Genomic DNA, 72,089 nt, shown 5'->3' with positions numbered 1-72,089 from the left:
GCTGTATTCCACTTTTGCAAAGTGACGGTGCTTCATGTCAGAAACCTTGTCCCAGCAGAATCAGAGAGTCGCGCTCGACACATGTATTCTTCGGGCCCTAACTTTCTCGGTGTATCATTACACACGGACGCGACTCCGCCTATCTCGTTTCTTTGCTCCTCCTGCTCACAGTCGACAGTCAGGATTTGTCTGAGGCGATGTTGTGCTGGGCAGCTGTGAGCACCTCGCTTCCTTCGGAAATCCAAGGGGGGGGGGTCAATGTTCAGGATTTCTCTTTAAGCAGCTTGTGAAAAAATGAACTCTTGAAATGCTCAAGAGTTTGAGATTCTACTATTAATTTCTCCACACAAAAAGAATGACATTTCTAAAGCTGTTTGTTGTTGCTTGTTTTGTTTTTCTTTTCTGTTTGTTTGAATTTTTTCTTTTAATCATTAGAATAAAAGGTTAAATGAAATGAAATTCTTTTTTTGATACTCTGTTGACCAAATAAACAACTGTGAACTCTACCTCCACATAACAATCAGTATGTGTACGTTGCATGTGTGTGTATTTGGGGCTTGTGTATTGCTGTATTCCACTTTGGCAAAGTGACGGTGCTTCATGTCAGAAACCTTGTCCCAGCAGAATCAGAGCACATGCATTGTGCGGGCCGTAACTTTGTCGGTGAATCATTACGCACGGACACAACTCCGCCTGTCTCGTCTCTTTGCTCCTCCTGCTCACAGTCGACAGTCAGGATTTGTCTGTTGTGCTGGGCCGCTGTGAACGCCGCGCTTCCCTCGGTCTCTTTATGAATGTGACAGCGAGGCGTTCTCCGTGGCCGTCTGGGTTTCCATCCAAATATATCGACATTTTTGAGCGAATTTTGTCAAAATGCGCAAAAGAAAATGCGAATTTATGCCTGTTTCCATTAGTTTTGTTTTGCGATTATTGAGAGGAGAGTGCGCCGTGAGATGACGGAAGCGTAAAAACTTTTTGCGGATTTTCGGCCGTTTTTCGAATTTCTGGCGTTTTCATCCAATTTTTTTTTCGCAATTTCTGAAAATGCGAATAAAAAGAGGTGGATGGACACCCAGCGTCGACGCAGCCATGGTTGCCAGTGCGGGTGCAGAGACTTCACAGAGCAGACGTTTTCCGAATGAAAATGCCGATATTGAATTCGGTGAAGTTAATAAGACACTAGCTGGGTTTCCATCCAAATATATCGAAATTTTTTAGCGAATTTTGTCAAAATGCGCAAAAGAAAATGCGAATTTATGCCTGTTTCCATTAGTTTTGTTTTGCGATTATTGAGAGGAGAGTGCGCCGTGAGATGACGCTATAAGATAGCGTCTGTGTGTCGACTGAACAACAACAAACACAGCTGACACTCAACAGCTGATCATGGACAGATTCCTGCTGAACTTGTCGGCTCTTGGGAGAAGTCTGTTTACTATTTTGGCAGCGCTAACTTCGTACCGAACCATCCTAAATAAGGAATAAGAGACTAATAATAATAGTAACAATAACTAATAATAAGACTGTAGCGTAGAAGTGTGACGTGGTATCCGGTCCAGTCATCGTTTATTCGCAAAACCTGTTTCCACAGCAAAATGTCGCATTTTCTTTTATCGATACGCTGAGAAATCCACCCCCTCCAAGCGTAAAAACTTTTTTGCGAATTTTCGGCCGTTTTTCGAATTTCTGGCGTTTCCATCCAAGTTTTTTTTCGCAATTTCTGAAAATGCGAATAAATATAGGTGGATGGAAACCCAGCTACTCACACAAATTCCTTCTTCCGGGGTCAATGGCTGTCAAATGAAACCTGTGATATGAAAAATAACCATATTCACCGTTGCACTGACAATAAACTACAAATTCATTTTTGTCGGAGGAGCCCTGCTTGGGGTCAGCTGTGAAAACAGACGTGCAGGAATACAACAAATACGCGCCCGAAAATCTCTCTCCGAAATTTAGGTCCTGTCGGATCACCCAACTTTCCGAATTTTATCCATCCGAAGTGTTCTGAGCTGCTATATAAGTCAGTCCGCGCTGTGAAGAGTGACTCTGGCTATCCCTCTGCTTCAACTCCGCCAAAACCTTTTCTGCGAGGATCCTCGCGGAGAGAAGAGACACCGACAGCACGCGCTTTCTTGAAAACGAACCGGGCTCCTCTGTGACGCACGAGGCAGTGCAGAAATCCCGGAACGCACTATGGATGCTGGATGGCAACTTGTCTCGTTTGCGCTCCGACAAACAATCGAGGCTCTCTGCAGTTTTGCTGGGACTCTCCAGCTCGGTTTTGGTGCCGAGGAAGGCGAACTCGTCCTGTACATCGACCGCCACGGAGTCCGCCTCGCTGTCATATTCATAGAGAGATGTTTGGGAAGTCTGTTCTGATCGAAGGAAGCGACGAGCTCACGAGCCCAGCACAACACCGCCTCAGAGAAAAGAGAGGAGCAAAGAGACGAAACAGTCCGTGCGTAATGACGCACCGAGAAGTCCCGGCCCTCTGAGCTGATGTGAAGAGCGTTGTGTGGCTGGCAGACAGAGACTGCCCCGTGCTCTCCTCCCAATTTTACTTTCCTGAAACAGTGAAGCCTAATGATTGTTTTCTTATCTACATGTTCATATCCAATAAAATCAGTGCTTCGAAATGTTTGTGTGTCGACCCTGTTGTTATCGATGATGTCACGTTTCAGGAACGAGTTGACTTACTATGCCTGCAGTGGTTGGTTGATAGGGAATGGGTCTTTGTGAGTGATCTTATCTCACAAATACTGCAGAAAGAGGTGTTTTGATGCTCTTGGCATTTTTAAATAAAGATCTTAAAATTAAAATGTGGCCTTCTCTGATCAAACATGAAACAAAGAACATAATGACCAGTCAAGCACATGTTCAGCAAACTGCCATTAGCCTCTTACACATCTGTATTGTGTTAAACAATTGGAAAATATGTACATAACCACCCTTTCAAGTATTATCTAGATACCACAGTGACCATGGCTGGTAAAACATCTGAAGCTGTGCCTCTAAAAGAAGCAGAAGCCAAACCAGATGCAAGAACTTCTTCCTTGTTGCACAACTTGTACATGACAGGAAGGATCTCATTCAAGGGAAATGTTCAGCATTTCTCTTTAAGCAGCTTGTGGGAAAAAAAAATAAAGTCTTGAAAAGATCAGGAGTTTGAGATGTCCGTATTAATTTCTCCACACAAAAAGAAAGAAGTTTCTAAAGCTGCGTGTTGTTGCTTTTTTGTTTTGTTTTGTTTGCTTTTTATTTTGCTTTAAAAAAAAAAAAAAAAAATCTGAAATGAAATAAAATTCGTTTTTGATATCCTATTGGCCACATGAACAACTGTGAACTGTATCTCCACATAACAATCAGTATGTGTACGTTGCATGTGTGTGTCTTTGGGGAGCGTGTGTATTTGGGGCTTGTGCAGGAGGGTGTTGCCACTTTTGCAAAGTGACAGTGCTTCATGTCAGAAACCTTGTCCCAGCAGAATCAGAGCATCGCGCTCGACACATGCGTTCTGCGGGCCCTATAACTTTCTCGGTGCATCATTCCGCACGGACACGACTCCGCCTGTCTCGCCTCGTTGCTCCTCCTGCTCACAGTCGACAGTCAGGATTTGTCTGTTGTGCTGGGCCGCTGTGAGCGCCTCGCTTCCCTCGGTCTCTTTATGAATGTGACAGCGAGGCGTTCTCCGCGGCCGTCAGTGTCGACGCAGCCATGGTAACCGGTGCGGGTGCAGGGACTTCACAGACTCCGGGGTCAATGGCTGTCAAATGAAACCTGTGATATGAAAAAGAACCATATTCACGGTGGCACTAACAATAAACTACAAATTCATTTTCGTCGGAATGTGTGGAGCCCTGCTTGGGGTCAGCTGTGAAAACAGAGACGTGCTAGAATACAACAAATACGCGCCGAAAATCTCTCTCAGAAATGTAGGTCCTTTCGGGTCCCAACTGCCCGAATTTATCCATCCGAAACTTTCCGACTTGCTGTATAAGTCTGTCCGCGCTGTGAAGAGTGAAAATCCCTCTCCCTAAATTCGGGCACTTGGGACACTTGGGGCACTTAGGATGCTTTCGGGTCCCAAGTTCCCGACGTACCCTTTCGGGTCCCAAGTTCCCGACGTACCCTTTCGGGTCCCAAGTGTCCGACGTACCCTTTCGGGTCCCAAGTTCCCGACGTACCCTTTCGGGTCCCTAATGCCCAAATTTATCCATCTGAAACTTTCCGACTTGCTATATAAGTCAGTCCGCGCTGTGAAGAGTGACTCTGGCTATCCCTCTGCTTCAACTCCGCCAAAAACTTTTCTGCGAGGATCCTCGCGGAGAGAAGAGACACCGGCACGCGCTTTCTTGAAAACGAACCGGGCTCCTCCGTGACGCACGAGGCAGTGCAGAAATCCCGGAACGCACTATGGATGCTGGATGGCAACTTGTCTCGTTTGCGCTCCGACAAACAATCGAGGCTCTCTGCAGTTTTGCTGGGACTCTCCAGCTCGGTTTTGGCGCCGAGGAAGGTGAACTCGTCCTGTACATCGACCGCCACGGAGTCCGCCTCGCTGTCATATTCATAGAGAGATGTTTGGAAAGTTTGTTCTAATCGAAGGAAGCGACGAGCTCACGAGCCCAGCACAACACCGCCTCAGAGACAACAGAGGAGCAAAGAGACGAGACAGACGGAGTCGCGTCCGTGCGTAATGACGCACCGAGAAGTCACTGCCGCAGAAAGCGTGTGACGAGCTCGAGGCTCCCACCTCGACACACTGAGCTGATGTGAAGAGCGTTGTGTGGCTGGCAGTCAGAGAGACTGCTCTGTGCTTTCCTCCCCAAGAGAGACATTTTTCCCCGCCTGAAGCTGTGAAGCCTACTGATTGTTTTCTTATCTTCATGTTCATTTCCAATAAAAGCAGTGCTTCAAAATGTGTCTGTCACTTCTTATCACTTCCTATCAGGGGCGTCGTAGTGGGGACTGATTACCCAGGGCCACAATGGGCGAGGGGGCCCTCGAAAGGCCTGAGATAAAAAAAAAAAAAAAAGTTTGCCTGTTGGTCGGCTATAGAAGGGCGCAATAAGATTTCTTTTCATGGGGCCCAAAATCCCTGGCGGCGCCCCTGCTTCCTATCGTACATGGAGTGTAGTGATTTGACCAAAAACAAAAAGAAAAGGTGCTTAGGCATACTGCGTGACATTTGTATAGCACTGGCCAAATCAACAATTATCACAGTTCTTTCCATCTAAAAATGATTGTATGTCTGTGTGTGGGCTTGTGTATTGCTCTTTTCCAGTGCTTCATGTCAGAAACCTTGCTCCAGCAGAATCTAAGCATCGAGCTTGGCACATGCATTCTGTTGGCTGTAACTTCTAGGTGCACCATTACACACAGACGCGATTCTGCTCTTTGCTCCTCCTGCTCACAGTCGACATGATTTCTCTGAGGCGGTGAAGTTACTTTTAGTTTGGGGATTTTTAATGATCATTGGTGGAAATGTCTGACATATGAGGTCAGAGTCTGACATTCCAGTGCAGCACTGATTCGAACATGTTTTTCCAAGAAGTTGGAGCAACATGCCCATCGGTGGACTTCACTTAATGATACATTTCACTGACATGATAGAGAAAAAAGTCAAGTTCAAGCCAGTTTGGTCAAAGCAGGCATTTATTGAAGTCGGCTTGTTCTACAAATACCTGACAGACTGAGAGGAGTGCTTGGATTGCTTTTACGTTACCAGTGAGTACTAACAGATTTCTTGCTCATTCCTAAACTGCAGAATGATGTAAAATGTTTGGAGAAGCAGAATACATCGTGCATAATATATGTAATACAAAATCCATTTTCAAAAAGCTTTCAACTTCTCTGCTAAACACAGCAGAAAGCCTGTCCATCTGAAAATACATTAACCAGCGCACAGGAGGTAATACAAATGTTAAGCCCAGTTAGCCAAAACCATTTAAAACGTGCACATGGAAACAGTCACATGAACAATAAAGACACAGACATGACAAATATATATTACTGAAAACTGTAGTATAATTGGTATCAAACTTGTGTATGGCACTTAACATGATGAAAAGGCATTTGACAGTCTAGCCACAAGCTGTAAAAGCTAGGGTTAAAAATAAAAATGCTTTGTGGATTCTACAGATGATAGTGTTCTGTGCTATCATGAAGGATAAAAAAGTTTTCATCAGTACAAAAAAATGTGGTGCATCAAATTTGTATCGATTTAGTAGTTCAGCACCATTTATATATATTGATTTAAAACTTTGAAAACAAATATAATTTAAAGCCATGCATTGTCTAAATTAACAGTTACAACATGAAAAAAAACAAACTGGCAGGACAATAGCTCAAATACAATGGAATATCCCAACAATTTGAAAATATATAAAATATAGCTATTAAGAAACTGTCAAACCAGAAGTCCACCACAAAATCCTGCACTGAAATGTTTCAAATGTATGGCTTTATTCATTTTTTCCTCATATAACTTATGTGTTTGATTACTTGTGCTCTCAAAGTATCCACCAGTAAAAAAAAAAGAAAAAAAGAAAAAAGAAAAAAAAAAAACAGCAACTTTCTTACTATATTGCACTTAGTAATTGCAAGTGTCACTGTCTGATACTGACAGTCCATAAAACAGAAGGACCAGTGCGATGAAAATTACAGGGGCCTGTAGCTGGAGTCTGGCTGCCACATCCGCAGATCCACCAGAATCTGATTCAGTTTCTTCATCCACAAATTCCTTTCATCCTTGGTGTCGGCACTGAGCCAGTTTCTGCGCACAAAAACAAAACTCAAATGTTCAGCAAGGGAACATTTCTCAGCATTATTAACACAGGATGAAAACTGGCCGGACTGATTCCTGCTCCCCTGCCCCTATTCAACAGGCCAGACAGCCACACTCTCACACCATCTAACACGTGAAACAAAAAACACTGTCATATATTTATCTGCGTATATTAATCTGCACAAAAGAAACCAGATTATTTTGAGCAACCGAGTTGTGGCAGGAAAATTATTAACCATTGTTTGTTTGAGTGCTGTGCAGTGTGTTAGTTGTGTTTACCCTGTCAGTTTCCTAATACAAAGTTCAAAAAATCAGCAAGGGTATAAATGGCACAATCATTGGGTTTCTGCAGTGTTTAGAAATAGACCGATTAATCAGATCGATATCTGGCATGCTGAGATACTCAGCATCAGCCGATGAACAAAAACAAAATGTCTGCGGACATCTACAGGCAGCCTGTCACTGTAGAACCATGTTACTGCCTCCTCTTGTCTGCTGGCAATGCTGTTGTTTAAGTTTAGCTTTTGGATTACCTGTGACCTCTGAACATTAATTTAGTTGATATATATATATATATATATATATATATATATATATATATATATATATATATATATATTAAATTTAAAATAAGTGCACTGCAGATAAAGTGCAACAACATATGGTTTCCATGTACATCAGCGGTTTCCCAAATGAGGCATTATGGATACACTGGATCATGGCCAGGGACTCATTTGAACAGGTTTCAAACACAGACTGGACAGACAGGAACAAGTGTTCTGTCCACAGGCACAGTTGGACAGGGTTGAAATTAGGTCTGGTCAGATGTGCTCCGGTTGAAAGGATATTTCTCAAGTGACTTCAATTGAAGAACATTTTGCTATCAAAAAACACAATCTGCTTAGACTACTCTACATGTCACTTGAATGTTGCTGTGTTATCATTTCGATGGATTAAACTGTGAAGATAATGCAGTTTGGCTGCATCTTAAATTATAGTCAAGACCTGCCCCTTGGAAGATCAGCCCCATATGGGGAGGCCCAGCCCCATATGGGGAGGGCCCAGCCCCATATGGGGAGGGCCCCGCCCCATATGGGGAGGGCCCCGCCCCATATGGGGAGGGCCCAGCCCCATATGGGGAGGGCCCTGCCCCATATGGGGAGGGCCCCGCCCCATATGGGGAGGGCCCAGCCCCATATGGGGAGGGCCCAGCCCCATATGGGGAGGGCCCAGCCCCATATGGGGATACACTGGATCATGGCCAGGGACTCATTTGAACAGGTTTCAAACACAGACTGGACAGACAGGAACAAGTGTTCTGTCCACAGGCACAGTTGGACAGGGTTGAAATTAGGTCTGGTCAGATGTGCCCCCCCCCCCCCCCGCCTTTCCTGTCTCTCTCTACTGTAATTGTCAAATAAAGCAGAAATGCTAAAAATACAAACAAACAAACAAACAAACTCTTCTTCATGTAGCTACTTACTTGGTGACACACATGGTGTTCTGGCACTGACTGACCAGTGTCTCTTTGTCATCCTCTCTCTGTGGCCTGACAGTGATGAGCTCAAAGGTGTTTGGCCTGGCACAAAACTCTCGGTTGGCCGGTTCCACCTTCTTACTGGTGCAGTTAGCAAGGTTGATCCGACCAATTGGATTCTAACAAGGAGACCACAGAAAAGAGAAGGAACAATGTATTGTAGCAAATCTTGCCTCACACCTTTAAAATATTTTAAACCTTATGTTATTGTGTATTTATGTTGTTGTTTATGATGCTGTGTTATTATGTCAGATGGGTTAATGTAAGAGCAGTGTAAGTACAGAACCTGCAACAGTAAAGCAATGTGGACCAAAATAAATTAGAGCAGGAGGTCTCCATGACACATTTTCAATCAAGTTCCTCGTCTCTATAAGCTGATTTTCATATACTATCATGAATGATTTCAAAAATGGTCAGGAGTAACATGAAGTATGTGTGCAATGTAGTCCCAAAACACACAGAAACCAAAATTGGCCATTAATCCATAATGTATGCCAGTGCTCCTGTAGGTGGGTGGGTTCGTGGACAGATCATGTTGCCCCACAAAGCTCAATTGTTGGTTTTGAAGCTCAACAAGAAAACAAGTTCTGTGCAGTTCTACCATTTCAGTTGCTGGATTGACATTCAATCTATCAACAAAGGGAAAAGAAAACTGCAGGGTAGAAAAAAATAGTGCTTAAATCAACTGTGTGACAACACCCTGAGATATTTAAAGTTGTAGAAAGGCTTACCTTGCGTTTCTCATCATCTGGATAGGTCCAGTAGGAAATGCAATATCCTGACAGGACACACCACCTCCTGTGCCAGGCTCCAAATCCACTAACATCTTCAAACATTGTCTGGGGAACATATGATAAAGTTAAAATCTATGAGGAATTACCACAAAATTATTATTGTTGCCGCAGTGTCTGCTCTAGTATTACTTTATCTGCGGCGGTGACACACTGCTCTGCTTGTACTAGGGTTGCACAATAAATTGTATAATATTCGCAAACATGATTGTGATTAAATGAATGAAATCAATTGTGATTTTAAGGCTTTATATGGTGTTTAATATCCCCGTGCTGCTGCTTTTCCATCTCAAGTGCTCCCTAGCTCCCTGTTTGTCCAATCACAGGTCTTCCATTGTAAAGCATGCACTGTGTAAAAATGTCCTGATGAACACTGCAGCCCACAGGCAGCAAATAGACAGTAAGACTACAGATTACAAATGTAATACATCAGGAGTATTAGATTAGGTGTTAATATTCCATCATCATCTATTGTTTGGAAGCACTTCAGTTTTATGGTGAGGGATGTTGATCAAGAGGACTCCAAAGTGTGCTTTTGGATCACACCTGTGGCACAAATAAACACTTCTTCTTTAAAATTACAAAATTTGTTGTTCTTGGGGTGTGCTGAGACTGAGTTTTATTTTCAATTTTTTGTACAAAATATTCCATGTCCTTCTGACACAGTCATTGCAAGTATGAGCTGAAATAAATCCTTGGAATACTGAATATACATTTTTCACCACTGCAGATAGACAAAATGCATTTTCCATTGGTTTATAAATACTAAAATCGCAATATGGGAAATATAGCAATATGACATTTTGTCAATATCATGCACCCCTACTGATCACCACCTTTGCTTTTCCTTGGTGTCTCCCCCATCAAAGACCAAAACAAACAATGTTGGTAGGCCTAAAGCTTTGTTTGTTGCTTGTACTGCATATTTATTTTAACTTAGATTATAATTTGGGCCAAATTTTACAGAACAGAATTCAGGAAGATCAGGACTAATCTTATTTTGATTTGATTTGTACATTCACAGGAATATGCTGTATGCTGTATGTTGACTGATGAATTGTATGCTGAGGTACTCAAAAATATTTTGTTCTAAAAAACCCAGGTAGTTGATAAATAATCATGTCAATACTGAGCAAAACTGATAATTATTTTAGCAACAATCATGCACTCACCAGGAAGCCCCTCTCTTCCACCTTAGAGCCAACTTCACACTGCATCCTGAGGTAGATGTGGCCCTCCAGAGGGCACAGAAATGGCACCTTCAAACCATAGAAGACAATAACAGATTACTCATGAAAGGTGCAGGCATATAGTTATCATGAATTCAGAAAGGGGTAAAAGTTGCAAGGTGTGGTTAAACAAATGCCAGGTATCAGTGCAAATCTGTTCTCATGAGAAAGGTTAAATTGTTTTCCAAACTTGTTTCAAAACCAGCCCTTCAAAAGCCCCTGCAAGCACAGACTGACTAAAACTTTGAATTCCTTATGATAACAGACTTGCTGTTAAGATTAAGATTAGAATGTTAGTGACACAACAGGGTTAGATTTTGTTTCACCATTTCCCCACACAAGCTTATTAAAGGAAATGAATTGGCCACAGGGCAAGTAGTAACCTTGTTATGAAACATGTCACTGAGTAGTTGTCTTTCAGTTCCTTCATATTTGATCTAAAAGAGAGAAATTAAGGCAAGTGAATGAGTGCAGAAAGGCAGCACATATTGTCTGATGAGAGCAAACAGCGTTACTGTGTGTCTCCACAAAGCTTGTACACCACTCTATTACTATGATCCCAGCGGTTTCCCAGCCTTAGTGAGTGAGCCCGTCAGCTCCACAACATATGCTGTAGTTGTGTGTTTTCAGACAGAGGCCAGCCACACTTTGGGGATGAAGAGGAAAAACTGAATGTGCTCTAAAACAGTGTGAAAAAGAGGCAAGCAGATACACAAAACATGACATTTGACGGCATTTATACCTTCTCTAGGGGAAATTTGTTTTTCCCAACAGAGGAAAGAGTAAGTTTGTGTGATCCAATGAGGACAAAGTTACTGGTGCGAACAGCATTGGGTCCTCCTGGGCTGGCCACAACTGCAGAAAGATGGTTATGATGAGAAATACTCCAAATACTTAAAGAGAACAACTTGTGAGTCACATTTGACAATACAAATTTTGTAATGCAAAACTGTGTGACATCTGAATCAGCAATATAAAGTTTCTTATGTATTTTCCCTTACCTGGAGTTTGGTTGCTCTTCTGCAAGGAAAGATAAAAGATGAGGGGATGAAATGAAATACAAAGTGCTTTCATGCTCAGACAGAATTATTTTAAGTGTTGTGGCATTCTTCAAAATTTTACATAAAGAAAATGTTCCAACTAAATGTTGTGTACTATTAAGTAAATAGTAAAGTCTTACAGTGATGGCAAGGAATCGCTTTGGAGTAATGGCCTGGAAAGAAGAAAACAAAGCAAAAATATAGGTGCCACCAACAATAGATAGGTTATCACAGTGTGTGACAAAAATGCACCAAGTTCTCTGACTGCCATGCAAGGCATTGTGGCTATTCAGTTCCTCCATTGTGTTACTGTCATAACACATGGCTGTATTTTCTTCAAGTCTCGACATGTGGTTTGGTAGATATCTTTAAAATGATCTGGTCTTGATCAACATGTACAGATTCAGTGATGGTTCTAATCAGTTGGACATTTTGTGTATGTTTTTAAAGATTCATACAGCCTGATTAGTCCTGACACATTGATGGCATATCAGGACCGGTCCTTAAACTTGCAGGGCTTATATCGCCATCTATGGGCCAGTCAGTAGTACTGTTTGTTGTGTCTAGGTGAAGTCACTAAGGCTATATGCCAAAAAAAAAAGTTCAAATCGATGCCATCTAAATCTATGTAAATATAATCTTGTGCTTGAGGAATGTGTCACTGGCTATTTAACATCCAAATCTACTGAATGAAACAATCAGTCCACCTGAAACCATTCACTGTGAGAAACCAGCATAGTGACACTCGCCAAAGTAGCATCTATCCACCCGCACAGTGCACACCCCACCAAGTGAGGGATATGATACAGAAACCATTCATACCGACATACATAAATCATGGGCCTCATAAACATGTCTCCAGATTACCTGAAGAAACACACACACACACACACGCACGCACACATACTTTAAGCTTTAGAACATGTATCACCATTTTCTGATAATGTGTTTGACACTGTATTTACCAAATAATTGAGGGGAAATTACCTTTGACTTGTTGGGCTTCTTCCTCTTGTCAGTGACTAGTTCACGCTTTTGCACCTGAAATTGTTGCCAACAATTTAGTAAAATTATAATGAAGCAGTATGCAAACGAGCAGGCAACACAAGAGGTGATATGATATAAAACTCACCAGATAATAGACCTCAATATCAATTTCAAAGTCACTGGAAACATCAGACCTGAAGAGATGGAGAGGTACATTGTGTGAACAATAACTATATCAATAGATCTGACACATATTTTCAGTGAGACATATCATCTAAGTCAACCACCAGGGGTTTTTAGCCTGTTGTACTGCAGAAAGTTTTGACTTACATGACAAACTTGGTAGTGAAGGTGAGGGCGTCTCCACTGAGGCCGCTGTGTGTGCTTGCTAATGGAGTAGCCACAGTGTTCTCCGCTCCAGCCCGAATCATGATGAAAAAGTAATGTCTGGTTGACTCTACAATGCATACAGGAGGAAGTATTGGTCTGAGTTATGTTCATCTGATATGCCATGAAGTAACCTGTAAAAATGTTGTTTTCCCAAGTAAAAGATATGAGATCTTTGAGACTAAAAGTACAACCCAGCTAAATTTATGAATCCATCCAAGTTACAAACTTATAGATTTTGCACACTGTGCTGTTGTTACCATTGAGTTTTACACAAAAGGGTCTATGTGCAGTTTTATACAGTTAAAGTCTACCTGGTTTGTTGGCAGTGGAGCAAATAAAGTCTGCCTTGAGAGGCAGGCGCAACTCATGCAGGGAGATGGAGCCTTTGGAGGCAGAGACACCGATGTTCTCTGGAGCCTTAGAGGAGCCAACAGGGGCCTTTCTCTGGCCTGCAGGGCCTTCTCCCTTCAGACGGTCCAACTCTGCCTTCAGTGCTACCCTCCTCTCCGCTGGAAAAAAAAAAAATCAAAAAGGAATTGGTTCAGATAGCAACATTAACACAATAATGTAGTGTGGAAAAACAGGTTGACTACAAGTTCTGCAAGTTTAGGTTTAAGACTTGAAGAGGCTTTATGCCACTACAAATGAAATCCAAGTCCAATGTCATCCTAAACATTAGCCTGAACAGAGAACCAAAACAGTACACAACAGTGAAGTATGCATTTCTACAAGGTGCATAACGCACATTGATGCATAACTTTTAATTTCTCATTAGAAGTTATGCATCAATAAAAAGTGGCATTTTTAATACTTCTGACACATAATATTCGAAACACTGAACCATATTTAAAACACCATATCTTAAATCATTCAATTTGAAACATATGAATAGTTTTGATCAATATACTGAGTACATTAATGCCTATTGCCAAACTCACTTGCCACCAACAGCAGCCTCTCTGCCTCAGCCTCCACCTGGGACCCTTTGCCGTGCTCTTCATCTGTGCAGCAGCTGAGTGCCTGGCTGGCCTGGTGGATAACTGTCTGCTGCAGGTTCATCTCACTGGTCAAAATCTACAGACACACAACAAACAGACAATTTAATTATAGTAGAATCTTGTGTTTTATTTGAGCCAAAAGTATTTTCTCAAACTCTTGAAGTCTCAGTTGTCACTTGATGGAGTTGAAACAAAAGAATAATTATTTCCCATTATTTTAGTATTTTTTAAATGGGAATAACTGAGATCTTTTTTTGTTTTTGTTGAGAAAATGGCATAAATGTTCAATATCAGACTAATAATTTGTAGGGAAAGGATAGATTGAAAAAAAAGTTTGCAAAAAACTGGGCCTAGCTGTTGAAAACTGCTAGCTTTTCCAGACTGCATTAAAGATCTTTAAGTAGATTGTTAATCTAAAATGTAACACTACCTGCATTACTGATCAAAATACAAGTTTATTTTATTTTGAACCTTCATCTTCTGTTTGATGTTGATGAGACTGGTGCCTCCGGCCTCCTCCACTCTGTGAGAAACATCCTCCTTCCTCACAATAACCTGCTTCACATTGGGCCTCTCAGTCTCCTTCACCCTGACAGACCTGTATGCATCGATGCTAACACAGAGGAAAGCAGACAGACATTCAAATCATGCATGCAAAGACAACAAGGACTGGCAAGTTGAATACTGTTAAAGGACTGAGGGCTACGTGGGAGCACTTACCTATAAGGCAGTTTATGGTCTTCATCTTCAGAGGCCTCAACACTGTCCGAGGAGCCTGTCTGAATCATGTGAGCCCTCTGGAATTTACTGGGTTTGGAGGTACTGTTAGGAGTTTTACTCTTCTCACTGAAGGAGCTGGCTGGAGTTGACGTCTGGACAAAGATATAAACAACATCTCATTGTTAGGGAGTGTGCTGGTGGTGGCCCAGGAGGTGGAGCGCATACCAAATACCACTTAGGCTCACGCTGTTTAGCAGCAGAATGCTGGGATAGATTCCATCCCAGGATCTGTGCTGCATGATTAGTCACCAACTATTAAATCAATCATGAACTATTTTGATAACTGATTCATTGTTTTGAGTCATTTTTGAAGAATAATATTTTCAAATTCAAGCTTCTCAAATGTGAATATTTTCTGGTTTCTTTATTCCTCTATGACAGTAAGCTTGGGCTGTGGACTGTTGGTTAGGACAAAACAAGACATGTGAAGATGTCACCTTGGGCTGTGGGGAACTGAGATCAACATTTCTCATCATTTTTCTGACCTTTTACAGATCAAAAATATTGATTAATCAAGAAAATAATCAACAGACTAATCAATAATGAAAACAATCATTAGTTGCAGCTCTACTCTCCACTGTATCCACCTAATAAAGCAGAAATGCCCCAAAAGTAACTTCACTGTTAGGTTATTTACTGTTGTGGTCAAGGTCTGTCAATACTGGCACAAAATAGATCTTGAATATATTTTAAAACTGGATGGATCTGAAAATCATATGCTTATAATTTGTGTACTGTGAGGTGAAATATTACTCAATAGATTCAGTGACCCTTTAAATAATTTCCTTCGGGATGAATAAAGTATCTATCTATCTATCTATAAATGCATATATGATGTAAACGTAAATTTATTGTTGATGATTGAATTTTTTTTTTTTAACCTTTATTTAACCAGGAAAATCCCTTGAGATTAAAATCTCTTTTTCGAGGGAGACCTGGCCAAGAAGAGCACACTATTACAAGTTACAAAAATTCTAAAATAAAACACGTTAAGAACAGACAAAGGACAACAGACACATACAACAAAATCCAGCTTAGGAGTAGCAAGTGCACTCTTCAGTAACACGTTTTTTTTTTTTTTAATCAGAGCTTTGAACTCTCCCAGGGAGACCAAATCATTAAGCTGTAATGTGTTCTGAAGATTGTTCCATGACCATGGCGCAAAATAAGAGAAAGCTGCTCTACAAAGTTCTGTGCAAATCCTGGGTACCTGGTAGAGCAGCCTTCTAGTGGAACAAAAGTTATAACAGCTGTTTGTGAGTGATAGTAGATTACATAAATATGAATTTTACCTACTGACAAATTTTCTGTTTACACACACCATTTAGCAAAGCGGCGCACTGCACCAGTCACTTGCTACAACTTTGAGTTTTGCCACAAAAGTAGCTTAGTAAAAATAAACCCACAACATTGTATGTCTTACTGCTTGAAATAACTCCTGATTACATCAGGTAGTCTTCTTGCTAGGTCCATTTGTTGTCAAGTCATTGACCACAAACTGGGGCATCTCACAGTTATTTTGTGCCACCTTGAGGCAACAGCTGCACACTGACGCATTAGAAACAGGGTGAAGTGCAGCTGGATTAAACAAGACTTGATTGTACAAATGACTGTAGCAGGGAATAAAATGTGGTACGTTTAGAACCTACTGTAAGATAACAATTCTAAAATTTATGAATGTCAGGAGGGCATGAAAGAGGGCAAACAGGCCTGAGGCCATGCTACAGGTAATAGTGAATAGGGGAGGAAAAGGGCTATATCCTATACACAAACAGAATTACACACTAGTAACAACTAACACAACTCAAACAAACATAATGTCTTGCAGGTACCAGATGTGATCAGGACCCCAGCTGCCAACTGATACACCCCAAAGAAAATGTCCTATTTCCTGGTACAATGACATTAAGAAAGAAAACAGGTTACAAAGCCATGAAAGCTTTGTCTTTTTTACAGCTCTCTCGATGGGCTGCAGCTTGTTACCTACCATCATTCTCTTCTCTGGACTCTTTACGACAGCAGCCACCGTCTCTGCAAAAGGAGCAAGGAGAGACATGGAAGAAATATTCAGGCCATCTTCCTCATCGCTCTCCTCTTCCTTATCATCGTGCTCATCACTGCTCTGCTCCAGGACTCCTTCGAACAGCTCATTGATGACGGCAGAATTGATGGATTGGTCAACATTCATCTCAATCTCCTGGACCACCTCTTCTTCTGGAGTTTCATTACAAGGTTTCTCTACCAAGTTGCTGACTTTCTTCAGAGGGCTTGAGGTTGAGACTGGAGGTGAGACCACTGATCCATGTCCTGCTGTTTGACATAACATCATAATGATATCAGTTAACAGTTTCACAATGTTCTTTTATCCAAGCTTAGTTTGTTCACCAAAGTTCATGAAAATGTTAACTAGTTTTGGGGTGTCCTGCTGGCAGACTAACAGGTGAAAATATAAGTGACTTAAGTGACTAATGTAAATCGCACAACATGAACTTCCATATGTGCACTAATAAATAAATGCTGTTACAGTGAACAGTGAAACACGGTGTGAGTACCTGAGGTTGGTGGTGGAGAACTGATGTTGGTGGTGCTGTCCGTACTGTCAACAGAAGGTGTTGTTGGTTCATCATGTGACTGAGCCACATGAGGCTCTTGAGACTGACCAGCCTGCTCCTGAGAAATAGAATGGCATCAAATAAAATATAAAAACATCAAAATTTAGCTTCCAGATGACCCATATTCAAATGTGTCAACCCACCTTGCTTTCAGTATTTTTCTTGTTTTCTGCCTCTTCATCTTTGTTTTTCCACATATTGTCCCCTTTCTGAAAGCGACTGCGAAGCTGAGCCAGCTCAGCTTCACGCTCCTGTAATGATGAGGATTTCTGTGAATCTGATTTTGCAATTCTAGCCTCAAAACAAAACAGGCATCACAACAGTAGAGGACATACTATCTGCAAAGGCAACCCACCAGTTTCTGTCTCTGGGTGAGATCAGCAGTGGTTGTCTTGGCAGCCTGTGCTGCTCTGAGCCTCTCCTGGACCAGTCTGGTGTTGGGGGTGACAGTGGGTGTCTTGCCCTGGGTAGCACCTCCTGCTGGGGAGCTCTGGTTTGTGCGCTCCTGGCACTTCTCTCCAAAGCGCTCCAGAAAAGACTTAACACCTGTAGAGAATCAAGAATGGAAACCACATTACATTTACACTTTGGAATAACATTTTATGCACTTGTAATACTGAGTGTGTATTTTAATTCGGCAATTTTACTTTTACCCAAGTTTGGTCTCACTGAAATATTGTTATCTTTTATTCATTTTAAAAACTTGTATCCATTAAGTAAATTAATAAAAGGTTAACTGCATTATGACTCACCAGGTGTGCCTGTAGTGACTTTTTGTTGCAGGGGTGTAGAAGAGTCCTTGGTGGTAAACTTATCTTTGTTCTGGAGGTCAGAGGGGGCAGAGGTGGCAGGTTTGGCAGGGAGGTTGGGCTTCTTGGGACTGGAGGTGATGTCAAGACCCCTGGAAAGGGCCTGGTTCTTTAGCGGACTTTGAGGCAATGGTGCTGAGCCAGAAAAACCAGCCTTCTGAGGACTGGAGAGGTAGGATGTCCCCTGGTGAGAGCTCTTCTGGCTAGCTGCTGGTTTTGCTGCAGGGAGTTCAGCCTTCTGAGGGTTTGAGAGAACCTCTCTGCTAGATTTGACTGGAGAGTAGACTGCCTGCTGCAAAGAAATGGTTTACATTGTAGGTATTTAGTCAACACTCTTATCCAAAGAGAACTGCAAGCAAAGCAACAGTGAATAAACTGCAATTTCGACATCAACAAAAATTACACGAATGCAAAGGTTGGGGCCTCAGTGCCTTCAACGTATTCTTGCCACTGTATAATGACCATGTGAAAGCAAAAAGCCAAGAAAAGAAACAAGAGAAAAAGAGAGCAAACCGTTTAGAGCAGATAGAGAGGAAAATCATTCAATGGGAGGACTGAGAGTTGCTTGAAGAGATTAGTAAGTAAATAATAGTAAAATAAAAAATAGTAAAGTAAAAAATATAAATGTAAATATAAATAATACAAAAATTATTGTCCATTCATGCTGAGGAAGAACAAAAGGCAATTCAGCAGTAAACCTACCTGATTGGAGCTGGATGTAGACTTGCTGCTTGCTGTTTGGTTGGTCAGTACAGGACCTGCAGCAGATGGTTTACTGTTAGTAGACACAGAGGCATCTCTGCTGGCCAGCTTGGGAACACAGGCGGTGCCAGCCTTCCCTTGTGCATTGTCTTTGCGAGGGCCTGGGTGGCTTAAGTCGTCCTCCCAGGATCCGATGGTGGCGGCGAGGTTGGCGAGTCGGCCTCTCCTCCCAAGTGGAGCTTCTGAGGAGGATGCAGTCGAGCTGGCCGCTGTTGGGTCGTCAAACTGTCTCTTCAATGGGGACGGGGGGGCACAGTTTGGAACAACATCTAAAGTCCATGAAAAAGTAGTTAATATGCAAACTAAGGCCAGAGACATATCACATGCCTAAAGATTAAACACGAAAAAACTGGCAATTTTTTCACCCTCCCTGGCTCCAAACAGCTACATCCAAAATCCATAATCATAGTTAAAAACACACAGTAGGTTTACCAAAACCAAATGTATAAACACACACACACACACACACACACAAACACAAAGCATCTACCTTCATTATCCCAATACTGCCTCTGCTCTGCTAGTCTCTGCAGACGAGATTTCATGCCAGGGGCGGATAGAGTTGGGGCCTCATTCAGGTCCTCCTTGTTCCTCTGCAGGGCTGGACTGGCAGATACCGTCTCCACTTTGGTACTGCTCAACAAAGCATCGGGAGCAGGGGTCATGATCATCTTGTCCGGCTCTGGCTCCGGTACAGGTTTCGCCTGCACTGGATGAGAGTGGACTACAGGTCGGGCAATGTTCTTCTCTAGAGAAGAGGCAGGACGGATGCTGGCTGGTCCCGTTGGGGGTTTCTTGTCAGTAGGAGGATCAGGCAGCGAAGAAACTGCAGGGCGAGTCGTAGATGGCTCCTGGTTCTCCTCCCCAGCTGCGGTCTGCACAGTTTCCCCTGAGCATCGCCGCTTGGAGGGAGAAGGCTTGGAAGAGAGCTGTGGAGCTGGAGTGAAGAAGTTGTGGAGAAATATAATCCAAGTCTGGGGACCCTGCTGATTAAGTTTCCTGACAAGAAGTCTCAACAGTACAGGAAGGCAGCCTGATGATAATAATAAACTTAATTTGTGTACCAGAGTTTACATTTTAACAATCACATAGTTCATACCTTTATCTATGACTGGCTCACTGATCACACTATTAGCCTCAGCCAAAGGCTCCCTGGACCTTTTAGCCATCTGCCGATTTGCTGCAGTCGGTCTCTCCGCCATTTTCTTCTGGAGGTTCTCCCTGCGGGCCCGGGTTCGCTCCAAGAGTTTCTGGTTTGACAGAAGCAATGTTTCATTTCAAATATTTACTCCAACAGCAGCTCTATACCTATACAACAGAAACTTGTTTATCCAAGCCTTTTAAAAGCATCCACGCAAGTATTCCTGAGAATTCAGTTAGTTGTATGTGGCATCCAATCACAGCTGAAGACTGACCCCCACAGGGAGTCAAAACAGGGAAAAGTCATCATATGATCACTGCTTTGCGTCATACTGGAGTCACTGTGAGAATAACTTCCTGGCTCTAAGCAATGACTTTTAAGCATTCACATTTTACTGTAGAGTTTGGTTGATCCTGAGGTGTTTTTATTTTTAACACTACAGGCATTTCCCTGTTAGTGATGTCAGAATTCATTTAAGACAGATAAAAAAAAATAGGTCCATCACGAAACCAAACTGGCATTCATCACCCGAGAGCTGAGGTGAACAATATTCTGGAGGGAGAGGCTGGCATCTGCCATCTTTTAAATGACATATGAACGTAGCACTTTTGTGAAGTAAATGCACCACCTTCTGGAATTTATCCTGAAATAAGCCAAGAAGCAGAAGGACGTCTCAGAGCCAAAATAATCCTATCCACAAAATAAACTCCACAGGAAACACTGGAAATGACAGCCAAAAACTAATTCATATATTTTTTTCCAGTATATTTCTGTGTTTGTAACACACCATTATCACATTTTTAGCTCTCCTCACAGAGGCTGGAAAAACAAAGTTCCTCTGCAGTTTGGTGCCTGTAGCTCCTGGGAGAAATGTATTTGAGATAGTTACTCCTCAACAGTTTATAAAATTTTTCCAGCTTTAGCCTTAACCTTTAATAGTGTATTTCCCCCAATGCAGCATAGCATTTTCGATGACCTCTTAGTAAATCTTTGAAATTTCCCCACTGTGGGACTAATAAAGGAATATCTTATCTTAAATTTGTCTCTTTGCTGTGTGACACAGAATCCTCATTTGAGAACTGGTTTGGAAAACAAAAGCTACAACGCATTGACTCCATGGAAGCTCATAAGTGGCAAAATAGTTTGAACTGTACTGTAGACAGACAAAACAGTCTTTTAGGATAGATAAAAAGCCCTCTGTTTGCTTGCCCTATTTCCGTCCTCTCTTCTTTGTGTGACAACACTTTCCCCTGGCCTCCCAAGGCACTCTGTCTTTGCAATCTGTTTTACTGCCTTGTGACTGCAAGCCCCAACACATTCCTACAGCTCCACTGCCTGCCTGCACACTTCCTCCAGGCAGCATGGAAAATTTGAAGCTGCTTTTAACATCATTCCTCAGGAATGAGCCACCCCTGCCTGTGGTTCTTGCTCACTGGATCTGAAATCTCAAACTCCATTGGTCAGGATGTGGATTGACAAGAAATTCCATCAAATAGATAGGAATCGTTTCACAGTTCAAATCCAAAGGCGTGAATACAGAAAGAGGAACGGAGAAAGACTGTTTTTCATGTCTCAGAATGCTGGCCCTGTGCTGGACCGATGCCCACGCTGACACATAGCATTGCCTTAATTGGAGAAACACTGTTTTTTTGAGTAACGTTAGGCTTGGCATGCCAACGTAGTCTGATTATGGCGTGTTTTCACAGAAAAGTAACTTATGTGGACAGGAATTTTAATGTATCATGGATTGACGCACCCTGAAAGGTGGTTATTAACCAGCCAAATATCTTGGTAACTAAACTTAGCCCCTAACATTACAAAGTGAAGCTTAGGCTAACGTTATTAAGTAGCTGATTGCTAACGTTATATCGTACCTAAACACGAAGGAGCCAAACATGCCACCGAGACATATTACAATTGCTAACGTTTGTCCACAACAATGACCAAACACGTGACATGTTCTCTCTTAGTTAGATCTTTGGTCTGACGGTAGACTTGGGCACTTAATAACCAGCTGTTGAACAAATAACTTTAAACTATTATGTAAGTAATCAAATTTGGTCCGGGCAAGTATTTTTGAGTATATTTCTTGGCTTGCATTGGCACAAAAAACAGGAACCGTACATGGGCGTACATTAACGTTAGCTAGCGCGTTATTTTAGTGAAGATGGCTCGCTCGCCGACTCACCTCAGTAAACGGATCCATGTCGGAGACAGTGTATCCCCTACTACAGTAATATTTCAAAAAACTAGCTGTTTTACTGCTCTATGCCACTGGTGTGTACAGAAAGAGGACGTGGTGAGCTGAACGCCTCTCAGCTCCTCTTCTCTCCACACACAAACAACGTCTGTTCAAATTTGAATTTCAGCGCTGCGGCCACTGCGCAGACTCTGACCGTTGAACAAAACACGCCAAACCCAATCAGAAACAAGGGTTGGGGCTTGCGACGCGCTCAGCCAATCACAACCCGAACGTAAAGAACACTAGGCTGTCACTTTCAGGGGACCAATCCAAATCCGCATAGATGAACAGCAGTGATCAACAGTACAGTGAAAGTTGCTGCCTTCATATGTTGTCGGAAATCACCAGCAGATATTGTCAGTTGAGGGATATTGTGATATCTACTCTTACGAATCACTTGAAAAAATACCTCTGCTTTTTGAACATTCTTACCATGAACGAAACGGACATTATAGCAAGACAGCGCCATTTAGTATGTACTTTGAGTAATATTTCAAGATGGGTGAGTATTGTAATTTGTAGGAGCTTTACCTCCAACAGCTCCTTCAGTCTATTTATCAATATCCCTTGGAGATTTGTCAAATGTATCTTTTTGTGTATTACGATGTAAGGAAGATTAACCTTTAACCCTGCTCTAACAATTAAATACCATTTTATTTTGTATATTCTGTTCTTTCAATAATTTCATCATTTTGGGAGGAAAATAATGGGTAGCTGGAAAAAAAAAAAAGGTAAATAAAAGTGGAAAAGTATAGAGAGAATTTAAATCAAATTTCAAAAAGTGTCGCTGATGGTAAAAGTGATTTATTTATTATCATATCATACTTTTTTACATAGGGATACTAACTAACATCGTTATGTTTCTATCTTCAGATAGATAGATAGAGATAGATAGATACTTTATTCATCCCGAAGGAAATTCACAGTTTCCAGCAGTATCCACAGAGTACAAGATTAAGTAAATCAAAAATAAAGAATAAGTAAATCAAAAATAAAGAATAAAGAATACAGCTGACCCTCGAGATCTAAAGATCTAAGTACCAATGTGCAAAAAAACAATGTGCAAAAAACCAATAAAACCAGTGTGCATCGAACAGATAATAAATAAATAAATAGCGCCCAGATGATAAATAGATGATAAAAAGCCAATAAAACCAGTGTGCATCGATGTATAACAGATGATAAATAGCAGTTTAAACAGCAGGGGAACAACACGCCTGGGTCAGGAACAACACGCTCCGACGGAGGTTCACGGTTGGTGCGAGACCAAGAGACCAAGTGACAGAACCTGACGCCCGGGACTGGGACTCAGGAACTGTTAGACTTGAGCCCTTCCCCTCCAGTCTTCAGTGTTTTTTATTTGACATGCCCAGCCAACACATGTTGACCAATAATTTCAATTAATCATGCCCGATACACATTTTGTCTTCGTTCTTAAAGTATAATACGGATCTTGCCCCCTTGTGGTTATCATGTGGTAGTTACAGTGGCCACACCGTAGGGAGCACCCCATTTGTATCAGAGATTTTGATAATAATGATGATCATCATCATCGTCATCATCATTTGACCATCAAGCCATAACCAAATGTTTTAAATATAGTCGCTCAGCAACAAAAGTGTTTTTGAACACTCAACCAATGATGATGATGATGATGATGATGATGATGATGATGATGATGATGATGGTGGTGGTGGTGGTTATGGCTTTATAGTAAAATTTTGAAAAAGAAAGAATCTGCACACGTTGGTCCATGCAACATTCTTTAATAAAGCCAAGCGTTTGCTCAGAAGACCCTCCTCAGGGCAAGCGATCTACACAGTGGGCTGGGTCCACGATTTCCCAAGTCAGTGCATTGAGCTGTACAGGTTACACCAAGCATAGTGAAGTTAAACCAGTTCCTTTTTACAGCAGACATTTAACATGAACTAGCAAGCTTCCATTTAAGTGTAGCAGAGCTACGCACAGAGATATTACAATATTACATTACAATATAAGCCATCATTATTGGCCATCAATTCGGTTCCATTCTTTACATATTTATTCCAAATAATTTCACATTATCGCCAGCATTCATTTAGCTCTATAATATTCCCATAATGTCACATGCATTTCCTACTAATTGCCCTATGGTGCAGTGGGTATACGTAATATGCATGGCCTACTGTGTGTGGGTGTAATTTGAATACCTTTGTTGTTGTGTGTTGTTGAGATCGTCACCAGATGGCTGGTGACGTAATATCAACACTATGTATTTTATGTAATACTAGACATCTGTAGTACACTCTGCAACGTAGGGCCTATACGTTTTTATCAAGCGGTAGCAACATACTTCTATCACGGCTTCTTGACAGAAGAACTCCATTTCCCATAAGCACCATGGGTCGATAACTACGAAACCATGGAAACAGCTCAGTCAACGATTGTAGCCTGCATCCGGCTCAGTGGCTCAGTCGCTCTTGTCAGCTCGGGTGGTGGGATGTTGCTTGGATGTTACCGGCCGACAGGGAAACAAAATACATTTCCACTCGGACTTCCATTGTCTGAATACATGTAGTCAATAGAAGTAAACTGCTTTCATTAGTGGTTTACTGCTTTGACATCTTTGGAGAGCGGTAAGTTAGCTGGCTAAGCTAGCTAACTTGGTCGGTAATTATACTCGAAGCCCCGGTTCTACTCAGGCTAGCGTAACAGAGGATGCTGGAGTCAATAAAAGTAACAGGTAATGTTGCATTTTCGGATTTACTTGTGATAGTTAACTAGCTCCGAGCTCGTCTATGACTCAAGTTAAAAGTTAAAACCTGGTTTGTAACTGAAATATAGGAGTGGGTAGGTAAAAAGCGTCTACTTTCAGGAAAGCATTGATTTAGTCGTGTTTTTTCAAATGACGTTGCTCACGTTGCTTACGCTTGTTTTATACTCCTTACCTCGATGTATACTATGAATGATATGATTCATGGAAGCCAACACAGTTAAATGCTTTTCGGTGCGTTGCAATTCCACTACACCCCTATTATTTATATAAACTTGTTATCCACCGCTGACTGTAGTTTATAATTCTAGATAGCCTGAAGTTAACACTGTCTCTGTGTTGATTATCTCATGCATTGGTATTGAATTATTGATTCAATATTGCTTAAGTTGAATTAGTCAAAGCAGTATAGTGTTGACAGAGTGGGGACTGATGGACAGAGTGGAACATCAAAGTCTGCAGATCATGAAAAGTTATAAAATATATAAATTCAAAGTTCTGAAGGTGTTCATATAGAGTTCAATAAAGGATTTGAATTTTCAAATTCAGTAATGGAGGTCTGTTTATTGCTTTGGCAAATCAGCACACTCAGACTTGTATACAGATCAATATATAGATGTTTGCATTGTCATCTTTATTTCAACTGCAGAATTTATCTCATTCTTACTAGCATGAAAAGTTCTCAAATAAAGCCCTAGTTGCCCTAAAACCCATTGCAAGAAAGGGAATAGTTTATTTATTTTGCAGAAGCCTAACATCATACCAGGTGAAACTGAATAATGATACTCATAGGATACAAGGAAGCCAGTATGCATTTCATTTGGTGTCTGAACTTGTACCCTCTCACTCAGCAAGCCAAAGACGCTCCAGTTTGGACTTTTTCTTCTTGCCTTTATTACTTTGCTGCTGAGGTCATTAGTTTGTGCTGTCTGTCATGGCATAGATTCCGCCTCAGTGCTCCTGTCTGAACAGAGTGCTTGTTCTTGCCCTGATGACGCTCCAGGTTATCTCAGTGGGACTCACTCGGTCCTGCACACTGACTCCTCTCTGCTATACTGCCTTTCTCTGGAGACATGATGAGAATAATTTGCTCCTTGATAGCAAGGCAACTGAATTTCCCCATAAAATATAATGATGCATAGTTAGTGCTCCCTGTGAAAGGACTGCTGATGTAACTGTAGTTGGAGCCTGTCAAATTAGGCCTGTTTGAGCAAGATTTCATCACTGAATGATTGAAAAGGGAAGAATGGAAAAAAGACAATTTTACAAGGGACAGAACTGTAAAAGTACACTGTTCACACTGAGCAGGAGTTAAATTAAGAGCATATTTTTTCTTTTCTTTTTTTTTTTTTTTTTTTTTAGCTTGGCAGCACAATAGATCTATTTTTACTTTGCCTTCATAAGAGGATCAGTCTGTCTAGCTACCTGCAAGAAGTCTGCACGTGAAGCTGAATCTAAAATAAGCAGCAAACAGAATTGCTGTCCTGCTTGATTGCTCTGTCATATCTCTTACTTCAGAAAGACTGCGCTGGCCAGAAGTAGAAATGTCCAAGAAGTACATCTTAAACAGCACTGACAAGCCAGTGAGCCTGAGCCAAGTGTACCTGGAGAAGATTTCCTCCAGTGTCCTAAAAGACCTCTTCACCACTGGGACCAGCAGCTACAATGTGCTTCTGCAGGCTGAGGAGGAGGAGAAGCAGAGCCCCAAGCACTCTCCTTACAGGAGGCCAAAGACGTCCGTGAAATGTGCCTCCACAGTGCATAAAAGAAGCCGTCCAGGTATGGCCCCAGCTGTGGTGCGGGGCTCAGAGGGAGGAAGTGACACCGTACCATCAAATCATGTCTCCTCAGGAAGCCGCTCCAATCTGCCCAGGCCAGCACGCACCATCACAGTGCAGGGCAGCACCATGGGCCTTTCCCCTCGCCCTGTCCCCCATCCCAGGAAAGTCTGCATCCCCAGCTCATCTCGTACCAAACTTCCCTCCTTGCCCAAATCAACAATCGTGCGAGACATGGAGAATGCCAAAAAGCTCTGCATCCTTACAGCCATCAAGCCGTCCAACGTAGAGAAGGAGAAAGTCAAGTTTTTCAAGTCTGACTTCAACTACAATCCCCAGTTTGAATATAGCAACCCTGTCTCCCCACTTGTCCTGGCACGGCATAACAATGCTTCAGACCGGTTTCTTACACAGGTAAGAGGCACTGTGCCAATTTGGGAAACCTAAAGATCCGTAGCAAGAAAGTAGATGCAGTCAGTGAAGTGCATAAATCAGACAAATTTAGGCACGGAAGCTGTGGTGGGTCATTCATCACATCTATAACAATGTCCCAAGGGCATAAGGTTGGTTCAGAACTGGCTAATTTGAGAGAAAATTTCACAGTGTCATGCCAGGAGTCATATTGGGTTCTGTTACTGTCAAGATTGTCTGCCAAACTCCTTCATTTCCAGGGCTCAGGCAGGGTAAATCTGTTACCCAAGTGAAAGAAGAGTTCAGCCTCACCCTTGTCACAGAGCCAGATGTAGGTCAATCCTATAAGAAAAACGAGTGTGAATGATTTGGTTAGCAAACATTGAAGGGATTCATTTAAAAACTGTCTCTTTGGGTCTTTTGCATTATTAACCTTTATGAGCTCATTTCCAACAAGCTACAATCTTGAACATTTCTTTGAATGATAAGCTCAAAACCAAGTTTTTATTAATCTAAAAAGAGCACAACAAACGGAATTGTTCTCAGCATTTGTTTAGATTAGTGATTTAAAATGAGCAGGGTCATGTTCCCCAGGTTGGATGGAACAATAAAGCAAACCTATGGTGTTGTGTTGCAGGCTGCTTAGGTGACACAAGTATACCACTAGTAAGAGCAGGGTACAGTATCTGTTGTTGAGTGAACTCTACAGGAAATGCAGTAAAATGATCCTACAGGGGACATTTGCAGTGTGTGCTTTCATGTTTTCTTTCTTCCCATGTGGAGTCAGGTCTTGTTTGACATGATTTCTTTGTGTAGAAAGTTGTCCCCTCGTTTTTTAACAACAGCAGTTTTTTTTAACCCTAATCCTGAAAGTGGCAGTCATTTTTATTCCATACAACAGCCACTTTGTTGTGGCACTACAATTCACTGAACAATTATAAAATGGATTTGAAGCTCTGTCTTGAGCTGAATCAGCTTTGTCAGATATTCTTCACACTTGTTGGAGCAAATGGATGCTCTTTTAACAAAAGATCCAGATCCAGATTACTTACTTGTTAGGACAGCAGAATTAGCCAGCACTGATTACCCATTCAGAAACATTTTTCATGGTGCAGTCTTAAAGCAAAATTGAACTTTGGCAGGATGTTGGGTTATGTAGTTCCCTAGCTGTTATATAAGTCCACATGATGTTGAAATATCTTTATTAGTTGCCCTGTGTATCTATGTCTCCATTCATCACACAGCAAAACAGGTATCAAAGTGACACTTGTAGCACATAAACAGATGCAACTAAAGTGGCTTATGCCTACATAGAAAACAACACCCGGTCCCCATTTTGAGGTAATTAAATTGCTCTTTCCTTGTTTCTTTCTTTTTTGAATTGGAAAGTAGATCTGGCATGTAGTGTCTGCAGGAAACTTACACAGAGTAACCTTGCACCAGGCAGAAATGATCTGACAGTACATTCATAAATAATTGCAGGTATATCAAAAAAATTAATGCTGAGACTTATCCACTTTTTTATGTTTGTTTATGTGCTAAAAGTGTTATTTTGAGAGCTGGATGGAGAGAGAAAAGCTGTATTGTGGATTAGCAGCCCGGGGGAACACAGAGCAACTTAATGAGGAAATTTGACAGCCACCTTATAACACCCAGATAACTATACTATCCAGCACGATAGCAAAGCTCAATTTTGCTTTCACTACTGCTTCTACCAACATGAGTTCATCATGAATTATAAAAGTAATGTAAGGCAAGGCTGTGTGCTGGAGTTATAGCAAGCACATCAAAGTTTAAAGCTGCACTAGGCAAGATTTTTATGTAAAAACCTAAGTCACACTGCAATAGAGAAGAGTGTCCATTTCCCTTGATTGACACCTGTAGGTACACCCTTCAACTTTATCCATAACCATTCCCACCCCCACCTTTTACTGAGGAGAAGTTTAGGTTCAAGGAGCACAGAGTTTACAGTCATTGTTACATTATTTATGGATAGTGAAGTACCTCAAACTTCAAACTTCAAAAAAATTCAAACTATCACGTCTCACTGCTACTTGGGGCCACCAAACAGCAACTTAACTGTTCAGACATAACTTGTCCAAAACATTGTCATCAAAAGGTGTGATGTAGATAAACACCAGAGCCATATTTTTTAGCCATTCAACATTTCTTTGGGTTATGGTTTTGAAATCATAGTTCTTCTCAACTCTTGGCAGGCAGTGCGGATCATGGAGCTTGCCCTGCAGAGGTATGGCAACTATGAGAAGTTTGAACAGACCACTGGCGGCAACCTCCTCACCAAGAGTCGCATCTGGTACAATGTCAAGAAATACATGGAAAAAGAGGGCTGCATGGGGGAGGTAAGAGACCAAAGGACTTGGGGAGTAAAATTTGATTAAGGTGGAGTTAGAGACCGCTTTTCATAGAAGCCATTTTGACATAGAAAAGCAGGATAAACACACCAACACAGGTGTTCTGTTCCGTTTAGGACCAGCAGAGCCAGGGTCCTGGTGTTGCGCATTCTGCCTTACTGGAAATGCTCTGGTATACTTCAGTCGAATTGAACCTTAATTAATGACTTAAGTAACACCTTGTTTTACTGTGATTTTAATGTCAAAATGGCTGTATAAAAGGTCTCATAAAAGGTCTGATTTGTGCACCATATGGAACAAAATAACAGCAGTAAGTGAGACAAAGTTAAGAATGAATGCAGAATTTGCGCTATATGGAAATATGCAGAAAATGTGAATTATAAAAATGAAATGGTCTTGACACGCTGGAATTTACATTATGTGTACTTCACTTTCTACATTCTTACTTAAACTCTGTTTTCTTTGCGATATCTGATTATGATGTTGCTGCTGTTCCGATTTCTCCACAGGGATGTGTTAAGTTTCATCACATCTTCAATGTGTTGCTGGTAATAATATGATGTGGGACTGTGATGAGATATTGTTAGTGGGCGTGGTGAGAAAAAAAATATAGATTATTTTTTTTACAGAACGTATTAGGAGGCGGGAATAATTATCCCCTGGCATTTCATGTGGCTGCCTTCTGTTGTCTGACCTTCCCAGTCCAGAACATGTCACTGTAGATTTATGCGTCACTACACCCTATTCAGCAGGAACGGCAGGCAGCAGGCCGTCACAGTGAGTGTGCTCTGGGGAGAAGTAAGACCTTGCAAAAAGCCATCGCTTCACTGAAGTCATCCTGCAATCTGCTTGTGTGGAGCTGTGTTTATGTAACCACCAGTAAGAGCAGTACATTGCATTAAAGGAAAAAATCCACCCTAAAGCACTTCCATATTGCTGAAATAACATACATCTGTGAATGGACATTGAGTTTCTTGGGCAATTTTGCTGTTTGTTGGTGTATTATTTCATTTCACACCAATGATCAACAATCACACAGGGAAAAATCAATTGTAGAAGAGGCAAAGACATCAGCCTCAGTGGACCAGCATGCAATGCCAGTGACATGTATTTTCAGTAAGGGACACTGCTGCAATGATAGCAAGTCATGACACATGATCACATCGTCTGCAAGTTCTGTACCCATATGCTGAACTTTGTTTGGCAGCAGGTTCACCCTCCCAGTTTCCGCAGTAGTTGAAAGGCATTATGGGAAAAATAGGAAATCACTAATTGTATCCCGCAGACATAGTCTGACAGACACAGATTTGCGATCATCACAGATCTGCCGCCGCATCTGTAGAGATGTTATGAATGCTCCTGAGGCATCAGTTCGTTCATTATGTGGTATTGACATGGATCATTGTGAGACCACAATACCTATCGATTATCCTTAAAACCTCTAGAGGTTGCAATTTTATTTATTTATTAGTTAAATGATTTATTTTTGGCAAAATGTTCTTCATCTTTGGCGATAAATAATATGGCCAAAATTCCTAGGTGTTGCAACATTTCATGAGAACTATTTAAGCAAAAGCTGGGGGTGGGGGAAACACCCACATGGTCGTGAGCAGTTGAACATTCTAGCTGAAGTAGATGTAGATGAGGCAGGTAGAAAGAAAACGTACACCAACAAGTAAGCTAGAATGTTTGGTCACTCCATAGTATCACAAATTTGATAATATCAATGTAACAGTATCCAAGGGTGTATTTTAACTTTACCCAGGCAATTATGTTTTCCAATAAAGAAACGGTCATGCTGCACATGAAACAGAATTGTTGCAGTGTACTTTTCAGTATGAATGGAATCCCTCTGTCTGTTTTGATAGATTGTAGTTCATGTGACAGACGACCTCCTGTCCAGGGCCTCTATGACTGTGGTGAACAGCAGACCCACCCTGACCATCAACATCTCCACTGCCCGGGAGCACTGGCTGGAAGGCATGCTGAGGCATGAGATTGGTGGGTAACTTTCACACAGCTATTGGTATTTCTCCACATGGGTTCCAGAGACCACTGGGGCTCCTTTAAGGAGTTCTAGGGACTCTCCAGCAAAAGGATTAGTTAATATTTTAGAATTGGTTTATTTCTTATTGTAATTTAATTAAAAAAAAAAAAAAAAAAAGACTATTCTAATTACATACTTCACAGGTTGTTTCCTCATCATGGTTGCTACCCTGCTTATTGTGCAATCAGTTATTGAAGAACTGCTCCCATATAGGTCCTGCAGTGAAAATCACCAAGGGGGCCTCTGTTAGTCCTTTTGAACCCTTAAGAGCCATTCAGTTATTTTAACGTGTGTACGATAACTTCAAAGTTGTTCTTCAAGTGTTCATCATAGTTTCTTAACTATGAAATCTTTGTCCGCTTCCTTCATTTTACATCTATGGTTGTTTAGTTTTTGTAGGTTGGAGGGATTTTCCTGAAGACGGGATACCTGTTATAAGGCTGTTGTTCTTTAACTTCATGGTCTACCATGGTTTATTTAGGTGTTCTTCTGCAGAGATTTTTCTCAGAGTTCAGGGCAATTGGTGGACCAGAGCATCGTGTCCATCATATCAAGAGGTGGTTGACATTGACTGACCGTCATATTTATTAAAAGCGAATACTGGTCCTGTATACCAGCAATCCCATGTATCTGTCTAACCCTAATACATGTCTGGCGAGGTTTTTCCCTGTCAGTGTGATACATTGCTGAGATGATTACATTTTTGGCTCTGTTCCACAGGCACACATTACTTCCGCGGCATCAATAACAGCCACCAGCCATGGAGCACCAGTGTGGGCAGGAAGAAGCACAACCTGAAGCCCTTGAACCCCACCGAGGAGGGCCTGGCCAGCATCCACAGCGTTTTGTTCAGGAAAGACCCGACACTGTGGCGCGCCGCCCTGCTCTACTACACCGTCTACCAAGCCAGCCAGTTGTCCTTCTCCCAGCTCTTCCATGACCTGGGGCGCTTCGTCCAGGATCCCAATACCCGCTGGGACTACTGTGTCCGAGCCAAGAGAGGCCAGACCAACACAGCACAGCCAGGTCAGTGACCCAGTGGGAACACCAAGCTCAGTGTGCACTGCTGTGTGTGAGACTGCATTTAAATCATCATACACTGTCCCAAAAGCTGATTCCATTGTGTCTTGTTCTTGAGTGTTTTTTTTAACGGTGACTTAAGAAGGAAAATGCTCAGATTTAAAGAATACTGAAAGTCACCAATGTTGAATTTCAAAAATTCCTGTAGATCAAACCCTAATTTAACCTTCTGGGCGTCTTGTCGGACCTCTTGTATTGCAGGTTGCTTCAGCAAAGATCAGGTGTATCTGGACGGCATCCTGAAGATCCTCAGATACAGAGACAAGATCAACTTCCCACTGCTCATGGCTTTAGGAAAGGTAATTTTCTAGTCATTTTTAAAAATTGTGTCAGTTAGTTAGCATTTAATTTAAATTATTTTAAATTAATTTAATTATAATGGTGTCTATATTTACAATTATTATATCAAATTGTAAATATAGATAAATGTATACCAAATTTTTGCTAATTTTCTGGTCATTTGCTGTTTATTTTTTACTAAAATTTTGCTCATTTTCAAATGATTTCATGAATTTTTTTTTTTTACTAGTTTGTTTGTTTGCTTTTGGGTACTGTCTTTGTAATTTGCTCATTGCTTTTCTCCCATGTTTTTGAAGGGAATCCTGTTAATTTTCCCAGGTTTCTAACTTTTTTGTTAATTAGTCTATCAATGTGTGCTGCAGGACAACACACCTTTTACATGACACACATGTGTGGCAGGATTTTCCTTCTGTATGCCAGCAGTACAGTATTATGACAGTAGCACACTATCATTTCCCTGTCTTTCTGGTAAGATTGCTAAAGGTGTAACTGCACATAAAACTGCATCAGTTCACACATCAAATAAAATGGAAAGCAAGGCTGAATAAAGCTTATGTAACTACAGGGGAGTGAACAGATGATGTTCTTCTGCTTGAGAGGAGCAAAGGGCATTGAAAGCTAAAGAACGTGCTTGTCCCAGCTGGTATCACTGAAAAAAAAAACTGCAGAAAAATGTAGGATGTTTTTTAATATTAACTCAGAACTATGAGAGTGACAGTCCAAAAAATCACTGCTGTCAAATGATGATGGACTTAAGGAACAAACACTACTCATCATCAAAACACGTTTCATATTTTCTCCTCAAAATTATTTTCTTAGTGCACAAGCATTGTCATTATGCAAGAATTCACTTTTTGTCACTTGCACTCTTCTCAACCTAGAGACTGGCAATAAGTAAAGAAACAAGTTTCTGCTTTTTAGTAAATCACTGTGATCAAATCACTTGTGAATTTGTCAAGTCACTTTATCACTCAGTTTTTCAATTCACGTGCATTTTCACCTCTCTCCTTTTAAAGTCACGTGCATTTCCATCACATCTATTTTCAGCTTTTCATTGTTGTCACACAGCATGGCAAGCTGCTCAGCTCATTCTGTCTGTTTGCCTGTGGGCTCAGGTGTCCTTCGAGGATGTGGACCGGCTGAAAGGCCTGGCTCAGATGGACAGCGTTCGCATCCCACACTTCCTGCAGGACCAAGCGAGCTACGCTGAGCAGCTGGAGAAGATCATGGAGGTCAACCAGCTGACGGACGAGGAGCTCAGGGTCATCGTCTGAGGCCATTCTGATCTCCTGTGCGCCTTCACCACCCAAAAGTAGACCTTAATAAAACCTGAGCGATATCACACCACCAGTCATAGCCCTGCATGTTTCACCACCAGCATGGTAGCAGACTGTGTGACTTGTGCAGCGTGCTGTATTGCATGTAGAATATGTAGATGGGGTTAGACCGATATATAATTTTGCTGAAATTAAACTTTGATCAAAAATTGGACCAAAAGCCTGTGTTGTCCACCTTGAATATGATGAAACCTGGCTCACTCTGCATTAAGAAATTCATTAGCATGGCTGTCAGTGGAGAGTTTTAGTGTCTTATGACGGTCTGAATGCTGTTTTAGTGGATTTACCAGCCTTACAAAAAATACTTTCTGTTGTAAAAAAAAACAAGGAATACTTCCTTCACAGCATGAAAAATGTTTAAAGATCCTATATATACAAAAATCATTGTTCAAAAACCCAAATCGGTCTAACCCTTAAGTAAAGATTCTCATTCTTTATCATGCTCTCTTTCACCAATGAGCTAAGTGTACTTCTGTTCTCTTTTCTAAGGATGAATACATTCTTGCACTGTGTTTTCCCCAGAAATGGACCGATTGTTGCTTTTTGTAGTACATATATTACCACCGTAACAGAGTGTTGGTTGAAAGAAAGATGGTTTAGCAATATCACAGCCAGCTGCTGCTCATACAGGATGCTGTGTCATACCAGGGAGAGACTGGACTAATACCTGCGTAAGTGCTCCATCAGCACTTAGACAGAACTGCTAATAAAGGCTAGGCCTGTCAGCATTGTTCACTGTAGTGCAATGTTTGCTGTTAGGTTGATGCGGCATGGAACAAAGAAAATAGTCCCAAAGGTGCAGCTCTCCTGTTACCTATGGATGGAAGTGTAGTGTTGTACCCTCTGGTGGTATGTGACTTTGTTAAAGTGATAGTTCACCACCCTTTTTGAAAAATGTGATATTATTTCACTTCTCCTCTAGCTGTTACGTAGGACAGTAGTCGTGCTATTTTCATATTCTTCTCTTTAAAAAACACCTTAAGGCAGTTATTTATTTATGTAGTTAAGGTTATTAGCTGGGGGAGGTCCACCTCAGTGGCAGGAGGCTAACAGTTAGCATTTGGAGCATCCAGCCAGTATCCAGCACTCAGTAACAATGAGAGGAAGATAGAGCCACTACTGTCCTACACAACAGTTGGGGGGAAGTGAAATATTACATTTTTCAAAATGGGTACACTTTACTTTTAAGGTGTGACTTGCCATCTTATCTCCATTTCCACAAAATGCTCAGTGATGTCCTAGTGGTCTAAGTGCACTGACTTGAAGTTATGACCTGTTTCACTATTTGCACTTTCTTACCTTTAATCTACCTTTTCAACTGCACTCTTATGGGCAGTTACTCTATAGATGTAAGTTAATCAAATTAATTTTCCTGATTAACAAAACTACCCAAATGCCTCATGATTTTGTTGATACTGTGTTTTTGATAACCGTGGATGACCTACTGCAGGCAGCACATGTGCTACTGTGTCCCCTCAGATGCCTCCTATATGATATGTAATAGGTATGTTATATATATATTTTGTGAATGACTTTTTGTGATGCTCACAGACACTGGTTACTCCAAATAAACTGGATCTCCCCACAAAATGTGTGTGTGTGTGTGTGTGTGTGTGTGTGTGTGTGTGTGTGTGTGTGTGTGTGTGTGTGTGTGTGTGTGTGTGTGTGTGTGTGATTTGCATTAGTTGCTTTTTTGAAGAAATTAAACTTTGTTTTCAATGTTATTTTTCCTGATTGAATTGGAAAGTCGTTCCTGCAGGAACTGTAGTTATGCAGGAAACTTCCGCATAGTAGCCAGGAAGAAACAACCTGATAGTACTTTCATAAATTGTTGCAATTATATGGACCAGAGCTAATCCACTTTTTTCATGTTTGTTTATGTGCCAAAAGTGTTATTTTGGGAGCTGGATATGAAGTGAATGGAGAGATAGAAAAACAGTAATGTGGATTAGCAGTCCAGGGGAGCAGAGCATGGAGCAACTAATGAGGGTATTTCACCACCTTGTGAACTCAAATCCTGTCCAGGTATCTATACAACCCAACACTCTCCAAGCCAGTTTTGCTTTAATGTGAATTGATTGTACTCCATAGGCTCTAGCCTCCTTGTGACCCTGAAAAGGATTAAGGTGGTAGAATAAAAATAATGGAACAAAAAAAGGTTTCACCCCAATTCGAAACCTTATAGAGCTACAAGGCCAATGATTTGTCCAGAGTACCTGCTGAATACTCACGGTCTGTGACAGACTAATGAAAGGAGAGTGTTACCACAGTATACACTGTGACCGACAACTTCATCTGTCACCCTCAGTAACCAAACCCATAAGAACACACACCTACTGGCCTCTCCAGAGCCCTGCCCGAAGGTGTCACAGGTCCCATTCAATAAGGTCTGGTTTCATTCGGAAACTGGACGCGGCTGAGAACCAGTGGTGATTGACAGCTACAAGCTGTGACATGCTAGACAAAAGGCATCTGTCTACACATCAGCCCCACACGGGCCGGCCTCTCAACCTCTTGATCCGGCCAGCTCCTGTTCTACCTGCACTGCTTTTCCACCTGTGGAGACCATACAGGCTGGTAAAGGACTGCTTGCAATAGATGGGCAGAGTCAATCAACACAGCTTAACTGTCTGTATTGTATTGGGCCTCCAAGTGTGGTGCTGCTTTTAGACTCAGCTTGCGTTTGGAAACAAGATGAGAAATTCAGCGAATTTCCATCTGTGTGGGCGTTAGTCGAGGTCAAAAAGACAAATTTTGAGTTTGGATGGAGCTCAAACTGGCAAAAAGAAGACCATGAACATCAGCTGTAATGGAGCAGCTTCCATGATATTTCACAGCTTATTTTAAGTGGTGTTTGTTAGACACTGCAGTGCATCATTAGCACATTATGAGTGCATGATGGCATGATATAATGAGCAAAATGTGAAAAACAAGATTGATAATGTTAAACTGATTCTTTTTTTTTTTTTTTTTATGTCTGATGATTATATGCCAAGAAAAATTTATCTCAGATTCTACTGGGCTTCTGATCTGTGTGTAATATGCAAGGAAAGGGAAAGAAAAACATTACTACTCATTTTCAAGAATGTAATGCCAGAATGAGAATGCTGTTTTCATTAGATAGATAGTGAAGGCTGCAGTCACTGTGGAGCTAAACTGCATTCCCACCAGAGGGCAGTGGCAGACAATACTTACATAAAACATGAGCTATTAATCTGTCAGGAAGAATTCAGTACAATCCTATACAGCCATGCACTTCAGTGACAATAAAAAATCCAGTAGGTAATCACCATAAACATTAGGGTTAAAATAATGTTTCCAACTGAAACTAGGACACCAAAATATTTGCATTGTAAAAGCTGTCCTTCCTGCACTACGTACCCCTCATATCTATCTAGCTATCTATCTAGATAGATAGATAGATAGATAGATGCTGAGCCCTTTACATCACCTCTAAAAATCAGTGTCATGTGTCATATACTGACAGATGATACTGACATTGGTGTCATCACATAAAATCCTCTCAAAGCTATATGACCTGCTGCTAGGGGAGAAGGTGCAGCCTTGACATTTCACTCATGGCAGTCCAAAAATGGCAGCATCACACTTCCAAACGCTGTCATCATACATACTACACACTGGAGGACTGCTACTGGAGAAATTTATTTTCATGTTTTTATTTCATTACATGTGCATGGAGACCAAACAGCGTGGCCATCTCAGTTATCTCGCCTCTTGCAGCAACAGCAACAAATGAGGACATTGTCCCCTGAATAATTTATTGCTCTGCTTCTGTCTCTAAGTGTAAGAACACCATGGGTCACAGGTGTTCTTTGGTATGTGTCAATGACAAGCATGAAAAAAACTGCTGCAACATGAATACATGGAGAAAAAGCAGCTATAAATGTGTTAAGAAAACATATCAATTCTCAGTGTGATAGACAACTATTTTTTGCCAAGTCGCTGTTTTTCTGGGCTAGACTAAATCATAATCTACAGCCTCTTGACACAAAAAGCACATTTTCTCAGTAGAGAAGCAATCAATAACTAATTAGAGCTGAGATCCAATACATATGTCTGGCAAGTTGTAATGTATCACCATGCTGCTTTATTTGCATTTTTGGATTGAGAGTGAGACTTTCCAGCGTTTGTAGCAGAAACAGGAGGGTTGGAGGTGTCTTAACATTCCAATAGTTTGTGTTCCGCAACAGTGTAGACCAAGAAAGTGAGTTTTGAAAGCCAGAAAGCTGACCAGAAAATCAATGGCATTGACCAATTCACCCTATCCACCCCCACGGATATCTTATTATTTTGCTCTATAACGCAGTAAAAACTTTACTTGTTGCCCCTTTAAAAGCAGGGAGGCGCTCAGCAGCTCTGGCACAGTGCCCATCCACCTCATTTCCATTATAGAGGAAGGAAATGGCAGCTCACACGTGCACACAAAGGACTGGCCTACATAAGTTAATAGAGCAGCCTTTATGGACTCTACAGCTGAGATGTTATCATCCGCTCAGCTGACAGAACAGATCAGGGTTACGGCAGAATCTCGAGACCGCAGATGAAGTGCTGCGATGCACAGTTCAGATCAGATACTGCTACTGTTGTTATTTGCACGTCATGTCAAATGTCATGAGATTTCACACACACACACACAGAGAGAGAGAGAGAGAGAGAGAGGGAGAGAGAGACACTGCTGGAACATCTATCAATTTCATTTTATTTCATATACATATAGAAAATGTTTGGCACACTTATCTATAACAGAGTACAGCATATATCTTTTCATTTTGTCCAAAACATTTACTACTTACATTGACTATTATACACTGATAAGAGGAGCCCAAAAAAAGGCAATCGTGGCACTTCTTCACATTCATCAGGAATCTCTTTGCTCCACAGCAAACCAAGACAGAGCAGGACCCAGGCAGGACAAAGTCATTTTTTTTGATATGTCATTGGTGCAGTCTCCCCTGATATATATCCACCACTGTCTCTGTGATGGTGGGTGTCGTCACCGCTCGTGTTTGGGCATGATGTCTCCTCTGTCCACCACCGTCACGCTGGGCCTGCTCAGCTCCTTGGGGCTTGCGTCCACAAAGAATTCAGCCATGACTGGGCAGTGATCTGACGCCACTCCGCCCCATGACCAGTTGTCGGGGATCCAGGGATTAGTCAGGCCCTCCCGCACTACCATGTAGTGGCCTGTCAGAGGCAGGAGACACAAGGAGATGGGAGGTCAGCGGGGCCTGAGTGTGCATGCAAGGCTTGACTTTGTACTAACATAGGCAGAAAGTAACCAGTTTCCACCCCGTAGTAAACATACAACAAGGGACCCTAGATTGAGGAAAGCAGGCATAGATTTAAATGAAAAAACACATCATGTACCTCTCATAGTAAAATGAATGTTAGCCTTTATCCACATTACAAATGACTGATTCCCAATTAATGATTACTAAGGACGATTACAGATTTTCAAAAAGATGTGTAAAAATATTTTACATATTTAAAAAAAAATCCCATCTCAAAATTCACCACATTAACATTATTGAGGTATTCAGTCTAAAATGCTGTGATATTTGATTTGGCCAATGTCGCCCAAGTCCTACCGCAGTCCAAAAATATCAGTACTGGCTTTCAAAAATCGGTCAGCCTCTGCTCTAAACCCCACTTCTCTCCCCTGTGCAGACACCAACCTGAGTAGATCTTCTTGAGGGAGCGGCTGACCCAAATGTTATCCAGGCACTGGGTGCCCTGTGGTGACCGGGTGCTTATGTTGGTGAACTGGCTGGACGGCACCACGGCGCACAGCTTCTCCTTCCTCAAGAGGTCCAGCTCCGAGCTCTGAGGAGGCAAGCCAAAATCTCCCAGCACCACCAGCTCCTTCTCACCTGCAGCGGCAGGGGAGGTGAAGAAATGGAAGAATGGATGAAAACAGGAAGAAACTTTCATTATTAACCCTCAGTCTGTATTGTATATACTTTTTATTTTAATTTTTTAATTTTTTAATTTTTAATTTTTTGTTTTTATTGATGATGCTGCTGTAACGTGTGAATTTCTCAGTCTGGGATCAATAAAGTATACCTATCTATCTATCTATCTATATCTAAAGCAGTGGCATATCCAGTATGTCACTGTGTGGACAAGGACAATGTGCACTTTTATCCTTAAGTAAGCACACTGTTGCAGTACTATGACTCAGCAGCTTCTCTGGCACAACAAAGCTTATTTACATGTATTGAATAACAGAGAGGGATCATATATGACTGTTCCACTCCTTACAAGACCAGGGCAACCAACTTCAAACCTGACACCATCCTATACAGTCATTTTGAAATACTGATAAAGCCTCTAAAAAAACTGTAATAAAACACCTCAACAACAGGCTCCTGGTTTGCAAAGTAGCTTGACACATAGGCTGTTCATAAAGATTAATATTACAGTGATAATACCAAAGCCTATAGTTAGAGAAAGCCAACCACTGTCACTGACCTCTGTGGCAGGAAAAAAAAAATAGATTGCAATACAAGGTTTTGGCCATCAGCGACAGTACTGAGCACTTACTAAACATAAGAAATATATGGTAGTTAATGGTGCTAAATGCTATAAAATGATCACTAAATTTGATTCTAAACATTTACCACTAACTGTACTATTTTTGTCATTGTTCCCTGGCCCAATATTGAGAATGAAGATGGAATAACATAAAATGAAATAAAAATATATATTTTTAACAAATAGTTGCAGATTTCCTTTATCTAAGCACATAGAAAGCACAGAGAAAAGTGCATCTTCTTAAAACAGCATCTGGCATCTGGTCATTTTCATCAATGCAGAGTTAAAAAAAAAAAAAAAAAAAAAAAAAGACTTTTAGGGAGCTGATTTTCTGGTTTTCCACATACTGTTGTATGTGGAATATCTTTCTGTAGAGACTAGTTCTGATATTATCAGCATGGCTAAATTGTTTTAAAGCTGTCAATAAAATGGTGAAGCATGGACACATGAAAAAAGACAGACAATTACTGTCAGAAACATCAATCCAGTGACATCAATGAAAGCATGTCTGTATCCATGTGATTTAGGCAACAATGCCTCCAAAAGGCAGCAAGAGGTAACTGTTAAAAAGCTACCTGAACGTCAGTACCCAGAAATCCTGTAAGGTGACATGAGTAAACTGAACACAGCGCACTAATGTTTACCGACCCAGTTGTTCTGTGATGCCTCAGACCAAAGGACCAACAGGATGACAGAGGAAATGGTCTAACACTGATGAGTCCACTGAGTTCCCCTCAGTTTTTTGGGGCTGCACCTGCCGTTATGGGTCATTTCCAACACAGCTACTTCTTCAATAACTGAGCTATCTTTGCTCAATTTGAGTAAAAGTGGGTGTCTGCCTTGATTTTGCCTTGTTCCGGTCTGTTGAACCAACCTTTGAGTGTTTCCTGGATGCTGGGGGACAGGCGCTGAGACTTGGCCTCGTCTGAGTTGTGGTTCCTGCCGTTGGACTCTCCTGGCTGTGTTATGGCTTGCATGTGGACATTCACCACCGTCAGCTCTGACGAACCAATCTAATGGAAAATAGACAGTTTAGTCAGCCTGCTAACACCTGTAATAAATTTGACTAGAAACCAAACAAAAACATAAATATACACAGAGCTAATATTCATTATGTTTAAATTTGATCAGTCCCAGTACCCATTTTTTTTTTTAATTGAATTCAATGTCTTTTTTCTTGTAATTTTCCTATTTGAACTGGAAAGTAAATCTGGCATGAAATGTTTGCAGGAAACTTGTGCCAGGAAGAAACAATCTGATAGTGCTTTCATAAATAACTGTAATTACATGACTTGTTTTTTTATACTGGCATAATCTGCTTTGTTGGTGTGCACAACAACCCAGGAAAGTTCTCTAACAAAGTTTCATTTGCTTTAAAGGCCGCCCATAGATCACCATATATTGATATACCATGTCAGAGGTGAAAGACACTGAGTTTTTTTTTTTTTTTTTTTTTTTAGAGAAGGCCAGTATTGGATATGTCAGCAAATGCATGTATCAGTCTAATCCCACTATCAGTTTTGGGAATTCATCATGACTTACAGAAAAGTGAGCCAAGTAGGGTCGGGGGTAGCCGTGATTCCCGTTACCATTGACAACAGGAGGCTCCAAGACTGCAGCATCTTTCAGGTCAATACCAGACGAGCTATCCCACAGAAAGCCTGAGTAGCTCACTCCCTGGGAACAGAGGTTCAGGACAAATCGAGTCATTTTTTCCAAAAAGCTTATGTCAACAACAAAACACTTACTTTACCTATTCTAAATAATAACTCAACTACCTTTCGACTTTCAATTCCTTGACTACATAATCTGATTGGATGGTCCCACTCAACCACAGACAAACACAGAGACTCAAACATGGACAAACTCAGCAGAATCATCTCTATATGTAAAGAACCTTTTCATAAAATTCTTATCACCGAAATCCTACATTTATTATTATTTCCATGATCACGCTCATCACAGTGGTGTTACCTGCCCTGCACTTCCCAGAGGTCACCTGTCAATCAAACGGTGTGTTCAGCGCTGTGACATCTTTTTCTTTGGAGTTTCTAATTTGCAAATAACTACCCTGTTCTTGTGCTCACTCCAGCAAATGTAAAATTCATCACTTTCTGTGCACCAGAGGATTCTTTCCTGCAAAGACCTACCAGACACTCAGTGTTTAGAACAGCCAAAGTGAAAGCTGTAGAACTGGTCACAGGCTGAGTAGTTAATGTGTTTTAGCAATCCATAACAGAGTAACACACAGACAAAAACCAACTACTAAGACCAGAAAAAGATTTGTCAGATTTGTCATTTTAAATCTTAAGTGGTTTTCTGGACTGCTGCTAAATGCTCATACAGAGTCACACTACAGATTAAAGTTCACCTAACGGGGAGTTATTCAAGTCATCAAACTCACTCACTCTCTGTCATGGTGAGAATTAAAAGAATACAAGAAGGTAACAGGTGGAGGGTATTTAAAGGGATAGTTCACCCATTTTGAAAAACTAAATGTTAGACTTCTGCCACTAGGGTTGACTTCCCCCCGGCTAACGGTCTTAAAAATAATTACCTAAATGCACTCTAAGTGCTAAATAAACAAAGCTTGAGTTTGGTGAAGTGTAGCAGAATTTTTACAGCCTTTTTTACAACCTGAAATGGCATAATATGAAAAAATAATCAACAGTAGAACTTTTTTCTTGTGCGGCCTAAGCTCTCTGTGCTCAAAATGGTGCCTGAAAGGTTTGTGAAACTAGAGGGGAGCGGAGGAAAAGCTAGCCACAACAATTTGTTAGTTGTTAGTTATGTCTTCAACATGCATACATGTGTTCAATGAAAAAAACAAATGATAGTAATCTGCCTCTGGCTCAGTGGTGACTACTGCTTTTCTAGCACGGAGTGATACAGGAAGTGCAGAACTTACTGGATGTTTCTGCATGTTGATAAAACAGTAATTAAACAGTAATTCGAGCAAAACTATCTTCTGTGTGCACTTGGTGTGCACTTTACTTTCAGTAAGCGATGCTTGTAAAGTGATGTTAAAGCTGGGTGGATTAAGGCACTTATTTCTAAGACTGTTAGCTGGGGGGAAGTCCAGCTCAATGGCAGGAGGCTAACAGTTAGCATGTGGAGCATCCAGCCAGTATCCAGCACTCAGTAACAATGAGAGGAAGATAGAGCCACTACTGTCCTACACAACAGCTGGAGAGGAAGTGCAATGATTTTTCAATCACTGCATATGTCTCAAAATGGGTGAAATATGTCTTAAAATATAATATAACAAATGATTCTGATATTTCAAGAATATAAAAAAGAAATGATGGGGTTTGGAGGGTAGAATAACAGCAGTCAAGCTGAAGGGGACGAAACTAAATAGAATAAACTCAATCAGAAAAATACATTCATTTCAATAAAATTTACTATACGGCTGCCTCATAGTCAATGTAGTCAACCCATACATGTTTTACAGAGTTTACTATATCTGCTAAGCTCTGATTCTAATAATTATCACACATCCACAATGTGCTGATGACGCAGTTGTAAATGCCTTATAATGCCTGATGAGCACCACTTCAAGTAAAGTGCTGCGTGATAATCAAATCAAACTTAAACATTCCCTCCAGCACAGAAAATCGCAGGCCCGTTCCTGAGCCTGCTAACAATACAGCGCAGTGTGCAGGGATAACAGAGGCTGGCAGGGGGAGGGAGGGCGACCTCCTCCCTGCTATCTCAACCATCCATCTTCTGTGACTGAAGCCACAGGCGTGGAGATGCAGCCGAGCCATCTCAAGTTTATATCAAGGGCTCATCTGCTGGCTGGTTTCCGCTGTGAACAAACACTGCTATCTGTCCTGAGCGCTCAGCGTCTTCCCCATGTGAGGGCACAAGTTACTCAGGAAAGAAACAACCTCTGGTTTAGCTTGAACTCTGATGCCCTTGAAAAGCAAACACTGTAGGGTGCACAGCCTCACTCTATGGATTACACAAATCTTGTTTGGGAAGACCGATCTTACATTTTTTTACATTCAGTAGTCATAAGAAGACATTCTGGTGTTGAAACTGGCAATAGTTGGTATTAAATGCAATGTCTAAAATATAATAATAATAATAATAATAATAATGTAATAATAATTATTATTTCAAAATGTAAAAGTCACTATATGTCACAAAAGTCACAAAATGTCACTTTAGAATCAGCTCACTACTTAACAAACCAGTGCAGCATTGGTTAAATCTACAATAAATACAGTGTGGAGTCAATCAAACTGCATCGTTCCATCATGTACAGGCAGGAGGTTCTCTCCAGGTTAGTGATGGTCTAGTGCTGATGTGTGCTGACTCAGAGGGATGCCAGTCCATACCTTGCTGGAGCGGCCTGTGGGTTTTTCAGACACGGTGCTCTTCCACAGCCCCCGTGGCCATTTCCACTTGCGTACACTGGCCAGTGTGCCTTGGTTCAGCTCCACACAGAACTTCAACACAAACAGAGGAGGAAAATACTGTCAGTGTCAGCATATCGCAGCCACCAGCCTGCCAGCAAGTCTGTCAGACAAAATGGAAACAGCACTGTGCACAGAAAAGAAACTTGTCATTAGTTACACACCCTCATTTAGAGTTCATGCAGCACGTGTAGTTTCATTTGGTAACATGTTGCTTCCTCCAGCCAGACTTTCTAGGTCTGTGGTTTTCAAAGTGGGGTCTGGGGACCCTCAGGGGTCCTGAGCTACACGAAGTCTAGTTTCATTTCCCTTGATTCAATTCACTAGAAACTGTTGGAATGCTGAAAATGCATGTATGAGAAATAATTTCTTTCTGGTTTAATCTCACCTCGACTTGTCAGTGTTCAAATATGACATCTAGACAGCTGAACCCTTTGAACCCTGAGTAAATTCACTTGATTTCTTTAAAAAATGTGGGGGTAAAGGCAATTAGCAAATTAGTCAGAAATTATCCACAAGGAAAAACAAAAAAACAAAAAACAAAAACAAAAAAAGAACGGAAATGAGTAAACTTGAAAACTACAAAGCAGAAAACAAAATTTCTAATGTTCAAAATGATATATTGTGCTTAAATGCTCGTGAAAGGTATCTGAATGCAGCCTGAACAAGCAATTAATGGAGAACACCAAAATACCTCTGGATGTAAGTGTCCCTATGGGGCAAAATCCCTTTAAATGGGGTCCATGGCATATTGAAAGTGAAATTGTATGTAGCCTACTTAAAAAAGTTTGAAACCCCCTGATCTAGGCCAACTGACCTTCCAAGATTAAAAAAAAAAATGCTGTGTTCATTACCAGAATTCCCTTTTTGTCTGTCAAGTTGCAGCTGTTTGGTTAAGACACTGCAGTCAAGGACAAGTTACTGTGTGATGTTTAAATTGGGAGCAAATACATCGCTACTTCAGTTTGCACTTCAAGTAAGGAGCTACCCTCTATGCTAACACTTGAGGGCAGATCAGCCGCCTATCAAAAGCATGTTTGCTCAACAGTCTCTGACAAACATGGGACGAGGGACTATTTGAGTTCAATGAACTCAAATAGTCCCGTCTCATCTCACTGAGGAAATACATTTAAAAAGAGGAAGCCTGCTCTGACAACACTGCTGAGGGAGGAGGCAGGACGAAAACTAAAGTGGTGTAAAGTGCTGGGGAGAGCGGCACGCACACGCACACACACACACACACACACACACACACACAATCTCTCTCACACACGCACGCACACACGCGCGCACACACACACACGCGCGCTGGTAGCTCAGAGGTGAAATGGAAGAAATGGAAGAAAGGGGACAAATGGGAGCAGTGGACATGGAGGCTCAGATTCCTGCTCTGGCTGACCTGCCACTGGCTCTATATTTAACCACAGAGGAAGAGCCTCTCTGTGGGACGCCAGGAGAGGCAGAACCCCACCTACATGCACGGCACACACACACACACACACACACACAGATGTTTTTCTTTCTATCTTTGCGAGGACAGTATATTGACTCCATTCATTCCTAACAGCCTTTCCCTGATCTTAGCCATAACCAGTGCATGCCCTGTCCAAACCCTTACCCTACTAGTCTACTGGAAACCACAACATGGCCTATATGAAACCCAGCAATGTTGTTTCCTATGAACTTTTCTGATTTAAATGTTATCTATAAGCTTAGCAGATGAGATGAAGCTTGGTTGCTGAAAGTTACATGAAAAGTTATCAGCATAATGAGCTAATTAGTCACCAAAAAAAAGGAAATGCCAATAATTTTGCTTCTAGTTAACTTGGAAAGGTGATCTAAAAGTCTAAATCCGGGTTTGTGATGTCCAGAAATCCACAGTGCAGTCATGCAACATTTCCTCTTTAGCATAATTTGCATAAATTATGTAAAAGTTAGGCCAAAATCAGGAAATGGCTATATTTCACTTTTAGTCAACTTAGAGAGGTGATCTTAGAGTTTGCTTGTGTTTGGATGTCAGGAAAAGAATCTCTTGCCATAAAGTCGTGCATCCTTTCCTCATTAGCATAATTTAGATCCACATCCATTTAAAAAGCGACATGGTATTTCATATTACTTTATTTTTATTTTTATCTCTATTTGTTTTTTTTTGTTGTTTGTTTTGTTTTTTTTACTTCTGCACTTCTTTTTCAGATTCTTTTCTTGTAATTAATTAATTTGTTTTTTTATGTTTGTTTATGTGTTTATTTATTTGTGTGTGCTAATTTCCAGGTCTTTTTCTGGTAATATATATATATATATCTATATATATATACACACACATATATATATATATATATATATATATATATATATATACATATATATATATATATATACATATATACATATATATATATATATATATATACATATATACATATATATATATATATATATATATATACACACATATATATATATACATATATATATATATATACATATATATATATATATATATATATATATATATATACACACATATATATATATATATATATATATATATAAAATTTATTTTTTTTTATTTTTTTCGGGTGTGTGTTTGGGGGGGGGGGGGTTCTTGCAACTTTGCTCATCACTTTTTTCCTCTTGTTTTTGAAAGAAATCAAGTGAATTTGCTCGGGTTTCAAAGAGTTAATACTGAAGCTGTAAAATCTGTCAGGCAGCCTCAGTGTCTCTACTAAATCCTCCTCAGGCTTGCAGGGAGGCGTACTGCACCGAAATCACAGTGCATCGCATCCTGGCTCACACACCCACCACTGTGTAAGCAATATTAATAATAATAATGCAATTTCAAAATGCCAAGGGGTTAGAAAACCCCAATAGGATTTACTTTCATCATAGTCCCCAGGGGCCACAGAAACCTGTTAGGGCTATGAAGATGAATTACTCACCAACAGTGCGTTGGCAAAACACAAAACGCCCTCATAACTCAGGCTGCAGTGACCAAAATGTGAGCGCAGCACTCCAGGCCCTGGCAGGGATCCCAGGCCGGGAGGAATCACCTGGCACACATGGACACGACTACAACCAGGGCTGGCTGCGTGGCACGGGCCAGCTCAGGTACAGGAAATAATGCTGCAGTACATTTATTAATGGACGCCAGGTCTCGTTTCTCACTGCCAAGGTTTTAATTATCTAATTACTGTAATCTCCATTCATCAGCAGACAGACGAGGGCCGCGACAACCCGGCCACCATGAGCCCACATCAGCTGTGTTCAGCACAGCCGGGAAGATTTTCTCCTTCTTTGTTCCCTGATAAATATTACTTCTTACGTTGAACACCTCCAATTTTTGTCTTTTGAACAGAAGGCAATTTACCTCTCTTAAAGGGAGAGTTCATCCATTTTAAAATGTGACATTATTTCACTTCTCATTAGCCGTCTTTCCACTGTCATGCCACTGAGAGCCTGGGTTATCTTCGAGCCAGGCGGTGTCGATGGCCCTAAGCCTCAAGCGCAACAGCAAAAAACATTCATGTTTCCACTGTCCATGCACATGAGTGGGAAGCAGGAAGCCAGTGGTTAAAGTCTGCACACCTGGCACCAACGAACTGCTGCAGAACTACATACCATGGGATTTTTGCACACCACGTTGGACATTATCCTCTGTCCAGATAGTGAGCAGAGCCCTGATGTCCTCGTTTGACCAGGACTGCTGCTTGCTCTCCATTTTTCCTTCTTTGTCATTTTTCTGCTACAAAGTGAGCTGCTGCACTGACATCTGTACTCCTCAGCTGCACCGCCCCCCCCACCCACAGCCAGGTAAGCTCCACCTATGAGACTTAACTCCGCCTCAGACCTTGGCTCGGTGATTTTTGTCCTCCTACATGCGTCCATGTGTCCAATGAAGACAACACACAATAACAAACTCAAGGTTTCAAACTTCAAGGTTTATGTCCCTGCATCTGTGTCTATGGTGTATTAATAGTAAAATTATTATCAATTTTATAATCATTTCTTTAATCTTTATTTTGTTGCAATTACAATATTTTAGTTCACAGATCTCTCTTGAAAACGAAAGCTGGATCTCATGGGACGACGTGATTCAATAAAGGCTTACAAAGCGGTCCATGTGAGGCCTCTTTCACTTCCCCAGGTAAAAACCCCTCACAGGGTCCTGTGACTCTGCTGTCTGCTGCTTGCTTCCTGCATGCCAGGTCAAACTCTGCAGTGTGGCTGAAATGCGAGCGGACAGGACGCCGCGTCACACACAGAGAGGACTCAGGACTCCAAGTGTAACAGTCGTGTTCTTCCCTTCCAACACGTTCAGGCAGACGTCCACCTGACACATTTTCAGAAGGAGACCAGATGACTGCCTCCTGTGTCGCCGGCGTCCACAAGCACAAAAACCGCGCACGCTGTGTATTTCCAGCCGAGCACGGACGAAAAACCAAATGTGAGAGGATTAGGAGGCATTTTCCTTACGGCAAAACTGCAGCAGATGATCAGAGTGTCAGCACGGCTGGAACAAAAAATGCCAAGTTGTTGCATGCGAGTGTGTGACGGGAACAGGGAGTGTGTGTGGGAGCGCGTGTCTGTTTACAATCATTTGCATGCAGAATGCTAAAGCAGGTTTTGACACGGAGAGTAACATATGATCAGGTTATATTAACAGCACAGCATAACAACAGTTTAGAAGAGCGACTAATAAACAACAAGGCCTTTTACAGCACAATTAATCGTTAGTTGGTGCTTAACCACAAACCACACAGAGTTCCTTAGCTACAAAACTGAAAAGGGACAACAGTCTAAAACTGGCACGCACATGCTGAATGACTAACCACTCAAACATGTTGCAATAAAATCTTCTCATGGGCATTTCTTCTTCAGTGACTAAGGATTACTGGGCTAAAGAGGAGACCTAATGATGCCTCTTAATTCAAACTCAGTTAACCCACATTTACACAGACTAGCAGCATAAAGTAAATGCTTTTCTTAAAGGTCCAGTGCAATTCGCATTTCATTTCTCAATTTCATGGTAATTTAACATATAAATTATTGAACAATACAGCTGTTAATGGAAAGCTGGCCAACTAAGCATTGTAGGAATTTGGCGAGTGTCCTTTGAGAAACTTCTTTCGGTTGTCAACACAATCAAATTTAAAATTCAAGGTTTTTCCCTGGTAAATGACGTCACACACATTCAGGTTGTATCTGATGCTCTGCTTGGTTAACAGCATAGCCTGCCAGGCAGTAGACAGCCAGCCTTTTACCCAACTAGTCAAAAGCTCCATGCCTCCTCTGTTGCTGTTTCTGGATTTATCCCCCAGTGACAAAAACACTGGTCTGCAGTGAAAGGTAAGAGTCTCAGTGCTGCTTCTGTGCCATCCAGCCACCAAACACTGGAAACAAAACAATGCTCCTTGTGTCAGAAATCATGAAACTTTTCCTGACTCACTTAAAATCTGTATATTATCACTGGATATTTAAAATCATAACTGGCTGTTTTTTATACTGTCAGCTTTTCGCCTCATGCTGATCACGTCTGCAGGTCATAGTCAATTTACCACTTTAGGGATTCCTCCAGCGAGCAGTGGAGACTAAGTATTAGGACAGATCCAAGCAGCCAAACCAATGGCAGCAGCCTAAATGCAACACACACACACACACACACACACACACACACACACACACACACACACACACACACACACACACACACACACACACACACACACACAGCGACCCAAGCACAGAAAACTGGCAGGTCAAGCAATAGGTGTCAGTTCAAGTTATGCCAGTCTCTGCATCTACAATCATTTGCCAGCAAAACCTCCAAGCTAAATGGGACAAAGTGGCCTAGATATGACTTTTCTGATAGATACTGGTGATTTTTGCTTAATATTTGCATTGTCTCCATTATAATGATAAAAAAAAACACTGAATCAAATTCAGGCTCACTTTGATATGTAAAGTGCCACACCTCGCTAATCAGTCAAATTCAGAGTACAGAAATTGCCTCATGGGGAAATTTCTTGCCACGGCTGCACAAAACTAGACTTGAAAAGATTTCCGGCATTAACGCAGCTCTCGATTCAAACTCAAGTGAAAGAAGTCTATGGTGAGACTTCAGGGATTCTTCCAGGGAGCTAATGGATTACAAAATGATCACAAACAGGGCTCTTCCATTTAGTGATTAGTGATTAGATGATTTCTGGGACAATACTGATATTATGTGCTAATATCACTAAATATGACAGTTTTATTGATTTATTGAATTCCTGACAGGGTGGGGAAGCCTCTCACACACATCTTAGACCGTCATGGGGCCGCTCCTAGTCCTGCGGTAATGTAGCCATGGTCAAGGAGGAACCTCCGCCATATCAGTGTGTGACTGATATCTCATCTTTAGAATAAAAGACAGTCTCACCCTAGTTTACAAACACACACACACACACACGCACACATCTTGAACCACATAAATCCTTGCTAATCCTATGATCAAACACTCCAAAAATCAAATCACTGGGGAAAAAAAAAAAAAATCACACAATCACAATCATGAAAAAGACCACAAGCGTTTCTCTCTGAGCATTCCTAAGAGCAGTCTGCAAAGAAGCTGGGGCAAAGTCAAAATTACATTAAGGATGAGCCGCCCTTCACCAAGTGGAGTGAAAGATATGACAAGAAATGAAAACATTTTCCATCTGCAGGAGGAGACACTGGAAGGAAAAGAAGATGAAAGGCAGGGAAACGAAGGGCCCAGGCAAGACAGACGAGATGGTACAACAGGCAGAAAATCTGTGTAGGAGGAAACTGCGATGTGGGCCACCACTTGTTCAAAACTCTCCCTCCTACCACCTCCCTCCCTCCCTCCCTCTCTCTGAGATACTGGTGCTGCTGACCTACTTCCTTTCCAGGAGAGAACCAAGCTCCATTTCTCTGCCAAGGATGCATCCAGTAGCCAGCACAGAAAGTGGCACTGCATCTGTGCAAAAACGCCGTGGACCAAACAAGAACACAGCGTTTTGCGTTCAGCCGCCCCATAATCCCCCACATTTCAGATACCCGTCGACATCTGTGCATCTATGCGATCCATCTGCATCTCCGCAGTATGACAAACACCCAGAAGGACAGTGAGGTGACCTGATTCTGCTGCGTTGTTTATGTATTAGTGGGCTATGGCTGCGTTGATCTCGGCAGCAGTTGTACCTGCTGGGACCAGCCTGGTTTTTCCTGGGATTATATTACATAATTTTGAGAAACGAATGAAAAATACGAGAAATCCATTTCCCAACCAGGAGAGGATTAGATTGAAAGTAGCAGTGGAACATAAAGGTGTTGATCGGTCATTGGTTGGAGTTGCGGATGAGTCAAGTTGTTATTGTTTTTTATTGCCAGACATAAAAGTGAGCACCACAGTACATAAAGGATAGTTGTCATTGTTTCGAATGGATCTGCCACCCTTCCATCGATGCCTTATTCAACAGGTCAGTGCCCCGGAAAGGTCTGCTGTGTGAAGCACAGTTAGAACATTCACCCTGGACTGCGATGTTCAAGTGTGAATCCTGAACCCAGGGCTAACTGCAAGGCAAGGGCTAAGAAATGCAACTTTGAGAAGAGCTAATAACTTCTCTGCTTTGAGCTAAGTTGTCATTTTCCAAGAGTTTTTGTTTTGTTTTGTTTTGTTTAACGATTAAAAGCCTTAGCCTTACCATAGCCAAATTCTTTTAGTTCCTTAATCAAAGTTTTAGTTGCCTGAACCTAACCCTAACCATAACCAAATTGTTGCAGAAGCCCAACTTTAACCAAACTTTGTTCTAACCCTCATCTTCACTCTAAATGAGGTTGGAACTTAAAGGGACAGTTTAGGTGGTATATTTTCCTCAAGCTGTGATGTTTTATCTCCTGCACTGCAGAAACTCAAAATCTTACCAAGATTATTTGTCTTATTTCAAGTCAAAAATGTCTTATTACTAGTCAAAATATCTCATTACACTTAAAATAAGACATGATCACCTCAGAAGTAACTTGTTTTTAGACAATTGTCTCTTGTTTCAAGTGAAAATTTGCTTGAAACAAGTGAAAATTTGCTTGTTTCATTGGCAAAATTTGTTTCTTGTTTCTAGCTAATTTTCACTTATTTCAAGTGAATTTTCAATTTTTCCACTGGCAAATTTTGCCAATGAAACAAGCAAATTTTCACTTGAAACAAGTGAAAATTGTCTAAAAACAATTTACTTCTAAGGTGATCATGTCTTATTTTAAGTGTAATGAGATATTTTGACGAGAAATAAGACATTTTTGACTTGAAATAAGACAAATAATCTTGGTAAGACTTTGCGTTTTTGCAGTGTGAGATGTGGCTGCTAGCAGACGGCTCTACAGATAGAAGGGAATAGGGGCACATGGAGTAAAAAAAACATAAAAAAAAAATAAAGAAAAGTGAAATTTATGACTACAGACAAAAACTGGATGAAATAATGAAATGTGATGTTCAAGTTCATCAAAGCTGATCATGCTGAGGATTTACAAACGTGCATTAAAATCACAGAATTGTCTTATTTTGTGAATTTCAAACTGTATTATTTCCAGATCAGTGCAAATTATGCAATATTCAATTCTTCAGCCTGCAAAGCTAAAGCATAATGGTTTGTGTTTGCTTGTTGTTTGTCTTCTGGGTTTTCTACCAGTGTGCCATCTGAATGCAACGCTGTTAGGCAGCCAAGTTGGACGTCGTGCAAGACTTTCCCAAGAGCACAAACATGAGAAAACGGCTTGCCCAATTCGTGCTATTGTCACATAATCCTTTCATGGCGGAGGAATGTAATCTTCACATTACAGCATGTAATCTGCGTTTCTGAGTCTGGGCTCATTTCGCAAAATTTCGTGAGGCTGTGTCGAACGTATTGAACGTAACAGAGCTCGCAGAAATCGTGGGATTTCGGCGTGCGAGATAACAGGCAGGCAGCCTATTTGTGTGAATGCTGATTCCTGACACTGCTGAAGAAGACACCCTCCACACATAGCAACAGCTGTCATATTTATAGCAGTGAAAGCACAGGAGAGCGGTAACACAGTTCAAACCCAAATGTGAGCCTGGAAATAGAAGACATTTACACTTGGGAGAGACGGGGAGACAGAGAGAGGGCAAAACCAGCACGAGAAGCAGGGACATTTGCATAACAGCAACAGATTAAATGAATGAGAAACATGGAGCTGTAGTTTCTGAGTGCATTTCCCTGAGTGGTGAGTCATCTAATTTACAAGGCTGCAAATCAAAGTAGCTTTCAGCAGCCACCAGTGCTCTCACTCAGCCAAAGCAGTGGAAGTATCTGACCCAGTTTAAGACCAGTAGGGTGCAGCGCTCATACTTTACCTTATCAAGAGCCTCCCGGTCCAGCAGGTCCTGGACTGCAAGCAACTTGATGCTAAAAGCAAAGAAACAGAGATTTATTTTACTTTCACAAACAGTACTGATATTTTAAACAGTATAACATTATGTTTATATAAATAATCATCTGTGACATTTTCATATTTTTCTACCGTCCATCATTGACCATGTATACAATGGCAGTGAGTCAGCCTGAAAGCTTTTACTTTTGCTGTTGTTTACTCTCAGCGACTGCTTGCTCTTTCATGGGAAAAAGCCACAGGAAGTGAAGCAAACGATGTTTATGGTTTTGTTCGAAACGAGCAGAGGGAGGACCTGGGTGGTTAGCATGAGCAGCGACGGCCACCATTACTGAACAGATAACGAAAAGAGCGCCATCTACAGAAAGACTGACTTTATCAATAGAAAATCCGAGTGAAAACACGGCAGTGCTGGAAACACTTTGCCAGGCATGTGACCTCTGGGAAGTGCAGTGTAGAAACACAACAGCAGGGGGCGCGTATTTGTATGATTTTTGGATTTGTATGAAATGAAAAACGTAAGTGTGTCGTGGATTACCATTTTAAGTCAGCAGTTAAAACTCCTAGTTAGAGCTGGCAGTGCTGCACTGATTAGTAGATTGACAAAAAAAAAAGTTTTTAGCCATTTATCAAGTAAAAACACTGAACATTGCTGTCTATAGCTTGACAGATGCTAAGAATTATTCGCTTTCAATAATTCTATATTCTAAAATAAAGACATTTTTGGTTTGTTTTGTTTTTGAGGCAGTTTGTCGGACTAAAAATCCATGTCAAAGACATCTCTTTGTTGTGATAGGCATTTATCAGTAGTTTTAACATTTTATGGAGCAAATGATTAATTAGTTAGGCTAATTGGTAAAATAATTGACAGAGTCATCGACATTGAAAATAACAATTAGCTGCAGCCCTACTTCTTTTGCAATCCATCAGTGACCATTGTAGGTCAATCCATAATTAATAGAATTAATCCACACTCTTCAATACTCCTTGCTCATAAAGCCTGAATATGTTGGAACTGCCAGCTGTTTCTATGTATTGGTCAACTAGCTATTACTTCCATTATCAATTCATCTATCTACTGTTTTTGTTGTTTTTTTCGACATAAATTGATAAATTATTCTCACTGTAAGATGTCATACATAATGAGAAATGCCCATTTTAGAATAATAAGATTTTTTTTTTGGTTTTGTTAAACAGATTGATCAAAATACTGGAACCACCCAAACAGCATCCTCACCTCAATAAGACATGACATTTCCTCAGGGCAAAATTTTTTTTTTTAACTTACAGTGAGAGAATGTGACTGGTTATAAATGCGGGATGTTGGGCTGGTGTCCTATATTGCATGTGCCAATACATCATTACACAGCAACAGAGAGGCCTTAACAGCCCAATAAACATTTATCTGTTTGCTTTAAAATCATTTTCCAGACCAACAGTCAGCACAATAAAAAGCAATAAATTGTAAAGCGGCAGCCCGACTCTCTTATTCTCTCTCTCTCTCCCTCTCTCTCTCTCCTGCTGCCCAGATAAACCCCTCTGCCTTCATTTGGCTCCATAAAGGAACTGGAGTAAAATGTTCCACCAGTTTTCAGTTGGATTAGTGTCTTTAAAAACGACTGCAACACACAAGGAAAAGTGCATTTTGTAACAGGAAGGCAAATGAGTTTGAAAAGTGCTGCCAGTTAAGACCCAGCATCTTTCAGAGCAAGGCTTAGTGTAAACTGTTGGTTACGTTAGAGCCACAAAGAGAGAAAGTAGTCCTTGTCCCGCACAAGGTATTAAGGCCCACACCTTTCGGCCCGAGCACAGGCTGAAGTACTAGAGGCTGAACTGTGATTCAGCGTGGTGTGCAACACAATGCAAGTAAGCTGGCGACGCTGCACTGACCTCGTTCACCTCTAACCTACTAAATCCCAAATGACACACAGAGAAAATAACATTGTGTAAGAGTTTTTTTTTTTTTGTGAAATGTTGCTACTGAAAGGTATTACATGAGCTCTCTCGCTACAGAAGAGCTTTTCATCCAGATTGACTCTCACTCACATAGTTCAGTGCATTTCCATGGTGGTTAAGAGACCAGTACCAGCATTGTGGATATGTAACGGAATAACTCAGCGGAGAGGAGCTACGACCTAAATCCTCCACATAGCTCTTCCTGTCATGCAGCACATGGTGTGAGGCCGTCAAGGACACCCTTGGCTGGGATGAGGCCGCTCTCTTCAGTGTCGGAATCACAAGACTTTGGCTGACCAATGTGTTGATTTAGTTGAGCGACAGTCACGTCATGTGGGAACCATGGCGGTGACCTTTTAATTGGACAGTACAGTCGGTAATACTGCTAGAGAATACAATTCAGATTCCAGGTTGTACAGAACATGAAACCTGATTTCTCTAATTCCTGAATTCTGACTTCACCAACAAGGGAGCAACATGCAGTCACATGTAGCTAATAGTGTTGCAAAGGGGTGGAAAGTTTCCGGTAAATTTCCCGGAAAGTTTCCGAAGATTCCCATAGGAATTTTCGCTCTGGAATATTGGAAATTTTCAGAAGATTTTTGCTGTCACTTTTTTTTCAATTTTTCCGAAAATTCCCGGGAAAATTCGGCTCGGGAATTTTGGGAATTTTCGTTTTTTTTCTTGTCATCAATTTGAATGAGGTTTTTAAAAAGTTTCCATGGAAATTTAAGCTTCGGAATTTGGAAATTTTCGTTTTTTTGTTGTTAACTTAAGGTGAATGGGGCAAAAATAAACAATAATCAATAAAATGAATGTCAACATCAATATCACCATTTTGGAAATGGAAACCCTAATGTCCTGAACTCAGGACTCACCTCTAACCCAAAGGCCACAATGCCAGCATACTGTAAAATCATCATCCCCATACCCAAGTGTGTGAAATAAATCTTAAATATAAAACTTAAATATAAACAGTTAACTTTGCATTTTGGTGGAAACAAATATGTTGCATGATTCAATGCAAATTCAACTGTGCACCGTGATTCACATATGCAAATAATTTCGAGCACATTTGATCATCATCAATCAGTGGCCTACACTCCACTAGGCTACAGCCCTTCCACTGAGACAGACGATCATCACATCAGCATCACGATTCAATTTCCTGCATTTCTATGCATTTTAATGGATAGTTTGAACCACTTCATATGCACACCTTAACAATAGTACTGCATACAGTCCTATGCCTGAATTAACACAGTTTGACTCAGCTAGGGAAAATTCCTGAAAATTCCCTGGAAATTCATTATAATGTAACATGTTTGCATGCATATCTGCTTATAACAAACCAAAATGTTTATTATGTATACAGGTATATGACCGGGTGAATGCAGTGAATATAAATTCCCGAAAATGCCCGAAAATTCCCGTTTATTCCCGTTAATTTCCAAAAATTCCCATGGAAATTTTCCAACTTTGAAAATTCCGGGAATTTTGCAACACTAGTAGCTAATAAGAGATGCAACAGAAACCGACAAAATTAATTACTTTTACTGAAGTAATATCATGATTGCAGTGCCATGAGAAGGAAGAAGTGCTTAATGGGTTTCTGCTTTGTGGTTTAAATGGCAATGTTTGGTTTGCAGGGACACATGGGCTTTAAGCAAAATTGAACTTTGGAGTGTTGGGTTGTTCAGTTCCCCGGATGTGCTGTGAGTCCACATGGTGCTGAAATATCCTCACTGGCTGGTCCGTGCTCCGTGGGCTGCTAATTCATAATACTGTATTTCTATCTCTCCATTTGCTTCCATAGCATTGCAAAACAGGTCCCAAAATAACACTTTTAGCACATACACAAACACAAATTTTTGAGGAAATTAAATGGCTCTTTTCTTTTTATTTTCCAATTTGAATGGGAAAGTAGATCGGGCAGGTAGCATCTGCAGAAAAGTTTCACACAGTAACCTTGTGCCAGGGAGAAACAGCCATCATCAATAATTGTAATTTCATGGGAGGAAAAATGGACACCAGGACTTGTTATTGTTTATATTGACATAATCCACTTTGATTGCATTCATTTATGTACTAAAAATGTTAATTTGGGAGCTATTTTGCTATGGAAATGAGTAGAGACATAGAAATACACTATTGTAGATGATCAGTCCAGGGGAGCACAGAGCAACTAATGCGGATATTTCAGCGCCTTGTGGAAATGCTGCCCAGGGAACAACTTAACACCTTCCCGAAGCTCAGTTTTGCTTTATTGGATTAATCTTAGGATGGTGTACACAGGGTGAGCATGAGAGACCCTGACCTTCTTTCTTCAAGACATCTTTTTGTGGCATAATCGGCTTTGTTCATGCTCAGTTAAGTGCAAAAATGTTATTTCGGGACCCAGTTTGCCAACGTATTATGGATAAGCAGCCCAGGGGAGAACAGAGCAACTAGATAAAGGAGGATATTTTCACCAGCATGTGGACTCATAGCACGCCCAGGTAACTAAACACACCCAACACTCTACCAAAGTTCAATAGCGCTTCAAATGTATCACTCACCTAAGTAGATGTGCACTGAGCATTAAAGACATGAGAATGACCACTAACAGCAAGAACAGTCTGTAAAAAACTTCATCATCTTGGCGGCTTTAAATGAGTTTGTTATTCTGATGATCATTCTAATATGTGACTGCATTAAATCTGCTCAGTGGCAAACTGATAACCCTTCACAGAAAAGTGGCACCTCAGGAAACATCTAATAGGCCCTTGATTTTCCACTCATTCATATATTTTAAGGTAAATAAGATGTGCAATCCCCTCCGAGCCTCTTCACCTGATAGCTCTGGCTGGAGGAAGACCATGCACATACCAGCAGCTGCTTTAATTGAATCTAATTCCAGCCACACTGAACAGGCAAGTTAATGTGTTAACTGTCAGTATTATGACTTACTTACTGACAAGGTTGTCTGTAGTAGCTACCAAGCATTGCATTATGCAGCATATACGGACCCTTTAGGCCACCGTGCATTAGAGCGTCAGCTAAATGAAGACAAAGCCTGTGGATGTCGGTGTTAGCCAACTCACTGTTGTTTTGAATTTTAGAACTAAAAAATGTTGCAGTGTTCAAGATGTCTCGTTGTGACTTTTACTTCACCCGATGACTTCACCGCCCAGTTTTCTAAGATTTTAAAACTCATGCAAGGAAATAACCATTCCAATTATATTTATCTCCTGCAACTGACAGCCTGTTGGCCCTTTTATTCAGCCAGCAAACTGCCAGTATGTCTTGTCTGGAGGTTACATAACTAAGATATGATTAGATTACACTATCTGCAATATCCAGAGATAGAGAAGACTAAACCAGCGGCATGGTCACATCGAGGCTTAGGCAAATGGTCGTAATTTGCTGAATCAAATCTTTACATAACAATAACAGAGAGGCTTTATTTACAAATGAACCACCAGTATCAATACTAATCCCCATTTCACTTTTCCAGCTGTTTCTGCTGCTTGGCTGTTCAGAAGCCCCACCCAACCCTACAGCAACATGTTGCGTAATACCGAGAGTCAGGGAGATTTCCAGCAGCACCACTGTCGCGCTGGTAATCAGCGAGTCCACAGATCCTGTTTTCAGAACAAACAGGGCTGCAGTCGGCAGAGACAACACCCCTTTCCTCTCCCATAGGTGTGATCGCTCTGCACAATGAGAGAAACTCCCATCGAGATTCAGACCGGTTCACTCCTGTGAATATCCTGATCCTCTGTGATTACTGCGGCTGCTGCTTACGACTCGATTCCCACCCACCTTGACCTGACTTGACCTCAGCCGTAGCACATAACTGGGAAACAAGCCTCTGCAGCTCAACAGAAGGCGAAGATTAACACACATACCAGTCATATTGTACATTTTAGGGGAAAGTGCCGAGTCAGTGGTGCAATTAGTGCTCTGACACAATATAATTCCCCTCTGCTGTAATGAATCGTCCACACAGGAACACACAAGTGGAAAAAAGAGCATGCACTCGGTTTAGACTGATAGACAGGGCTGATAGTCGCCTTTTACAAATCAGATAGTGCTCGGACAGTGACGTCCACTTCTAGTACGGCAGAGGATTCTCCTTAAAGGACCATACCAGTGATTTTGCATGTTAAGCATAATATCTGCCACTAAGATATGCAAAGGAACTCTCAGAGACTTCTTCACACCAGTATTGCATCACTGTAATAAAGTTGTCCACATTAGTTTTCCTAAAAGCAGCAGCACTGTTGTGATTGATGCCTTGAAATTGGGTGGAATGAAATGGCCTCTCTGCTGGAAAACAGTCCCCAGGGAAAAGTTTGAACAGCCAATTATCAGTTCTGCGGATTATGAATGTTGACATACAAGTAGAACATTATAAGGTGGCCGTTTTTGATTATATGCTGTGAAATCTTTAGTACCCCTGCATGATTTGCAAAATGGTTTGTTCCAGTGTAAAATGTGGGGGAAATTGTAGTTAGTGAGCCTGACATTCAGAATCACTGGTATGCTCCTTTAACCACAGCTAGCCAATGCTGTCTACCCAGATCAACTAGACTGAAATGTGAGAATGGAAAGTAAGTACAGGAACACACACACAGACTAAACAAATCAAAGTGGCATGATAAGACTCGCATAAGGACTCGGTGACATCTCGAGAGACTTAATCCTTCAGTGTCAAGACCAGCCTCCGTATCAGCCAGACACTTGTAGTGATTTTCTGGGCCGGTTATCTACTGCTACTGCAGACGCAAACACAGCACGGCGAGGCGAAACGCACCCGCAGCTTTAATGTTTGTCGGATTAAGGCAAATCGGAGGGCAGAGACGTGGTTACATAATCAGAAGTGGCGAGCGGGATCGCCACAGATGACCTCGGACAGAAATAACACCTCCGAGGATTTTCTCGCTCTGAATGAGAAGAGGCTTTCCTCCGAGGCTGCGCTCCAGCACAGCAGCAGCCTGCTGAGGTGCTGACTGATGGACTCCTGATGTGGCAGTGGCGTGGTGGACTGCTACTACTGCTACATGTTTGCAATTCAGATCAGGTTTTTAGCTTTGTAATGTCCTATTGCACTCCTCCTCAACCAATGATTCTCTCTTTCATACCTCCATACTATTTTCATGTAGATGTGTATCTTTTGTTTCAACCTTAAAAACTAAGTAGCACACTGCAAAAAGTCAAAATCTTACCAAGATTATTTGTCTTATTTAAAGTAAAAATGTCTTATTTCTAGTCAAAATATCTCATTACACTTAAAATAAGACATGATCAGCTCAGAAGTAACTTGTCTTTAGACAATTTTCACTTGTTTCAAGTGAAAATTGAAACAAGTGAAAATTAGCTTGAAACAAGAAACAAATTTTGCCAATGGAACAAGCTGCAAACAAGTACTTTGTACTTGTTTCAAGTAGATTTTCACTTGAAACAAGTGAAAATTGTCTAAAAACAAGTTATTTCTGAGCTGATCATGTCTTATTTGAAGTGTAACGAGATATTTTGACTAGAAATAAGACATTTTTACTTTAAATAAGACAAATAATCTTGGTAAGATTTTGACTTTTTGCAGTGCATTTAGGCAACAACTATGCCCACAAAGTGTCAGTCAGTGTCAATTAAAACCCAGTTCATCTTGTTACACTTTGTTCCAGAAAAGTTGACATTCAGTGGTGACATTCTATTCAATCGGCTTCAAATGCAATAAGAGGCTAAATAGCCCAAATCAAGTGTGTTCAGGAGGAAAAGTTAGATTGAAAGTGTATCAGTCCCAGTGACTCCTGGCTGGCAGTTTGGCTGGGCATTGCCCCTAACTCACTGTCCACCCACTGTAAAATGCTGTGCCAATGGAAATTTCCACATGAGCACCCCACATCCTGCGTCAGCTCTGCACTGACCACCCTAGCAGCAGCCGTCCTCATGACCTCAGCAGCCATCCCGGCCACACCATGGGTCCCTAGGTTCCTCTGCTGAGCAAGGAGGCCTGACTGTGATCCTGAACGCGAGGGCAAGAGATTCCCGAGGAAAGATGCTTCCACAAAGACGACAAAGAAAATACACAGTAGACTTCAACCGCACGCAACCACTGCTTTAAAATCACAGAAAGGGACGGCAGAAAAGCAATGCTGAGTTGAAAATGTGTATTTTGTGAAATAGGACACGGCAGGGAGGTAAACTGTGACACCCTGTGGGCGCTAAGGAGACCAGAATGCTGCACAGGGAGCTCCTCTTCACCCAGGAGGATGTATGTGAGGCTCAGCCGACAGTGCCTGTGTTTCCGACAGGTCTGATAGACTGTGAAGGCGTGTGATCACGACCTTCCCTCCAATCACTGGTAGGGATTAAAGGAGTGTGTGACACTGCTGCCAACACCCCCTTCCTGCCTTCCTCATAATCCTGACCTACGGGCTGGGAAGGTCAGACACATAATCTCAGCAGCTGCACCGGGCCTGTGCACACTGAAGTCACAGATATGGCGACATTCTGGTAAAAACGCCCTCACTCTCTTTCAGTGAAGGAGCCTGGGACTGGCTGTTCAGCAGGGAAACGTGAATTAAAGCTAAATTAAACTTTGGTGGAGTGTTGGCTTGTATAGTTCCACATCAGTTGCTCCATGCTGTCCTGGGCTAATGCAGAATACTGTTTTTTGTCTCTCCATTCACTTCCACTGTGTGGCACAACAACTCCCAAATTAACACTTTCAGCCCATAAAAGAACATGAATACAGCAGATGCCAATATAAAAAACAAGAAGTCCTGGTAGCCTTTTCTTTTCATGGAATTAGGCCACTTTTTTTTTTACGAAAGTACCATCAGATCATTTCTTCCTGGCACAAGGTTACTAGGCCACAATTTCCTGCAGCAATACCTGCTAGATTTACCTCCTAATTCAAATAGGAAAATAACAAAAAGGAACAGTTTAATTCCCCCCATAAATGGGTACCATGATCCAAGATCAAGTTTGTTTAACTATAGTATTTTTTAAAAAGATAAGTCTAAGTTTTTTCCAAATATTCATCTCCACCATTTACAACTGTACGCTGCACAACTAGGCTAGCTTTAGTGATGAGAGACTTACCACTTTGCGTCAGCTTTTTGATAGCAAGTTGATAACAAGTCCAGCAGGGCTCTAACAATGGACCCTCACACGACAGTCGCCTGTGTCTATTTGATCCTTGTATTTGTTAAGAAGTTTTGAATAACTGCTGCTCATCACTGTGTTTGAAACTACTTTTTACAAACATTCAACTTCCACAATGACAAACAAGTCATTTTGCAAATCTCGGGTTGCCATTTAGACACGACCCCTGTCGTTTAAGGATGCATTTTAAGCATCAAGTTATCACGGTCAAATGAATTGTGAAATCTTGGTCAAATGATCTCAAAAAAATCAAACCAAGGTCGAGACTCAGAGTCTAAATCTCACACTAGGGGCATTGTTAGTGTTAGTGTTTCTCCAAATTAAGACCACATTTCCCATAAAGACAATCAGCTTCAAGCAGGACTCTATCCAAGCGCCAGTAAATTTCCTCCCCCACTCAGTAATTACAATGGGCAAAACGTCCATTGGCCATTTGTGACCAATAGCACTGACCATGAAGTCTGAAATGCTGAGATACATGCATATTGGAAATGGTAACACCTATTAGATCTAAGTATCTTTGTCAACAGTTTCTTAATCATGAAAACGCCATACAATGTTTTCATAAAGAAATGCCTCAGAAACTGTAACCTGGACTAAAACTGGAGTAACAGACCTTATCAAAAGTGCAGTTCAAATTAATGCATCATTACAATCAACTAGTTTCAAGCAAGTGGGTCAAATCAGATGTAGAATAGGTCACACTGAGCACATGCTTCAGCAAACATACACATGTTAAATAAATCAAAACAAGGGCATAAGGTGTATCTCGTAAAGTGAGACCACAACATTTTTTTTACATCTGGAATCCATAGTCATTCACACTAATAAACTCTCATGTGGTTTTATGAGCTTACATCTCTCTGGAAAGTTGTGATGAGCTACACAAACAGCAGAGGAGGACTGGATTAGACAGTAATGGGCTTAACAAGACAGCAACAAGAGCAGCTGCAATCCAAGACCGGGAGTATCACCAAGCAATTCATTCTGCTATAACTGGCTTTACTGGCTGCAGTGTGAGCACATTGGACCGGTTCTCACTGACGGGAGAGAAAAGAGCAGCTAAACATGACTGTCTGGACAAACAACAAGTGCCTTTCCAAGGATTTCTTCCTTCCATTTTAGAGAACAAAGTCCCCTTTGGCCTCCTGAAGGACAACATGAATCATTTTGTCTCGTTTTCAGCATCTTGCTTCCTGCAACACTCTGTTGTCTTCTGAGAAGCAGATAGTTCTAGGCAAGCTCTTTCCCCTTTGTGTGCAGTTTCAGCCAGTCTTCCCTTAACAGCAGTCTGTCAACTAATGTCACAGAGTGCCACTGGAAACAAACGTCATGACAGGAGATTTTGCTTTGAGGTTCAGTAAATCATCTACAAACCTTTGCCACTACTTCAATGTTTCATAGAGCAAAAACATGACATCAGTGTCTGACACTTAAAATGACACTAAGAAACTTTGCACACCGGTGGCTCAGAGTGGCGGTGAGAGGTAACTGGACAATCTTATCTTCAATACTCAGAATCCCACAGGTTGACGTCAGTACGCACGCGTCACACTCATGTTTACCGACCCGGACGGTCTGTGATGTTTCACACTAAAGGAAGCCGACGAGATGAGAGAACACTGGTCTGGACAGAGCACTCACTCCCCGCCGTTTTACAGACACTGTGATTCATCAGTTCCTGTTTTGCAGAGAAGTGTCCGAATACCCATCTCAGAAATACAATTTGGGCAAATACGGTGAATCAGTGTCTAAAACAGAGGGGATGGAGCACTTTTCCCTGCTGCTACCTAAATCTGGCCTAGTGTTGCTTTAAAATTGCACACAACAGCACTGCAAGGGACAGGACGGCATTAGAGATCAGAGAACGTTGCAGAACTGAGGCTACAACACAGAACCTCAACAGAGTGGAACGCTCTCTCCCATTCAAATCAGCATACCTGGATGGTCAGAGCAGCAGCCACTGAAGTTGTGCTAATCTACATCAGTATGTAGGGTTTAAAATGACAAAAAAAAAAAAAAAAAAAAAAAAAAAAAAACATCTGACCCATAAAACATCTTGGTCTTAAGAATGTAGCTCATGCAGATAGTTTTTAACCACCAACAAGCATGCAGTCTACGGAGTCAGGCGGTATTATGGTTAAGTGTTTACGATGCTGCAACCCTACAATCTGGAAGTATGACCAAAATCTTACAAACTAATATGATAAGATTAATTTAATTTTTTTGTGAGGCTAGAAAACCATCGGGTTACCATGCACTTTGAGAGGTTTTATCATGTAAGAGCAGGGGCGCCGTATATGGGGGAAAAGTTAGGACAATTCCAAGGGCCCTTGCCTGACAGGGGCCCCCAAAAATAGGTAAAAACTAATATAAAATGATTAAATCATCATCGGGTAAATTTTTTTTTTCATGGGGCCCAAAATTCCTGGCGGCGCCCCTGTGTAAGAGGTATGTTTGATGATGCTGACCCAGCTTGGTTTGCAGATGGTGACTTGCGGAGCTAATAGGAGAAGCAGAAGTTTTCAAACAAGTATGATCCAATCTATGAGGTATAATCGCCATTTTATTCTGTACCAGGCCAGTAACCATGGCAAACAGAGTGATGACAGTTCGACTGCATTCGAGTTGTGTGGGTTACAAGATCACTGCCAAACTCCATTGTGTGACACAAGATCATTTCCATGGACTGACAAGGGCAAACTGGCTAAATGAACGCAGTCATGGCCAGCCTGTGCATAAGCAGATGTTGAGAGGAACAACTGAGTCCAACACTCCAGAAACAGCTAAATGAGTCACTCCAGAAACTCTCTGGCAGAACAGTGGATCCCAACACAGCTATTCCCCACCACCGCCACATTTGCTCTGCATTTACGTGAGTCATCCAAGTGCCTTTTCAGCTCAGATCCCCTACTTCATCTGTATTAACCCTACTGCTACGAGCTAGCCAGGGCTGTTTCACTTCCTCTCAGCCCAGTGAGGGGGCGATGTGCGAGGCAGACTAATGGCTGGCTGATTACCAGTATCAGCAGGCCTGGGAGGCGCTGGTGGCTGAGCTCAGTTTGCTGTGTAACCTTTGGTAAGCGGGAGTTCATTGAACTCCAGTAGCTCTCTGCCTGTGCCTGGAGGACAGCCAGCCCAGATTGTAAACTCAGGATGGATCTTGTGATTGCTCTCACAGTGGAGCCGGAGCACTATGCAAACACACCGTATCGCCTATGCGGCCTCCTCCTCCTCCTCCTCCTCCTCCCGCTCCCACTGGCTTTTCCTCCACGACTGAGAACCTCCAATATCGCCGTTACGATTGTTACCTATGCTTGGGAACACAGGAAGTGGGAGGCATGACTGAAGGAAGTATTGGGGATTTGTTAAATAGTAGAGGGAAGCGAAATGGGAGGCAGGGATAGAGGAATCTCTGACTGTGCCAAAGGTGAACACACAGCGATTATCAAAACACACAACACACAAGAGCCCTGCTGCAATGTTTTCATTTTTGTCCCGCTACTGTGGGGCTCGACTGTATTGGGTGTGATGGTGCAACATGCATAGCTGTGTTGGACATGAAGAGGTCTAACCTTCCTCAGGTAGATTCATCCATGCCACACCAAAAATGCCAATTTAATACAGCCACGGTTATCAGCAAACATGATCGCCTCACAGAACACGACTTAAAATCTGCCACCTATTGTTACCATCTATTCTTATTCAACATCCTTCTGATAAATGTTGCTCTTTTTCAAGAAAAAATGAACTTTAAGAACTGGTTCATTCTGCTTGCTACCGCCCACAACACTGTATTTTGGTGGAAGATCATGGCAAAAAAAAAAAAAAAAACAGTGAGTCAATTTGAAAAGTTTAAATTAGAAACAAATAAGTGCATTTGGTGCATGTGGTGTATGCTGAATTGATTGATTCATAAAGCATGTTAAGCGATGTTTTAGGAGTTCTGCATGTTTGCTGATAAGCAGGGTAATGGTAAAGTGACAGATTTTTGAATGAAGCTTGGTATAGCATTCTCTTTGCAGAGGATAACACAATGGATCGAGGCTTAGATGGATCATTTGATGACTATTAATACTGGGATACTAATTTTACTGGTAGTGACATATTTAAAGCAAATCATGCAGAAATGTGCCCCTATCTGTGCAGGGAGTCAGGGTGTTGATAATCTAAATGTGTTGTATATTGATCACATGTCCCTTTTCTTTCACTTTCAAAGATATATTTTGTGGCTGTGGTTCTGGGCCTCTTGTAGCTTTCATCATCCCAATCTCACTCTCACGCACAAACACCCCTCCGTCTAGACTGCTGAAAACTGCACCACATTATTATAAATACATTCAATAAAAATTGATTGCAAATGTCAGCAAAACAACGGCTGCTCTCAAACAGGTCAATAAGCGTGACCCTGAAAGCACACAGCCTGAGCTGCGTTTTTTTTTTTTTTTTTTTTTAAACAGGAGGAGCAGACTCTCTTTAGCCTTGCAGTTGGTTGTGTAGCAAATATGCAGAATCCCATTTAACTCATCTCATTATTCATTCACCGTGCAACATGAGGTGGAAAAGCTGCACTCAAGAGCTTATTTAGGTAGATTAACCTGGTTTCTCACAGGCCTATTTCTCCCCCTGCTATCTGCATAACTGTTAGAGAACACAGTCGCTCTTCCTGGAATGAGGTCGCGATGCTCTCCTTTCATTCATTTTCTGTACAAGGAAGACTTCTCTCAAACAACTGATGCAATAATGGTGTTGTGTCAGACTCACCTTGGAGCTGTATTGACTTTGGTTGGTTAAGATATAAAACAGATTTGCCCTGGCTGCTGATTTGATATGGGACTACTGCCTTTTGGAGTACATATATAGAAAAAAAAAATACCCATTTGCATATTGATTCTATAATTTGTTTCATCTAACTCTGTTTTGTGGTGCTGACTGTATTCTGATTGCATGCATCTCCTATTTATTCTGATGCTGCTTTTGTGACCAGGTCGCACTTGAAAAGAGATTCTTAACCTCCATGGGACATAATCCCTTCAAAGACAAAACAATTTAAAAAAAAAAAAAAAAAAGTAAAGATAAATAGCAGTGGGCTACTGGCAGAGTCATATTGTCTTAATGGACTTACAGAGGGTTCAGTTAACTGGACTCTATGTCAGTGCCCCTGCATCTTCTACACTGCATATTTCCACTATTTCTGGGGACAAAGTGGAGCAGTGACTTTTGTTTGAAGTGATCAGTTATAACACGAGAGTCACCAAACTGTCCTGAACATTCAATGTTAGGCCCAGAGTTCTAAGCAGAATACAGAATTCTTTGCTTGATCTTTGCTCTCCTCTATAACGACTAAAAACAAAAAACTTAAAGATCACATTTGCACTCAGGTTAAAATAAGTCGAGTGCCACACCCACATGACACCCATGCTTACAGTAATCAGTCCAGTGGTGGTGGATGAACCCAGAGGACTATACTTACTCATTCTCCAGGAGGGTCATACACACGACCTCTTTGACCCCCGGGTTGTTGGCCTTGTCACAGGAGCAGCCCTGCAGGCTCCAGGTAGCCAGCCGTACCACGGGCTTCCCGTCCCGCTGGCCGGGCGGAGGCTCCACGCTGGGCCGCACCGAGATGATCTGGGTCGGTCCTCCAGGTGGGAGGTCCAGGTCGTCGCTCCTGAGGCTGAAGGAAGTCGGGCTCGGGTGGGACTTGGTGGTGCAGGTCAACCCTCCGTTGGTGTTGGTGGACGGCGCCCTGGAGCGCTCCACAAACACCTGGAAGCGGATCTTGTCCAGCAGCGAGCTGTTGATGTGGTTGACCCTCACCAGATCCTCGATGCTTTTGAACGGGCCGTGTTCCGCCCGGTAGGCCACGATGTTCTTGGCTATCTTCTCCGTGATGCCTCGGATGCTCATGAGCTGCGCCGGCGTGGCGGTGTTGATGTTCATCCCGGTGCAGGGCTGGTGATCCAGGTCTTTACGCAGCGAGGACGGGGAGTGCTGGGACGAGCTGGTCCGACTGGACACGCAGATCTCCAGCTTGATCACTTCCAGCTTCGTGGCCCCGATTCCGCTCACAAGCGCCAGGTCCTCCACCTTTTTAAACCCCCCGATACAGTCCCGGTACTCCACGATATTCTGTGCAACGGTGCGGTTGACCCCCGGCAGGGTCATGAGCTCCTCCTCGGTGGCCGTGTTGATGTTCAGTCGCTCCTGGTTGACCAGGATGTGGCTGAAGTTACACGCAGCGCTGAATTTGCGCTTGCTGCTGCTGAAGTCTGTCGGGTCTTTGGGGATGGAGCGGTGGCAACCCAGACTCCCACCCATGGCTCCAGCGGGTCACCCAGGCTGTGATCAGAGCAGCGGACCGGAGCAGACAGAGGGCCACTGCGGGGAAAGTACAGCCTGGCTGATGTGGAACATGCCTACCACGCACACCGGAGACAAGGAAATCACGCAGGTTTCACACGCTTCCCTTAATCACAAGCTGATCCGTGGATGACACAAATGAAAGCACACACAGTGAATCGGGGTCTAACTCAGGCTTCACTACATGCTGCGGGGAAGCTCCGGAGCCGCTCGGCGTTTCACCGCGTACCGGCCGGGGGACGCGCCTCTCCGTGTCCTCTGAGTGGGAGAGCCGAGCTGCTGATCCGGGTTCACACGGGAGCTTTGCCCTCCAGCGGGTCAGCCTGCAGACAGACTGAGCAGACAGGCGAACTGCAGCGCTCACATAAGTGAAAAGCAGCTGCTGTCAACGTGCATGAAGGTGCACAGATTCAGCCCGGGAGATACCGGAAAACACGCCGCGTTGCCGTCAAATTAAAAGAGCAAAATTTGTAGCGTCAAACCGAATGAAAGGCAGATTTTTTTTTTTTTTTTTTTTTTTTTTTTTTTTGGTCAGGAATAATATTCAGCAGTTCCGTCTTCTTTTGGCAGTGTACAAATTGCCTCTGAAACAGCATTTTTGACCATAGCACTCTAAAGCTCTTTGTCGAGACCCGTCATAACAATAATTATCAATCATAATACTCATAATAATCATGATGATAACAATCAGATTAAGATATTTGTGAATACGTGTGCGAAATGTGATCAGTCGAATCAGTCAAAACAGATTATGATCATAAAGAGAAATGTCTGAGAAAAAACTTGTTTTCTGTGTAGTTTTTGTTTTATACTTTTATTTTGTCTGTTTTAGTTTTGTTTATTTTGCGCTATTTTTGTCATTATACTGTTATTAATCAATAAATATCATTTATTTGTTTATTTATTTATTTTGTTCATTTTAATTTGTCAGTTTGTATGAACTTTGTCAAAACCCTTAAATGTTTTTTAAATTCAATAAAATCAAGCAAAATCAAACATAAAGTTTTACATTTAATTTCATTTTATATTTTTTCTGTTCTATATTTGTTTTCTATTTGTAATATTTTATTCGTAATATATGTTTTAAAGTAAATTAAAATAAAATAAAAATAGAAGGTAAAGGTATAGGCCTAATAATATTTGCGTAAAAAAAAAAAAATAATAAAAATGGAGAAAACAGTGCCACAGTTTCATGTTTAGAATGCATTGAATAAAAGTAAATAATTTTTATTACGTTTTATTATGTTACTGACATCATTTTTAAAATTAATTTTCAATTTAATACTTTGTATTGCAGTGAATACGTACATATATAAATCGCTTACATAAGTTCCAGCACGCTTGTTAATTTTTATTTTGAATGGGTGACCGGAAGTTGTATCATTTTATCCCGTGTGTCTTGACAGTGCTGTGGTCTCCCCGCCGGGCAGGGGGCGTGGCTCCAGCGGTGACGCCGAGCCGCTTGAGCCCCAGTGCAAGCAGCAGCGAGCGCACCGGACAGGCCGCTGCCCCCTGCCAGCGGGTTCAGTGAGGCTTCCTGGACGTCTCACCACAGAGTCTGCCTTTTCTGTTCTTCACTATTAGTTGTAAAATAAATCAGCCTGTGTCACGACTTTTAGCAAAAGATCATTCAGTGACTTTATATTCCAGTTTACTTGTTTGTAGTTGCATTTTTTCACGTTTTAACTGAACCTTTTCCCTACAATGAATTCATTCTAAAAATAAAATCATATCAGTTTGTTTGATGCTGAATCTGCTCTCAGTCAGACAGGAATCCCCTCTGTTGTGCTGTGGGTTGAGCTGCTCTGGAGCTCCTGGAAATGAGAGGTTTCCAGCCACTTGAAAGTGTAGAAGATTAAACTGAATCTCTTCCCCCTCTCTGCCCGCTGACAGGAGGCACTGCTGACTGAAGTCCATGTTCCTGAGAGGGAAACTTTCAAGGACACAGATGCTGGAGGTGCTCCGAGCTGCTCCACTGTGCAGCTTGGAATCACCACTGTGGATCCTCCCTCTGATCCTGCTTGATTGAATTAGCAAGTCATTACATTTCAG

The 72,089-nt window shown here is 41.6% G+C and overlaps 3 protein-coding genes across 8 annotated transcripts; 1 reads left to right on the top strand and 2 right to left on the bottom strand.

Annotated features, from left to right (window-relative positions):
• Positions 1 to 5,643: 5,643 nt before the first annotated feature.
• Positions 5,644 to 22,204, bottom strand: anln (anillin, actin binding protein). Of its 6 annotated transcripts, none has more exons than XM_030064303.1 (25): positions 22,052 to 22,204; positions 19,822 to 19,972; positions 19,213 to 19,659; positions 18,663 to 18,991; positions 17,904 to 18,252; positions 17,507 to 17,697; positions 17,295 to 17,402; positions 17,092 to 17,209; positions 16,527 to 16,849; positions 14,480 to 14,631; positions 14,231 to 14,372; positions 13,700 to 13,835; positions 13,073 to 13,270; positions 12,702 to 12,828; positions 12,517 to 12,565; positions 12,372 to 12,425; positions 12,207 to 12,251; positions 11,525 to 11,557; positions 11,346 to 11,364; positions 11,087 to 11,199; positions 10,728 to 10,781; positions 10,288 to 10,374; positions 9,056 to 9,163; positions 8,271 to 8,443; positions 5,644 to 6,775 (listed from the first exon to the last, which is right to left on the bottom strand). In XM_030064303.1, exons 1-25 carry the CDS (start codon positions 22,067 to 22,069, stop codon positions 6,661 to 6,663), a joined length of 3,639 nt encoding a protein of 1,212 aa, XP_029920163.1. In that variant the 5' UTR covers positions 22,070 to 22,204; the 3' UTR covers positions 5,644 to 6,660. The 6 variants fall into 6 exon arrangements, with proteins under 6 accessions (XP_029920163.1, XP_029920166.1, XP_029920164.1 ...); XM_030064306.1 differs by having other exon boundaries at positions 16,527 to 16,846; XM_030064304.1 differs by having other exon boundaries at positions 17,904 to 18,249.
• A 2,337-nt stretch (positions 22,205 to 24,541) lies between these two features.
• Positions 24,542 to 35,772, top strand: matcap2 (microtubule associated tyrosine carboxypeptidase 2). Its single transcript, XM_030064231.1, has 7 exons — positions 24,542 to 24,827; positions 26,376 to 27,049; positions 29,263 to 29,406; positions 31,287 to 31,419; positions 32,186 to 32,491; positions 32,747 to 32,844; positions 33,961 to 35,772. Exons 1-7 carry the CDS (start codon positions 24,803 to 24,805, stop codon positions 34,117 to 34,119), a joined length of 1,539 nt encoding a protein of 512 aa, XP_029920091.1. The 5' UTR covers positions 24,542 to 24,802; the 3' UTR covers positions 34,120 to 35,772.
• Positions 35,773 to 38,879: 3,107 nt separating this feature from the next.
• Positions 38,880 to 70,411, bottom strand: eepd1 (endonuclease/exonuclease/phosphatase family domain containing 1). The gene is made up of 7 exons (XM_030063200.1): positions 69,148 to 70,411; positions 54,529 to 54,580; positions 45,084 to 45,194; positions 42,280 to 42,414; positions 41,612 to 41,750; positions 39,879 to 40,073; positions 38,880 to 39,387 (listed from the first exon to the last, which is right to left on the bottom strand). The coding sequence occupies exons 1-7, from the start codon at positions 69,993 to 69,995 to the stop codon at positions 39,197 to 39,199; spliced, it is 1,671 nt and encodes a 556-aa protein (XP_029919060.1). The 5' UTR covers positions 69,996 to 70,411; the 3' UTR covers positions 38,880 to 39,196.
• Between the last annotated feature and the right edge of the window lie 1,678 nt (positions 70,412 to 72,089).

Source organism: Myripristis murdjan, chromosome 11 (assembly GCF_902150065.1).
Source record: "Myripristis murdjan chromosome 11, fMyrMur1.1, whole genome shotgun sequence".
In the NCBI taxonomy this organism is placed as follows: Eukaryota; Metazoa; Chordata; class Actinopteri; order Holocentriformes; family Holocentridae; genus Myripristis; species Myripristis murdjan.
This window is presented reverse-complemented; position numbering and strand designations above follow the sequence as displayed.

Bases quoted from the DNA above. Each gene is read 5' to 3' on its own strand.
- anln (XM_030064303.1), bottom strand. The intron at 18,992-19,212 runs GTAGATGCTTTG...CATGGACTTTAG, and splicing joins GCAGTATTGGGATAATGAAG to ATGTTGTTCCAAACTGTGCC. The intron at 12,426-12,516 runs GTGAGTTTTATA...CAACAATTTCAG, and splicing joins ATATTGAGGTCTATTATCTG to GTGCAAAAGCGTGAACTAGT.
- matcap2 (XM_030064231.1), top strand. From the start codon at position 24,803: ATGCTGGAGTCAATAAAAGTAACAG. The intron at 27,050-29,262 runs GTAAGAGGCACT...AACTCTTGGCAG, and splicing joins CAGACCGGTTTCTTACACAG to GCAGTGCGGATCATGGAGCT. The intron at 31,420-32,185 runs GTGGGTAACTTT...TCTGTTCCACAG, and splicing joins CATGCTGAGGCATGAGATTG to GCACACATTACTTCCGCGGC.
- eepd1 (XM_030063200.1), bottom strand. From the start codon at position 69,995: ATGGGTGGGAGTCTGGGTTGCCACCGCTCCATCCCCAAAGACCCGACA. The intron at 45,195-54,528 runs GTAAAGTATGAG...TTTGTGTTGAAG, and splicing joins ACCGGGAGGCTCTTGATAAG to TTCTGTGTGGAGCTGAACCA. The intron at 40,074-41,611 runs GTTGGTTCAACA...CTGCCGCTGCAG, and splicing joins CATCCAGGAAACACTCAAAG to GTGAGAAGGAGCTGGTGGTG.